A 72,089-nucleotide genomic window follows, 5' to 3' on the forward strand; every position below is an offset into this window, starting at 1 on the left:
TATCTGTGTGCTTGGTGGATTATGCAGACGGTAAAGACTGGGGAGAAACCTCACCAGTGATGCTAAGCAGGTCACAGTAGTGGCTCAAGTCATTGCTGTGCTGTGATGGTCACAGCTGCTAAGCCTGTCCGTCTCTGATCACACCAGGCTGCACAGAAGGCTTGGTGTTACAGCCATACCCCTGCCTCACACAGCCCATGACACAGGAAGCCCAGGAAGACTTCAAGGCACAGACTTTGAGTCATGTTTTTGTCTTACAGTTATGCATAAAATTAGGATTTTTTCTTTTTCTTTTTAAAATAACTTTCTTTTCTTTTCTTTCTTTCTTTTTCTTTTTCAAGACAGTTTCTCTGAGTAGCCTTCACTGTCCTGAAACTTAGTCTGTAGACCAGGCTGGCCTCAAACTCAGAGATCCGCCTGCCTCTGCCTCTGCTGGGATTAAAGGCGTGCGCCCCCACATTTGGGCTTTTGATAACTTTTAAATGTGTTGAATTTTTTTTTTTGCGTGCATGTATGTCTGTGTACCACATGTGTGACTGGTGTCAGCAGAGGCCAGAAGAGGTGACAGGTCCCCTGGAACTGGAGTTATAGATAGTCATGAGCCACCATGAGGATGCTGGGAAGTGAACACTAGAAGTGTAGCTCCTTCACTGTGTGTCTGTGTGTTTGCATGTGTTTGTATGTGTGTGTGTATGTGTGTGTGTGTGTGTGTGTGTGTGTGTGTGTGTGTGTCTGTGTGAGTATATCTGTGTGTGGCCTGTGTGTATGTATGTGTGTGTATGTGTTTGTTTTTGGTGTCTGTGGGGTGTGTGTGTGTGTGTGTGTGTGTGTGTGAAAGTATCTAGATGTGTGTGTGTGTGTGTGTGTGTGTGTGTTTGTATATGTGTGACTATATGTGTATGTGTGTGTGTTTGTATATGTGTGAATATATGTGTATGTGTGGTGTGTGCATGTCTGGTGTGTGTGTGTGTGTGTGTGTGTGTGTGTGATGCTCATGTGTGTGCAAGTACATCAGGCCCCATCTAGTCTCTCTACTCCTCCCCCTTTTCTCTAAGCCAAGGTCTCTCAATGGCCTGGAGCTCACCAAGCAGTCCAGGATGGCTGGTCAGGGAGACCCAGGGACTCACCAATCTCTACTTCCCCAACACTAAGATGACAAAACACACCACCAAACCATCAAAATCAAATAATTCAAAGTTTTAAAAAACATTTATTTGTTCTAAAGATTTCTTTGTTTAGTATACAGTACTCTTGCTTGTATGCCTGCAGGTCAGAAGAGAGCACCAGATCCTATTATAGATGGCTGTGAGCCACCATGTGGGTGCTGGGAATTGAACTCCAGACCTCTGGAAGAGCAGCTAGTGCTCTTAACCTCTGAGCCACCTCACCAGCCCACATTTATTTATTTTTATTTTATGTGTATGAGTACCACATGCATGCAATGCCTGAGGAGCTAGAAGAGGCTGTGTGGTCTCCTGGAGCTGGTTGTAGATGAATGTGAGCTGCCAGGTGAGTGCTTAGAACTCAACTCAGGTCCTCTGCAGGGGCAGCCAGTGCTGTTAGCCCCTGAGCCACCAGTCTCCTTCTCACTTGACTTTATGTTGCTTAGTTGCTGGTATTAAAGACATTATCTAACACCGTGTTTCACTCCCTGCCCCAGGTGAACAGTCTTTCCAGTTAATGTCTGTAACTGTCCATCACGTCCCACCTGTGTCTGTGTGGTGGGCCCCTCTCTTCCTAAACATTTTTGTTCTGTTTTGTTCAGCAACATTCTTGCCTTCTGGTTGGGTAGTGTGTTCCCAGTTTACCTGTGTCGGTCTCCTGTGGGTGGACAGTTATGTTGATCAAGTACATAAAATGATATGTTTTATACCAGGACACCATGCATAACTTTGAGCATGAATTAAGTTACAGTATGGCATCTCAAAAGAAAATTCTAAGAAAGACTGCATGATTAAAAGACAAGTAAGATCCTTGCCATGTGAGCATGAGGACTTGAATTCCATCTCTAGCATCTATGTGAGAGCATGGGAGTGTGCGTCTATGATCCTGGTGCTGGAAAGGCAGATAGCCAGATCCCTAGGGGTTTGCTGGCCAGTGAGAAATCCTGTCTTGTTGGGGCCCAAAAATATTGATTATGATATTTTTGGGGTGCAAACCTCAGCTCATTGTCTTTCAGATGCCAGGTGCTTACCTCCAGAGGCCTGGCCTTGGTGGGGAAAGGTTCATACTTTGTTTAACAATAGACCTAGTCCCCGGGGTGGACACACACACATCATGGGGCTGGTGGAATGTGTCTAGAGACTAGTAAGCAGCTATCGAGATGTGCCCTTGTAGGATGTCTGAGGGCTTGCGTACGTGCTTCTAAGACTGCCTCTAGGATTAAAGGAAATATTTGATATCAGTTTTATATGTGATAATAGATGTCTTCTGCTATCACCCCCACTGTTGGAAAGCTATTTAAGAGGCTACTTGAATAAACCGTGGACTCCAGCATGGACTGAGAGCCCTCCTGAGATGACAAGATATCTCTGTCTTGTCTTTATTGCTGTTGGGCAGCTAGGAGTCTCCCAATCCACACTCTCCCACTCAGGGGTGGGCCGGGGGCTGTTTGACTGGTTCCGATTGCAGCCCCACAGACATCAGTCCAGAATAGATGGCCTCTGTAGCGTGGGACTGATACAGGCCAGACCCCGGCATGGTCTTAATACATAAGTGTGGCCGGGTGGTAGTGCCTTTAATCCCAGCACTCGGGAGGCAGAGACAGGTGGATCTCTGTGAGTTCGAGGCCAGGTTGGTCTACAGAGAGAGTGCCAGGAGAGCCAGGACAGTTTCACAGAGAAACAAAAATAAATAAATAAGTAAATAAGTAAATAAATAAATAAATAAATAAATAAGCAAGCAAGCAATAAAACAGGTGTGAAGTGGTTGAGGAAGACGCTCAACATTAACCATTGGCTTCCACATGCATACACACACAGTTCACACACACAGATATCACACACACATACAGATAACACACACACAGATACAGATAAAACACACACATACAGATAAAACACACACATACAGATAATACACACATTCAGATAACACACACACAGACTATACACACACACACACACACACACACACACACACACACACACACACATCTATGCTGTTTTGCTAGAAACTGTCAAGCAACTGGAGAAGTTCACACTTGGACTACTGTTAGCCGTTGAGAGGAGGGGGCCTTGGTATTTTATAGTTAGCCCTCAGAGTCAGTTTTTCTTTCCGAACTTGATGAAAACTTGATACTTTTGCAATTCCATTTTTATAATTGCTTTGATTCCCTTCCTCTTAAGTAGATTCATTAAGTGGTTTCATTCTTAGCAAATCTTTACCATGTGTGGTTATATTTGAGGTATTTTTAATCCCAACTTTTACCTCACTTATTATAAAAGAATACACACTCTGTTATTTGATGTTATTTTTAGAAAATGAAACTGAAACTCATCAGAACAAATACAGGTTGACTTCATAGACCATGTGCAAAGCAGGTGGGGGTCACTCTGGCTTGTTTCGTTTTTTGAGCATGGCCATAGAATGACATCAATTTAAATAATTAGGCTTTAAAACCTGTTCCCAAAGGCACATTGTAAAACTAATTTTGAGCAATTTTAGCATCGCTTGAATAAATTTATGGCTTTCTATAGCAACGTCTTGAAAGATAACATGGTTCAAATACATCAATATTGCTGTAGAGTTGATTTCTTTCCCATTCTTCATAATTGTTCTAGAATGTGTATGCTCATGACAGGTGCAATTACACAAGTCTAGCATAAGAATAAAAAAATGTAAAATACTCCATTTAATTTTTTCTTCTCCCAACTTTTGTTGTGTGTGGTATGTATGTTTTTGCACATATGTAGAGGTGTGTGTGTGTGTGTGTGTGTGTGTGTGTGTGTGTGTGTGTATGTGTGTGATATGTGTGTTTTTGCACAAATGTGGAAGTGTGTGTGTGTACATGTGATATGTATGTTTTTGCACAGATGTGGAAGTGTGTGTGTGTGGTGTGTATATTTTTGCACAGATGTGGAGGTGTGTGTGTGTGGTATGTATATTTTTGCACAGATGTGGAGGTTGATGTTGAGACTCATCCTTGATTGCTTTTCTCTATTCATTGAGTGTGACCTCACAATCAGACACAGAGGTCACCGACATGGCGAGGCTGTCTTTCCAGCTTGCTCTGGGGAGTCCCTGTCTCTACCACCGTAGGCTGGAATGATGGGCAGGCTGTCTCTACTCAGCATTACCTGGACTCCTGCGGATCTCAACATGGGTTCTCACACTTGGATAGCAAGTGCTTAATGGATAAGCCACCTTCCCAGTTCTCTATTGCATTTTAAAGAAATAACTTTTGTTCATGATGACCAAAAATATGCTACCTTGTTAAAATGTTTCACCCATCAGTGGTAGGCAAAGCAAATAAGAAATGTTTAAAGAATATGCTTTAAACTGTATATGTGCTTAGGTTATGGGAGATGGTACCAAAGGCTTTTTCAACTATTAGTTTTGACACAATGGTTAGCGAATGCTTCCAGCATAGTTCAAATGGATGGTTACCCACTGAATGATTTAATTAAATGAACTTTAGCCATTCAGCTTAATTCCAACCTGATCATGTTATCTTGAGCAGGCGCAGAATGATCAGAGTGGAGGTGACTTAGTTAACGCACACAAAGTCAATCGGGCTTCTGCTGTTTCAACGGTGATGTGTGTTAGTGTCTCTCCAGGAAAAGTCCCACAACAGAGATGTGATCTTTGCCACAAAAAAGAAAGACATGAACAAGCATTGGGGTGGTTTGAATGAGAGTGGCCCTCATCGGTTCATATATTTGGATGCTTTAGGAGTGTCCAACATGGCCCCAGACCAGATTATGACCTTGTTTACACTATGAAGACCTTATTTGTACAGTGAGCAACAAAGATCTACTATTTACAGGCAACGCTATATAGGAGAAAAAGGAGGGATGGATGGATGGAGGAAGGAAGGAAAGAAGAGAGGGAGGAAGCCAAATGTAGTCTTGGAAGATGAGGTAGGAATGTGTCCTCCCCCCCACAAGACTGGCTTGAGAGATCTCCCTGCCTATGTCAAAAGCCTCAGATACAGGGAGTTTTCCATGGGTCTTCCCTGGCAATTCTTCACTTTCCAACTCCAGAGCCAGGCTCTGGACTCTTTCTTCCCGTTCTCTCTGTCCTGGCTCCTGCAGCAGCCCAGGAATGCCAGAATATATAGCGGTGCCAGCTGGGTCCTGAGTGGGTTAGGTGGAAACACAAGACCAGCTGAGGAAGAGCTGTCAAGCCTGGTAGGGAGAATAGCAATTTTCCCACCGGAAGTCACAGGAAGTCCCCAGAAGTCCATGGTCAGGTCCTCCTGTGTCTGTGTCTGCAGAGTAAAGAAGTACCTAGTAGGAAAGTGTGTCTTTTTGTGGTTGCTATGGGGACCAGCACTGTTTTCCCTCTGCATCCTTTAGCTGAGTTTTCTGTTTCTTTCGGGGGCTGCCAGGGTGGCACTAACAGCTACCACTGTCTGCCCTCTGTGTCTCCTTTGCCCTGGAGCTTGAGCCTGCTGCTGTCAAAGGATATCAGGAAGTTCCCAGGACACAGGAACTTTGAGCATTTTGTGTGTCTCAGGCCTCAAAGCACCCACTGAGGCAGAAGCTGTGGGTCAGCAGGCCCCGTGTACCATGTCTGCACAAGCCATCAGCCCAGCGGGACACATTGCCCATTGCCATGAGATGCTGCTTACAGGAATGTTTCCATAGGACTTTATGCTTGGCATCAGCACCAAGCCAGAGCTCACTAGCTGAGGAATCCCAGTCCCCATGTTATTCAGAGGAGCCTCGCTGTGCCTCTGGCTGTGCCCAGGCGTTCATCTCAGTCTCTCTCTCATGGAGACTCATCATTCATTCACAGGACTCCAAAGACTCAGCTGTCTGCAGCAGGCTTTCCCTTCCAGTCCCCAAACACCCTAGTTGCTTAAGACGCATTTCAATGCAAACTCAACGTGAAAAGTAGCTATCCTGAAATCCCCATGCAGTCGGTTGGCCTAGAAATAAGACAGAAGTATTTATTTAGATAACGCACTAGATGCTGGCACTTGAAAAATGGAGGCAGGAGGGTTTAAGTTCAAGGCCACCCTGGGCTACTTAGCAAGTTGGTGACCAGCCGATGCAACACAAGCTCCTGTCCCAAAGAGTAAAAGACAAATGTTTGGTTATCGTCTTCCCATTTTAATTCTCCTTCAGGATTTTTTTTTAATGGATAAACATGTGTTTAACATATTAGCCTTATAATGTTTATGTGTATGTTACAAAAATGTGTTCCACAAACTGTAGTACCTGTTTTAAATAAGCAAAATCAAGACACCGCCTAATTATTGATCTTTGATTCGGCAAACTTAACAAAAGTAGAAAAATCAAGTACTTTCCAGGTTCCAAGAATATGGTTTTCTGTTATGGAAAGTGTGTTTGCCACATTTTAGTCACTTAGAACACTGCCTCTTCTTTGGGGGATAAAGATGGACCACTCTGACCTCCATTGTAGAGGTTAGGAAACATTCTGTGTGTCCAGTTTTTAAAGCCCCATAAAGTGAAATCCAAAACTGGAACTGAACACAGTTTGGAGACAGATGACTAATTTCTTAAACTATTTTTGGATTCTTCCCTTCATCCTTTGCGGCTTCCAGAGAAAATTTCCCTGTGAAGTCTGCTGCCCCCTCCCTCAGACCCCCTTCTCCCCTGAGTGATAGGAAGTGAAGGGTTACTAATAAAACCAGTAAAAAATGCCCACCCCCTCCTGGATGCTGCCTCCTATTCACTGGTTAGGAATGTGGCCATGCAGCCAAGATTCGCCTCAAGGAATGTCCATAACCTACCCTCCGCATTACATCAGGGCATCGTCCCCAAAATCCATGGAGACTTCCAGAAACAGCCAGCTCACTACTCCCTGTTTCGCTCAGTGTCTCCGTGCTTCTGCAGGGCCACATGGAAAGGGCCAGTGAGCTGGTGCTCAATGTGAAGGACAAAGTAATGCAGATCCGACCATGCACTGAGGCCGAGAAATACAGCCGCAGAGAAAAGCTGCCCTGGTTATCTGCCCCTGAAACCTTGGTAGGAATCGCTCCCTCAGCCCATTCATTTAAGCAAGTGTTAGTGGACACTGAAGGCTAAGCAGGAGAATGACGTAAAAACATCTTGAGGCAAAAATGACCAGACTGGATGGCCTCTCACGGGTAGTGAGGTGGCTCTAGGTTACTCTCTGGTTCGGTGGCTTCAGGGAAGCCAATGCTATGAATTTGAATTCAGTCCACATATCTTTAGCACACTGGCTTGTTGGGCTTCCATAACTCGGGGAGAGTGAGTGCCGTATGGGATGGGGAGTCCTATGGAAAAGACTGAAACCAGATGTGAGATCTTGCGGGCCAATGTCTTTTGACATCTTCTGTCCCACTGTGGCCTCTTCACATTCCCCTGCAGGGTTCCTGCCCCAGGTTGAGGAACACAGTGACAGCCTCCATTCCTGGCTTCTTTTCCCAGTGAGCTCAGAAGCAAACAGCTCCCTGCTCTGTCCTTACAGGTTTTCCATCCTCACCTGGCCACGCCCACACTCCATGTCTGTTCTCTTGCCAGCTGCTTCCAGCCTGGCACACCCACCATCTTTCCCAGGTATTCAATGAAAGGGGCTGCCTGCTCTGCGACCTGAACTATTCCTTGGGACCCTGGGTCATTCCCACTGCTCATCACCTGTACCTTTGGGGACACGCCTCCTAGTCCTCAGTTACCCTGAGCACAGGACTGGCAGGTAGGTAGGGCTGTCCACATGCCACTGAGGGCTGCTAAAGGGATGGCTTCTCAGACGTGGGAAGGAAGACAGAGTGGATGACACAGAATCACAGCCCCTTTAAGAGAGAATTTAAAGCTAAGTGAGGGAATGACTGTTCTGAGAATTCAGGGAAATTACCAAAATCCCACATTTCCCCTAGCTGTCTTGTGCAGAATAGCCTAGCTCAGTAGTGTGAGTCTCCAGACCTCTTTGGGAAACACATCTGGATTGTTGTAACACTTTTTGTTTGTTTTTGTAGGCCCTGGCTCTACAGTGTTCTTGGCTCTGGTCATTTCCTGTTACTGTGTCTCTATAGGTGGTGGTCTGAATGAGAATGGCTCTCAGAGGCTCTTATATCTGGATGCTTGACTTGCAGCTGGTGGAACTGTTTGGGAAGGATTAGGAGGCGTGTCACTAAAGGCAGGTTTTAAGGTTTTTAAAGGACCATCCCCAGTGTTTTTCTCTCTCTTGTTGGAGGTTGTATCACAAGCTCGCAGCTACTGTTTCAGTATCACACCTGTCTGCTAGTTACCTTGCTACCCACCACAATGGTCACGGACTCTGACCCTCAGAAACCGTAAGCCCCTAAGGGCTATCAGTTGCCTCGGGCATGCCTCTTATCACAGCAATAGAGAAGTAATTAAGACACTGTACATTCCTGTGTCACCCTGTTCCAGCTTTATTAGAAGTCCCCCTAGTTCCTGTCTCAGATATCACCTTTCCAGGAGCCCTCAGCTGTGTTAAAGGGACATGCATGCCCCATCCTACCCTTTGGGCACACTCTGTTGATTGCTGTCATCATTATTGCAGTGCTGGAGATGGAACCCAGGCCCCTGCATGTGCTGAGCAAGGCTCTTCTACTGAACTCTACCTCCAATCCCATGTTACTGTCATTATTTTCCCATATCATTTTTGTACAAATCATGTGATAGAAAGACTTATCCAGGGTTGACAACAAGGCTAAGTGGGTAAAGGTGTTTGCTGCTAAGCTTTATGCTCTGAGTTCAATCCCCAGGACCCACTTGGTGGAAGGTGTGAATCAACTCCTAAAAGTTGTCCTCTGACCTTTATACATGTGTTGTCACACACACCCCCTACAATAATATGTACAAATAAATACATAAGCATATGTTTTAAAAAACTTAGTTTCTCCGGTTGTGGTGGCACATGCCAGTAGGATTTGCTGAAGGAGGCAGAGGCAGGAGGATCACAAGTTCAAGGCCAGGCTGGGCTACACATTTAGGCTGGGCATTGGTGGTGCACGCCTTTAATTCCAGCACTTGGGAGGCAGAAGCAGGAAGATCTCTGTGAGTTCGAGGCCAGCTGGTCTACTGAGCAGGTTCCAGGACAGGCTTCAAAACAATACAGAGAAACCCTGTCTCAAAAAACCAAAACAAAAAACAAAAAATAAAATAACAACAAAACAAACCAAAAAAACCCTCCCAAACCCCCAAACAAACAAAAACAACAACAACAACAAAAAAAAAACCAGTTTTACCCAGAATCCCCTCTGTCCCTAAAAGGTTCAGTGTGGAATTTCTAAAAAGCAAGAATTTTTTTTAGCATTATACAAGTATTAAAATTAGAAAGTTAGCACTGATATCAAGTTATTACCAAACCTTTCTTAAATGTCAAAAATGTCCTTCACTACAGAAGAAACAAAAGCTCCTGTGCTTGACATCTCAGGCCATAGGTAGTTTTCTGTCCTTAAATCTGGATGGACTGGCCCCTTGGCTTTTGTGAGATGAGGATGTTTAGGCTATTTGTTTTGTTAAATGCCCCTTGGTGTGGATTAAAGCAAGAACCAGCAGACCATCTTTGTCAATGGTCAGGGAACACTTGGCCATGTGATTTTTCAAAGGATGCAAGAGTCAACAGGCTGAGGGTTGGTGAGCAGCAGGGATCAGAAGCCATTGCTCATCCATACTTTTGGTGGTAGCAGTTTCCAACACTCAACAGTGACCCAAAAGCATTGGCAAATTCCAGAAATAAGTACCACACAAGGCTCAGGGCTGCTGAGACGAGCGGAGCTAGGTTCTCTCCACAACCTGGAATCAAGTGCCCTTCGCCAGGTGTGGGTGTGGTTTTGCAGAGCCAGCTGTAGGAATCCCTGAGGGCCTGAGAAGTCACTGGAATTGATCTCTTGTTTATGCATCTGCAACAGTTTCAGAGTGGAAACTTTCTCAATGCACTATCACTCTGACTGGATGTGTGCTCTCATTGACAAAGGGTAAGATACATCCTCTCCTTTGTGAGTAAGTGGCAGGGGCTAGCATTTCTTTGGGGACACCCCTCAACCTATAGAGGGAGAGGTGAGTTCCTCCTGGGATTTTTGGGGCTCCATTACCTCTTGGGACGGTTCCTTTTGCTGTTCTATTCCATCAGGGAGCCTTAGAATTGGGCTCCACTCTGCATTTCTGTGGCTTTGGTCAAAGATGTCAGCAGGGCCAGGCTGCCAGGCTGCCAGGCTGCATGCTTCCTGCAGCTCTTCTTTGTGGGTGGGAAAAGGTTCACCCAGGACAGTTTATTCTTGGCCTCTTGCTGCCCTTTCCCACCCTGTCCACTGAGCCCTTCTCCAGAGAGAACACAAAACGGAGTATGTGCAAAGCAAACAGATGTACTGCCCATACACCAATAACCCTGCTATATTAATAGACTACCACAGTCAACTGACTCCCTTAGGGACCTTGGGGTCTGTCCTTCTGAGCTATTTCTGCATTGTCTGCTTTTTCCCTGGGCTTCTTGCTGGACCAGCTGGGTAACTTACACATAAGGTCATGGAGCTCTGATGACCCTGTCGGGGTGGGCTTGCCCCAGCAGGCACCCTGTACCACTGAACGATGGATCACGTGCCCTAGAGACAAACCCATATGACCCAACTTTTCAGATGGGACAACAGAAGTTCAGATAAGGCCATGCTTGCAGCTTTTCTAACTGTTGCAACATAATGACTGATGAAGGAGCTTCATTTGTCTTTGGAGCCCCTTAGTGCCTGTCAGATACCGTGTGTGTGTGTGTGTGTGTGTGTGTGTGTGTGTGTGTGTGTGTGTGTGTGTGTCTTTGAGGTCCTCTCAGTTTGCAGACCTGCCCTGCCCTGATGCAGGAAGTTTATGTTTATGAGGAACTTGTCCTTGAGATGCTTAGTGGTTGCTTCTGTCATGCTGAAGCTTTATCCCCCAAAGATAAGACTTCATTACCAAGTAAATTCATGCCAAAGCACTTGAGAAAGAGCCTTAGACTCAAGCACAAATTATAATTGGCTTATATATGTTGGTACCAATGCTTCCAATAGGGCAAACAAAATCCATTAGAAATGAATGAACTCAAATATGTGAAATAGCATACTCACCCATAGCTTTTATTTTCATTTGTAATTATTTGCTTTTTTGAGATTATAATATAATTACATCATTTACCCCCTCCATATCCTCCTATATAATCATCCTTGCCCTCTGTTGCTTGATGGGGGAAGTGCTTCTATGTATGTGTTTATCTTATTGGATGATAAATAAAGTACTGTTTGGCCAATGAGGCAGCAAGTTGGACAGGACTAGGAGTCAAGGAGGATTCTGGGAAATGTAGTAAAGAAGTGGTGATCCACAGGAAGTGACATAATAGGGAGACTCATATATAAACAAGGGCAAGAAGGAAGTGGGCCCCTTCTCTCTTCCTCCAGAGTCACCATGTGATCCTGGGATGAGGACGCCAATGGAAGGCATTCTAAATAAGATAAGTCTTATAAAATATATAGACTTATGATAATTAAGACTGAGCTAACAGATGAGAAATCTTAGTCATTGGCCAAGCAGCATTTGAACCTAATATAAGTCTCTGTGTATTATTTGGGGCCCTAACTGGGTGGGCAGAACTCGGGCAGCTGGCGGAAAGTGCCTACGTGGCAGTAGGGCTCAGGTGGCTTTTGGTGGAAAGATTTATTGTAACAGTTGCTGGCAGTTTTTCTTGTCCCGCCAGGTCCCACCACTTCAGCCCCAAATAAACACACGGATGCTATATTAATTATTAGACTGTTGGCCAATGGCTAGGGCCTCTTATTGGCTAGCTCTGCCTTAATTATGAACCCATTTCTATTAATCTAAGTATTTCCATGTGGTCTTATCTTACCAGAGAACACCTGTCGCGTCCTATCTTCCTGGTCTCACATGGCATCTCTTTCCTGTCTTCTCTGCCTACCTTTTCCAGAATTCTCCTCATCTCCTAACCCTGCCTATCTTCCTGCCTCTATCAGTCAAACAGTGTTTTATTCATCAAAAAAAAACAGTAAGAGAAACATAAATACAGAAGGACATCTCCCATCAGCTCTCTTTCAAATTCTTGGTTTCTGTTTTAGTTAATTGCTGTTACATGCATATAAAAACATATATGCATATGTATATATGTAAGTATCCTAAGTTTAACCTGTTCCATCTGTATAATGTTACTTTATGTATGTTTTCAGGGCTGACCACTTGGTATTGGATAACTGGCTGGTGGGCTCTCCCTGGAGAAGATTATTTCTCCCATTATCCACATTTCTTAGTCACCTGTAGTTCTTTGTGCAGGGGTGAGGCCTCTTGGGCTTTCCTGGTCCACTTCAGCATGCCTATTGTTGTGCTCAGCTCATGTTTAGACTGACATGTTAGTGAGAATTTATGGATGTAGGGACTGCCATTAATAGGAGATACAGTCTCACACAGTCTCACAGCAAACTCCCTGATCTCTAACTCTTAACCTTTCCTCTCTCTTGTCCACAACATTTCCTGAGTCTTAGTGAGGATGTGTTTTGTAGAAGCATCCATTGGGACTGGGCTCTATAATTCTGCATTTTGATTGATTATAGTTTTCTATAGTTGTTTCTGTCTGTTGCAACGAGAAGTTTCTTTGATGAGTGGTCAGGACCAAATTTATCTGTAGGCATAGACAATGTTTCGAAAGTAGTTAGGGATTATGCTGGTTTAGTAAACTGGTGAATTTAGGATCTCCTCTAAGATCCATGACTTCACTCTCCCTGGGTAGTTGGCGAGGTTTCTGGTGCCAGGTATGGTTTCCCTCTTGTTGAGCTGGTATTAAGTCCAATTAGAGAGCTGTTGGTTACTGCCATGTTTGCATGCCACGACTGCACCCTTAAGGTTACAGTGTCATGCCGGTTCTTGTGGTTCATAGATGCCATAGCTGGGTGGAATTGTTGGTGGTTTCCCTCCTTTGGAAGCTTGCATGGCATCTTCTGATATCATGAATGCTATCCCTCATGGAGGAGGCTTTCAGGAAAGTTCCAGCTGAGGGACCTCTGGGCCCTGTATCTGAGTCATGGTGTCTTTAGCATTAGGAACTTACCTCCCACCTCTGGAAGGCACCTGAAGGCAATAGCAATAGTCTGTGATGTTCTGAGTCTCTTGGACAAGCCTGACCCACATCTCAGAAAGGGACTTCTCATACCTGGTGCTGGGCCTTTTTGTTAAGTGGTGTTTGGATCCTAGAGGGAATATTGTCAGCCTAAAGGAGAAAATTTCATTTAAACTATATATGAATATTTACATATGGACTTTTGTGTATTACAAGTTTTTTTTTTAGGTAGATAGTTAATAGTATAATTCCTTATGACTTTGGCAGAAATCCTCAGTATTATTTTACACTCTTCCCTCATTTTGTATTTATATTTCTCCCCTCCCTAATTAGAGCTCCCTTCTCTTCCTTTCCTCCATCAGGTTACTTGTACCCCACTATCTCCCTCTCTATTGCCCCCGACTCTTCTACGCTGGCAATGGATCCTTTGTACTTTTCCAGTTTCTGCAGTTACTCCAGGGTATGTGCTGGCATCTGAAGGCTTTAAGCTAGGAGCCTCTGATGAGAGCATGGGACCTTTGCCTTTCTGGGTCTGGATTACCTCACTCAGAACAGTCCTTTCTAGCTCCATTTACCTGAGAAGCTCATCTTTCTTTATGTTCCATGGTGGCTATGTACTACATTTTAGCTGTCACTCACCAGCGGGGGGACATTTAGGTTGTTTCCATTTCCTAGCTATTGTGAATAGAGAAGCAATGAGCATGGCTGAGCAAGTAGCTGTGGAGTAGGCTGTCCAGTCCCATGGGTGTATGTCAGGAGTGATATAGCTGGGTCATATGATAGGCTTATTTTTAACTTTCTGAAAATCTCCACACTGATTTCCACGTGGCTACAGCAGTTTGCACTCCCAGCAACAGTGAATGAGGGTTCCCTTCCCCTCACGTCTCCTCCAGCATTTGTGGCCACTTGAATGCAAGGAGCTCCTTGATCTTTGCCATTCTAGATGGTGTAAGATAAAACCTCAAAGGTGTTTTGATTTGAATTTCCCCAATTGCTAGAAAATGATGAACATTTTTTGAGATATTTCTTAATCATTTCCTTTCTTCCTGTGAGAACTCTCTGTTCAGGTCTGAAGGCCATTTTCTGAATGGGCCATTTGTTTTGTTTATTTTTTTATTCTTTTATTTTTGAGTTTTATTTTTATATTCTGGATTTATTTTTATACCCTGTCAGATGAATAGCTGGTAAAGATGCTCTCCTGTTCTGTGGGTTTCTTTTTTCCCTTGTTGACTCTTTCTTTAGCTGTGCAGAAGCATTTCAGTTTCATGAAGTCACACTTGTCAATTGTTGGCCTCCATTCTTGGGCAATGAAGTCCTATTCAGAATGTCCTTTGTAGGGTACTGCCAAGGTTTCCCTCTAGAAGTTTCAGTGTTTCAAATTTCATATTTAGGCTTTTAATCCATTTGTTCATCTTATTCAGGTTTATTTTGGCTATCTGGGGTCTTTTGTGGTTCCATGTAAATTTTAGGATAGCTTTTTTTAAATATTCCTGTGAAGAATGAAATGGGGATTTAAACTGGAATTGCATTGCATTATAAATATCTTTTGGTAAAATTGTCATTTTTACAATGATAATTCTACCAGTCCATTAGCATGGGACATAATTCTATTTTCTAGTGTCTTTATCTCTTTAAAAGTTTCAAGTTTCCATTGCAGAGGCTTTTCATTTCCTGGGTTGGATATATTCCTAGATGTTTTATTTTCTTTGAAGCCATTGTGAATGGGAGTATGTCCATGATCTCCTTCTCTGTGTGCTTGTTGTCAGTGTACCGAAAAGCTATTGACTTGTACAAGTTAATTCTATATCTTGCCACATTGCTTAATTTGTTTATCATTTCTAGACATTTTCTGGTAGAATTTTTGGGATCTCCAATGTCTAGTATCATATCATCTGCAAATAGGGATAGTCTGACTTCTTTCCCTATTTATATCCCTTTAATTTCCTTGTCTTGCCTTATTGTTCCAGCGAGTACATAGAGCACATTGAAAAGGAGTAGGGGTAGTAGACACCCTGTCTCATTCCTGACTTCAGTGAGATTGTGTCAAGCTTTTCCCCATTTAGGTTAATGTTGGTTGTGGGATTCTCATACATAGTTTTTAAGATGTTAGGGCATGTTCCCTCTAGTCCTATATGCTCTAGGACTTTTACCATGAAGGACTGTTGCATTTTTGTCAAAGGCTTTTACTGTGTTTATTGAGATGATCATGTGACCCAAATTTGGACTATGTCTTTCTTTCTTTTGATTAGTTGGGATAAGGGTCTGCCAATCTTGTAAATCTTCCCCAAGAGCTGGCTCTTGGGGAACCACCATTCATTCCTCCTTTCTCTTCAGAAAAGTGCAGGCCTCCCATGTTTATCAGCCAGTCATGGCATATCAAGCTGCAGTAAGACTAGGCACCTCTTCTCCTATTAAGACTGGATGAGGTGGCAGGGTGGTGGTGGCGCACGCCTTTAATCCCAGAACTCAGGAGGCAGAGGCAGGCAGATCTCTGTGAGTTCCAGGCCAGCCTGGTCTACAAAGCCACACAGAGAAAATATGTTTCAGAAAAAAAGAAAGAAAGAAAAAAAGAAAGAGAGAGAGAGAGAGAGAGAGAGAGAGAGAGAGAGAGAGAGAGAAGGAAAAGACTGGATGAGGTACCCAGAAGGAGGAAAAGGTCCCAAGAGCAGGTAACAGAGTCAGAGACAGCCCTTACTCCCACTGTTAGGAATCCCACAAGAAGACCAAGCTACACGACTGTAACATATGTGCAGAGGGTATAGGTCAGTTACATACCAGTCCTCTGGTTAGCAGTGCAGTCTCTGTGGGCCACTATGACCCAAGATTAGTTGATTCTATGGGTTTTCTTGCTGTTTCCTTGGTCCCTCTGGCTCCCACAATCCTTCCTCCTCTTCTGCAGGGTTCCCTGAGGTTTGTCTAATGTCCGGCTGTGGGTGTCTGCATCTGTTTCCATCAATTTAAGGCCAGGAATTTAAAAATTTCTTTCTTGATTTCTCTTATTGGCCTGTTCATCGTTCAGCAATGAGTTGTTTAATCACTGAGTTTGTGTATTTACTAGAGATTTGTTGACTGTCATTTTTTTTGTGTGTGTGTGTTTTGTGTTCAGGTAGGATACACTGGGTTATATCAATCTCTTTGAATTTGTAAAGATTTGTCTTGTGTTCCAGAATGTGGTCTATTTTAGAACGTTTCCACATGCTGCTGAGTACAATGTGTATTCTTTGCTATTTGGGTGAAATAGTGTTGATATCTGTTAATCCATTTGATGTATGATGTCAATTAATTACCATGTTTCGCTGTTCATTTTTTGTTCAGATGACCCGTCTATTGGGGAAAGTAGGGTATTGAAACCATCTACTGTTAACAAATTCATGTTCAATCCAACTGATACTAAATCTAGTAATACATTTTATTTTTTATGAAATTGGATGCAAAAGAGCTTGGGGCATAAATGTTTAAGATAGCAATGTCTTCTTGGTTAACTGTTCCCTTGATTAGAATGACATGCCCCTCCTTATCGCTTTTTCTTAGTTTCAGTTTAAAGTCTATTTTTTTTTTTTTTTTTTTTTTTAGATATTAGGATAGTGGTACCTACTTGCCTCCTGGTCCCATTTGACTGGAGTACTTTTGTCCATCCTTTTCTCTAAGGCAGTACCTATCTTTCAAGCCAAGATGTGTTTCTTGTAGACAACAGTTTTTGTTTCTTAATCCATTAAGTCAGTGTGTGTCTTTTGCTTAGCGGTTGAGAACAGAGCTAGCCTGGTATAAATGATATGTATCTCCTGGTACACACTTAGAGTTCGAGGATAGATTTAGCCGACTGGAAAGGTTGGATGTGGCATGGAAGGGCTCTGTGGGTTGGGGGTTAGGTAGGGAGGATACTGATAAAAGCCTGGAGATTGGCTGTAGTACAGGCAGGGGAGACCAGACAAGGCTGAGATAGCGGCTGTGAGACCTGGACTATATCTGGAAAGTTGGGAAACGTGCATGGCAGGGAGGGTCAGAGAGTCTCAATGGGCTAGATCATGAGCAAGGATGTCTTCAGCTCTTTTTGTAACTACTCAATTTTATTTATTATTATGGCATCTATGTGTGTGAGTGCAGGCGGGCTTATGCTGTGGGGTACAATGGAGTTCAGAAGACAACTTTCAGGATTCGGTTCTTTCTCTCCACTTGCGGTCCTGGGGACATCAAACTCAGGGTGTCAGGCTTACTAAGAATGCCCTTCTACCCCCTCAACTATCTCCTAGGCACCACTAGCTCTTCTGAAAGACTTATAGGCTTGGAGTCTATAGAACTTATAGTTCTGTAATGGAGGAACACATTACCTCATTCTTAAAAATTCCCTGCATTTATGTCTGTGATGGTGTTGTCAACTTAACAGGATCTAGAATCACTTAGGGGCTCTGGGCATAAAGGGTTAATTGGGGTGGAGGACGCACCCACTGTGGGCAGCACTATTCCCTGGGCTGGGAATTTGGGGCTAGATATGAAGGAGAAGGCAAGCTGAGCACCAGCTTTCATCATTCTCTGCCTCCTGATTGTGACTGCCAGATGACTGGCTCCGGAGGGCTGCTGTGACTTCTCAGTCATGATGGGCGGTACCTCTAACTGTGAGCCCAAATAATGCCTTTCTTTCTAACTCTGCTTCTGCCCAGGTATTTTATCACAGCAACGGGAAAGTCATGAAGATGCCGTCTGAAATTTTGTGATTAAACACTGAAGCCACAAGAAAGGACACGAATGACCAGGTGAGAATTTACATGCTCATCACCCATCGTCTTCCCATGGAGTGCTCGGCTGCAGACGAGACATCATCACCCATCGTCTTCCCGTGGAGTGCTCGGCTGCAGACGAGACATCATCACCCATCGTCTTCCCGTGGAGTGCTCGGCTGCAGACGAGACATCATCACCCATCGTCTTCCCGTGGAGTGCTCGGCTGCAGATGAGACATCATCACCCATCGTCTTCCCGTGGAGTGCTCGGCTGCAGACGAGACATCATCACCCATCGTCTTCCCATGGAGTGCTCAGCTGCAGATGAGACGTTATAGCACACCCTCTCCACACAGGGCTGAGAGAACGTTTTAGAAAAGGGGGTGGAAAGACTCTAAGAGTCAGGGGCTGGGGAGGACTAGAAAAAACAGCCCTCCTGGTGGTGACAGGGGACTGTACTCATGAACTCACAGCAGCATGCTTGCCTGAACAAGACCTGCCCAAGGTCAAGCCAGTTACCACCAGTCCAGCACAGATGCCTGAAGGTCACACAAGGCCCCGCCCCCATCTGAGGAGCTGTGGACGGTGGCTGCTGGAGGAGGGAGAGACCGTTTTCTTGGCTGACCATGCTCCAGCAGATGACCCTGGACTCATGCTTCTATGGTCATCATTCATCGGACTCAGTAGGTTATTAAGGGGAAAAAGATGAAATTGAAAGAAAAACACGGGGAGGAGAATCTGGTTGGAGCTGGAGGGGGTAGTGGTGGCTGGATCAAAATTCATTGTGTATTTCAGTGGTTCTCAACCTTCCCAATGCTGTGACCCTTTAAAACAGTTCTTCATGCTGTGGTGACCCCCCCCAAAAGGATACAGACTAACGAAGTCAGTCAAGGCTGGCAGGTGGAAGCCTTCTCCATGACATCTTCTTAGGCGAGAGCAGGCAATGTGTTTTCCAGGACAACAACAGGAAGAAGCCAATGTATCTGGAGCACTTAGGTTCTGAGGATTTCACCATCCAGCAATTCTTTTAGCTGTGGTTGTGAGCCATTTCCCAGCTGAGCAAACCGAGGCCCAGCTTCAATGTCATTTGCTCTCACAGGGAGGACCATCACCACTACCACCATTACCACCGTAATCACCATCATCCCTGTGATCATCGTCACTACTGTAGTCGTCACCACAGTAGCCATCATCATCACCGCCACCATCACCATCACCACTGTAATCGCCATCATCACTGTAACCATCACCACCACCCTCTATCTAGCTCTGTCTTTCACACTCGGCAGTCACATGCCAAGCTGGAGGGCCCGCACATGCTTTTCTACACCTTTCACGATTCTCTGTGAGTAGAGGCAAACAGTCAGCTACAATGTTTTATAAAACCAGTCTGTTTTGAAAGCTGCACTCATCCTGTGTAGGTCTCCCTGCAGACTGCTATGCACACGGCCTGCAGGCTTTTGCAGTCAGAAGTGTTGCAATAGGCACCCTCAAAGTCGGGTGCTTTCATTTTTAGACACTAGATTCCGAGAAGAAAGAACGCTAGGCCAAAGGGTATGCTTATTTTGACTCGCCAGTAGTGATTGCCAGATTGCTTTCCAAAACACTGTAGTTTTTCCTATTCCATGAGCAACACACACAATGGCCCTTTCTCCTAAACCCTCACGGTCACTAGGATGTCTTTTTTTCTTATTTTAAAATAGAAATTTTAGATGAATTTCTCCTGGCTTAATAAGGTAAGCATATTTTCACATGTTTATCGGTCATTAGTATTCATTTCTTCAAAGCCATCTGATCTGTTAGCATAGGGATTTTTAAACTCACTTTCTAAAGAAACTTCAAACATTTTTGTATGTTGCTGGTGTCAGTTCTTAATTTGTCAAATCTATTTCCTCCTTAGACTATATTTAATTTTTATGTGTATAAATGGTTTGCCTGTATTTATATCTGTGCACCACTTGCTTGGTTAGTACCAAGCAGAGGCCAGAAGAGGGTGTCAGATCCCCTGGAACTGGAGTTACAGACAGTTGTGAGTTGCCATGTGGGTGCTGGGAGTTGGACCTGGGTCCTCTGGAAAAGTAGCCGATGCTCTTAACTGCTGAACCATCTTTTTAGTCCCTCAGTCTTTTCCTTTCATTGCGGAATTATTTTACAAAACAAGTAAATAAAATAAAGCACATACATAAAAACAGGGGGAAAGTACATATAATTCCATAAGTACAAAAATAACTGACTTTATTCCAAATGACTCTTCAATGTGCCCTTACAAAAACAGTATACAAAACAGATGCTACTACAAGACCTTATTTATTACACAAATATACACACTTCTGAACCGCAATTCATCTAAACAAAGTTACTTATACCATAATTTTTGTGGCTGTGATTGTATTAATATCAAATGAAACCACACCTAAATATTAAATGTGCAATTCATTTGCATTCCTCTTCAAGGGAAGGGTTCATTACATAGCCCAGGTTGGCCCACGACTGCCTGGAACTGGAATCTTCTGGCCTCCTCTGGCAAAAAACCCATATATGTAAATAAAAAGAAGGAAATTAAAATCACAAAGAAAATGTCCTGCCTCACAGACATACTCACAGGCCAATCTGATTGCGGCAATTGAGGTACCCTCTTCCTGTGTATGTCTAATTGACGCCTGAAGCTAATTGTGGCACATCCTTACTGAACAATGTGAGGGTATGACTGCTCCGAGGTGTGGCTGAAGAGAAGGTTTTGATTGTAGATTGAGGGAGAGAACAGCCAGAGGCATCTGGAAGAGTCCAGAGCAGGGAGAGAGAGTAGTTGACTAAACATGGCCAATAGACTGAACCAGGCTATGAAAGGAGTCTGCGGGGGAGGGGGAAAGAGAGGAAGAGAAGAGAGCAGAGAGGAGAGAGGGCCAAGAAAGGGGACCAAGAGCCAGGAGAACCAAGAGAGGGCATGGCTGAAATGGTAGGTTATACAGGAATGAGAAGCTGGAGAGAAGGAAGCCCACGAACTGGAGAAGCTTAAAATACAGGGAAGGCTGAGCTGAGCTGAGAGGAGGCAGGATGCCAAATGGACTCTGTCACAGGCACCTGAGATGCTGAGACACCCCAGGGGCTGGCACGTGCTTCAGCATGCTAACAGGCATCACAGTTACACCTGTCCCAGCTTCTTTCAGACCTGACACATACAATGCCATTCCCCCACCCCTCAAGGATACAAAGAAGCCAACTTTCTGAGTTTCAGAAATCTTAGAGGAACCTGTCATGTATGTTGTTAAGTGAACAGAGACCCAGGGTGAAAAGGCTGCCTGCCAAATAGATGGCATTCTGGAGAAGACAGGACCATGGGGCAGTAAAAACATCAGAGATGTCTGGGGGCAGGAAGCATCAATGGGAAAAGGACCTGGGATATTTAGGGCAGTAGAACTCCTGTAGGTTCTTTTTGATGGTGACACATTTCTTCACACATCTGTCAGAATCCAGATTGACGCCTAGAAGCTGCAGAACGATGCTTCCATATGGTTCGGGGACAGTAACAGCTGTAACACACTAATGTAAGATGTTCGCATTAAAAGATGAGGGTTACGAGTGGTGGCCGACTTAGGAGAACTGTTTGTTTTGCTGCTCTGTGTATGCTGCAGCTTGGGGCTTGCTCTTGTTGGTGCAAAACAACGGCCCTAAGTACAGGGCAAGCTGACAGTGCCCTGCAGTGAGCACCCACAGGACGGAGCTTCCAGACAGGGAATCCAGTGGTCAGCACTCAGGCCGTTCTATTTATATGGGGCTCTCTCAAAAACCTGTGCAGTCGTGAGTGGCTGAAGCCCTGGTCACCACCTCATAGCAGTGACTAAATATCAAAACACCCTCCAGTGACTTCCTGTCCACTTTTCTGCTTTCTCCCGTGGCTTCTTCCAAGGTAATTTGTGGTGTGTGACTTTGCCTGGTGCAACACAAACAAATGTCTTCTCATCCTGATGACAGGGCAAATAATTCAATAGCAGCCAACTTGGTAAACCAATGAGTTTATTGGGTTCGCTGAAGTATGATACTTACAGGGTCAGTTGTATCACCCAAGAGTCTACCTCACATAGGTAAGGAGTTACTTCTTGATGGGCATGCAGGCAGTTCTGCTCGTAGGAGGGTGGGGTGTCTCTTCTCCTCAGCAATTGTTGGCATTTGTGTAACCTTGGGGAGGGGCCTTGTGAACCTTATAAGTTCCAGGAGCTTCCTGGGATTTACTGAGCCTCTCTCCCAAGAGGATGCTTCCATCTGAGTAAGAAGCTGCAAAGCATGGCTTTAGGGACCACCTATAGGGGGCACAGAGGTCTTTGCATTCACAGACATGCACTAGGGAACCTGGGATGTTAGGCACACAGGGTTGTTTCTTCGAGGGAAGGAATGTAAAACCTGTTACCCACCCAGAAGGCTAGAGTGGAAGTGTTTTCTAGCCTGGTGACTTCTGTGCTGCCGGTGTGGCCAGGCCTTTCTCAGACTCTTACTGTAGATTCATTTTCTCAGTCACTCTATAGAACCCATCTTTATGGACTTCACAAAGTTTTGATGTAGTCACAGCTGATCTGAATTTAGCTGACTTTGTTCCTCAAGACTTGTGGAAGCTTTTGTTGTGCACAAGGGCTTGATTTAATCATCACTGGAATGATTTTCACCAAATTGTGCTGTGTGTAAACATGCCTAAAATAGACCACTTGGAGTCAGACTCCTAAAATTTGAACCAACATCAGCTACTGAGTGGTATTGAGCTGAACTGTCTCTGTCTTCTTCCCCCGCCAGGCTCGTCACATCCAAATCAGGACAGGGTCAGAGTCAAGAAAAATGCTGGAACTCCATAAAACCTCAAGACGTGCTGAATGCATGAGATTTCTACAGCCTGAACCTTGGAGATAGTCATGTTTCTTTTCATTTATGTAGTTTTCACGTTTGAATAACCAACATGGTCGTGGTTTTATTCCCTACACTTTTTCTCACAATTGTGTGTTTTGATACCCAATGGATTGAAAACAGGCTCACGGGCTGGCCTGAAACATTGCTCTTTTAGCTGCTTCTGTAGGAAAGTGAATTCCAAAAGGGAAAGAACAAACCTGGAATGTTCTGGAGCATGCAAACTGAGCATTGTCTGTGTGCTGAAAGCAGTTCACAGGGGTGTAGGAAGGAGTTGTCCCAGCAAGGCTGGTGCTCAGACCCACCAGTTTTAAGGTTTTTAGGGTTTTGTTGATTCCTTCTGTTTCTGTTGTTTGCTTGATAATAGGCATACTTGGGCGCTCCCTGTCAGTCTCTCTGCATCTACCGGCAGTTGGCGTCATTCCATTTTGCTTGGATAATTCAGTCCCATTGCCTCCCATGGAAATAGCTGCTCCTGGCAAAAGAAGTGATCATTTACTCAAAGCATTTGCACAGCTCTGCTCAGTTAGACAGCAAAAGCGGGCTGATCATTTCTGCATGACGACAAGTCAAATCAAGAAAACCTCTAAACCATGAAATGAAATTTAATTAAATATTGCAAAGACAAACATTTTTACCAGGAATAGATATTCCGAAAGAATGGCTGGAGGATGCAAAAACCACTGTTTTACTCTTAGAAAGTATTTGTGGAAACTTTATAAATGTAAATGATTTCCCAAATGGCATGTGTTGTCATTGTCAGGTCTTCACATCTGGTGGGTGGTGGCTCTGAGGTACTGTAAATGTGTCCTCTCAGGTGTTGTGGCTGAAAGTCCTACAAAATGGTAAGAGAGGAGCAGGCTGCCAGGGTGGGTGGGAGCAGCTTGCTGCAATCAAGCCCCACCTTGTGCACAGCTCATGTACACCAGAGTGATACTGTCTTCTGAAAAACATCTTGCTAACTCTGATGCTCCAAGAAGACAAATGCTGTCCCTTCTACCAAGGCTCTGCTGTCAACGTTTCCACACCTCTTCTCAGGTCCAATGCAGGTACAGGCTCTCCAGGCCCAGGAGACCACAGAGAGTATTTTGGGGACTCTAACCCCAGCAACAAGGAGGTGTTCAGAGATGCCTGTCCCTTAACACCAGGGGCACAGGAGAAGGACTAAGTCAGGTAGGCCAACCTGAAATGGAAAGGTTTTATTGTTTCAGGAGGCTGGAAGTTTAGGAAATATCTAACAAGGAAGGCAAAGGGTTTCAGACCCAGAGCAGTGAACCAGAAGGTGTTTCTCACATCCTGGGACTCCTGGACATTTTCTTTTAAACATTGTTATCATTCAGATACAAACCAGCACATAATCCAGTCATTTTGTGTGCCACTCAAATGCTTTTTAAGCTGTTGACAGGGCTGTGCAGCCAACACCAAACTTGAATCTTATAGAGACATTTTCACCTTTTTCTTCAAGAAAAACTCCACAGCCAATAGTAGTCAGTCTCCAAAACCTCCTATTGAGCCCTTTCCCCAAGCAGCCTCTAAAATACTTCCTGTTTGTATAAACAGGGATGCCTTGGACATCTTATAGACATAGCATCACACAGTATGCAGGCTGTGGCTGCTTAGGACAGAAGCTGGCAGGATAGCTCAATAGTTAAGACCCTTGGTGCTTTTCCAGGGGACCTGAGTTCAGATCCCACCACACAAGCCAGGCAGCTTACAACCACCTCTAACTCCAGCCTCTTCTAGCCTTCTAGGGTGTACAAACACACACACACACACACACACACACACACACACACACACACACACAGAGACAGAGAGACAGAGAGACAGAGAGACAGAGAGACAGAGAGACAGAAAGACAGAGACAGAGAGAGATAGAGAGGTGTTTAAGGTCCATTGTGTTTTAGCATGCTTTTGATATAGGGAAGAAAACATTAGCACAGATAGAACTGTTTCTAAATAGAAACCTGCTACTTTGGCTTCTGAAAAATTTGCTTAGCTTCTGAGACAATCTCCTTTGGATTGGGATGATAAGATCACCTTAGTATGGTCATGTAGACAAGATTATGACAGGGCCTGCCCCATACAGGCTATGGAACCTCCTTATGCAGGAGCTAGAAGATTCAGAAGTGTTCACCAGAGCCAAATGTGTCGTTGAGGAAGGGTGAACCCCTTAACGTTCATTGCTCATGGCTGAGAATGCTACACTGATAAGGATACCACATCCTGTTACCCACTTACCTGCTGATGAACAGGGCAGTGCTTTTCTACTTCTAACTCTTACAGAGCTGCTATACCCACCCTGGCACACTTTGTGTGGATATATCCTCAGTTCTTTGGAGCACTCAGAATCTCAAACCACAGCACAGAACTCAAAACTCCAGCTTTACACTCATCCTAGCTTCATTGCTGTGGCTGTGATAAAATGCCCTCCATCAATACAGGGGTGCCAAGGCAAGAACTTACCACATCATATTTACAGTGGAAAGCAGAGAGGGAATAAACACATGGTTCCTTTCTTGCTTTCTCTCAGCTAACCTTCTCTTGTATTGCTCAGGGACCCTACCTAGGGAATGGTGCCACCCACAACGGGCTAGGCCTTCCTTCCTCAACAAATAATCAAGCCAGTCCCTCCAAGACCAATCTGAGCTACAGAATTCATCACTAGACTCTTCCAAGGTGATCTTAGGTTGTGTGACATTGATAGTTAACACTGACCAGCACAGCATATAAGAGACTTATTTTCAGTATTTTTAAAGTCAGGTTTTCTCTGTGTAGCCCTGGCTGTCCTGGAACTGGCTCTCCAAACCAGGCTGGCCTTGGCCTCAGAAAACCACCTATGCCTGGCTCCCAAGTGCTGTGATTAAAGCATTGCCCACAATTCCCAAGAGAATTAAAACCACATATATACTGTTTTGCCTTCCTCAGGTCATCAGGCTTGGTGGCAAGCACCTTTACCCACTGAGATACTTCACTAGTCCCCTGTATATATTTTAACACTAGTTTGTTAAATTTTGGGAGGGGGGAACCTGCCTGGCACTCTGATAACAAGTGTGTTGAATCTTTTAACTGTGACTGTTATCAAGGGTATTTTAACTGTGGCTGTTATCAAGGATATTTTAATGGTAAAAAATGAGGTGATAGGATTCTATGTTATCTTTTCTTTTTTCTAGACAGTACTATTATTGGTTTTTCAAGATGGAGTTCCTCTGCGAAGCCCTGGCTGTTCTAGAACTCACTCTGTAGACCAGGCTGGCCTCAAGCTCACAGAGATCCTCCTGCTTTTGCCTCCTGAGTGCTGGGATTAAAGGCATGGGGCTACCACCGTCCAGCTTTTATTTTTTTTTGGTAGATTAGAATTTTTATATAGTAGATTATATCGTCTGCTTGTAAGGATAATTTACTTCCTCCTTTCCAGTCTGGGTACCTCCTTTCCCTAGAAGTCTCTCTCTCTGACTTCCTATTTCTCTGCCTCCCTGCTTTCTTCCTTCTCCTCTTCCTTTCCTCTTCTGTTCATTTGTTGCTCATTTCTCCAAGTGCCTCTGTCCATGCAGACGAGCACGGACGGTGGACATTCTTCTCCCCTCCGAAGCTCCTTCACGCCCAAGTGCTGAATCAGTGTTTCTGGTTTGGCAGGTCCCGCCACCCTTCTCAGCCCCAAATAAACACACAGATGTTATATTAGTTATAAAATTGTTGGCAGGTGGCTTGGGCTTCTGATTGGCTAGCTCTGTCTTAATTATTAACCCATTTCTATTAATCTATGCATTTCCATGTTGTCTTGGCTTACTGGAGAGGCTTACTGTCCTCTCCTTCCGGTGCTCTACATTTCCCAGAATTCTCCTCATATCCTAGCCCAGCCTATCTTCCTGCCTGGCCAATCAGTATTTTATTTATCAGCCAATAAGAGAAACATATATGCAGAAGGACATCTCCCATCACCCAAGCACATTGACGGCTGTGACTTGTGTAGACTCCTGTTGTGGGTTGGGGTCCCTACTCTTGGTTTGTTGGGCAGCTTTCTGAGAAGGACACTTAGCTCTTGTCTTTTGTCCTCTTGTTCACATGTGATGTGAGCCTTCCTAAGAACGCCATGCTCCTGTTTGCTCCTGCACCTTCTGGGAGTTGTAGGAAATCTTTCATAACAATATTTATCATGGGAGTGGGGCTCCTGGGGTGTAAGGGGTGGGGCCAGGGTATAAGTGGGGAGTGAGGGTGTAAGGCTGCAAGGCTGAAGGCATTGGAGGAAGAGATTTAAAAATGCTGAATCATATTTTAAGAATGTGTTTTTGGGACAGGAGAATGAAGAAGCAGGAGAACCTGATGGTGACCCCCCCACACACACACTAATGACAAAGGGAAGGGAAGGCACCCTCATTGCAATAAGGAACCAGAGGAGTCTTCAAATGAACATATGGAACTCACTTGAAGGACAAGGCCCCCTGCAGTCATCTGTTAGCAAACAAGGTCATCACTGAAAACGACTTCCAGCTCTGTGGTCACATCACTGGAGAGCCTGAGGCAGGAGGATAGCAAGTCCAGGATCAGCCTGGGCTACCCAGCAACGCCTTGTAACAAAACAAAAGGATCCCCAAATCACAATCAACATTTTATCAGCAATGGTAATAGTTACTCAAAACATACCAGTTCTTAATTAATATACTATCATTTACTCTTATATCTTAAGATCATTTATGTCCATCCTGTTTCTGTAGTGGGATTACTGCGTTGCTGTGGTACCATGTATCACTTTTCTGCTCAGAGTTCTCTCTGTGGTGTGCAGCTTTTGATAATGACTGTGCTGTGCCGTGAGCATTTATACTATGAAAACTGACAAATTAAAAATAATGTAATACTTGCCTTTGAGCAGCTAGCAGCTGAGCGTTCAGTAGCAATTCTCACATCGTCACACTTTGCCTAAGAAAGGCAGGTGAGTGGCCGGGAAAGCCACACGATTATCCTGGGCAGGGGTGCCAAAGACATATGGAAGTCTGGCTGTTTTACTCCTAAGAGGGATTAAGAGCAAAATCAATTCAATTCTGGAAGAGTTTACAGAAAGCAACAGCAGTGCCAAACATACCCACCACAGACGCTGAGAATTACGTACTCGGAGGCTGCCACTGTGAAAATGGGATTGGATGTTGACAGGAGAGCCCTCCCTTTCAGAGAATTGATTCTCCTGTGAAGAATGGCTCAACCCAAGGCCAGCGGCAACAATGACTGGCTTTCTTTAGAATGATGAATCCAGAAGGGAAGTGTCATTTCTGTTTATAATCAAGGTGGCCAAGTAGTCCTATGTGCAGACCCCTCCTAGTATTCACGGGCTGGAGAGATGGCTCAGTGGTTAAGAGCGCTGGCTGCTCTTCCAGGGGTCCTGAATTCAATTCCCAGCAACCATATGGTGGCTCACAACCATCTGTAATGAGATCTGGTGCCCTCTTCTGGCCTACAGGCAGACAGACAGCATACTGTCTGTATACACAATAAATAATTTTTTTAAAATAGTACTCACGGGCTGGAGAGATGGCTCACGTGCTTGCTTTCGGCCCATGAGGATTTGACCTTGAGCCACTAGAACAGACGTGAAATGTCAGGTGTGTAGCATGTGGTGACACTTGCAATCCCAGTGCTGGGGTGAAGACAGGGAGCTTCCTGGGGCTCCCTGCCAGCCAGCATAGCCTACTAGAGGAGCTCCAGGTCAATGAGAGACCCTGTCTCAAAATAAGGTAGATGGCACTCCTAGGGAAATGACATTTGAGATCGTCCTCTGGCCTGCACGTGCACCTACACACAGGTGTGCATCCCCATACATATAAACACACACGTTTTAAAAACAATTACTCAGAGGCTAAGGCAAGAGGGAGGATTTAAAGACAAAAATAAGGACACACAGGTACTTTGGAGATCAATTTGTGTATAGTATGTGTCTGCCAGGTATGTATATGGAGGCCAGAAGAGGACCTTCTGTCTCTGGGAGCTAGGCAGTTGTGACCTGCCTGAGGTGAGTGCTGGAACCCGATTTGGGTTCACAGCAAAAGCAGGCCCACTCTTAACCGTTGAGCCATCTCTCCAGCCGTCTCCAGGACTGGAAGCTTCTTGTGTGATGAGGTTGTTCTGCCGGAAGTCTGGAATCCAAATCACCACCACGAGACCGATTCCGAGGCAAAAACAAAGTCTTTATTTTCCAGTTAACCCCTGTCCCTCCCTCTATCTCTAGTGGCAGCAGCGATGACAGCGGCAGGGGCTGGGGCAGAGCAGGAGAGGTCCCGAGCATCCAGGGGAGGGGGCATTTATAGAGAGGAAGGCTTGGGGAATTCCAAGCCTGCAGGCTTGGGATTGGTCAATTTTTCCAGCTCAGGGATTGGCTGGTTTTGTTTCAGGGGCAGAGATGAGGGCCAAACTGTGTTTCTTTCAATGGTTCTTTTTGTTTTTTAGGCTCCAATTTTTAGGGCCTGGGTGAGTTTCTTTTATAGGTTCCGATTCTAGAGGCAAAGTATATTCTTTTGGTCCTAGTTTCAGAGTTAGGGAGTTTTTCCCTGGCTCTAAGTTCAGGGATAAAGTGTCTCTTTCGCTGACTCAGGTCTCAAATCCGGGGTTGGGGCTCAGAGCCGAGCCCTTCGTGGACTATGTAGGGGCTTCGAATCAGGGATTTGCTGGGGCCTGGGTCTCTTAAGGTGGCCTCTACAGTGGAGGTTCTGGGGAAGTCTTCTGTGATGGCTTCTCTCAAGTGTCATGTGTCAGTGCCTTCCTCCTCAGTCATGGCTCTGTTTACTTTGCTGTTGGTAGAGTTGACACACACGACTTCATGTTGATTCTCACAGCTTTCGAAGCACTCAGGATGATTTACAAAAACAAACATTAAAAAATGAGCGTATGCTACCATTGTGCCCACATTGGCCATCACAGGTGACTGGAATTCACACAACTGGACACACACTGCATGCCAGTAAGTATGCTGTCAAAGGAAGTAGACAGGAATCTGTTGTCAGTCTGAGATGGAGAGGTTCGCTGTTGCTGTGATCCACAATGACGTAAAATCTGCATTTCCTTGGAGGGGACTTTGTCATCCAGGAGAAAATGGTAGACCTTATTTCCCCTTCCCAGGGAGATTCATGCCTCCCCTCTTGAGCCCTCCTTGTTACTTGGCCTTTCTGGTCTGTGGATTGCAGCATGATTATTATTAACTAACAGTTAATATCCACATGTTTGTCTTTCTGGGTCTGGCTTACCTCACTCAGGATGACTTTTTTCTAGTTCCAACCATTCGCTTACAAATTTCATGATGTCATTTTTTTTAAACAGCTGAGTAATACTTCATTGTGTAAATGTACCAGATTTTCTTTATCTGTTCTTCTGTTGGGGGACATCTAGGTTGTTTCCAGTTTCAGGCTATTATGAATGAAGCTGCCATGAACATAGTTGAGCAAGAGTCCTTGTGGTAGGATGGAATGTCCTAGCTGAACTTAGAGCCAGGGAAAACTCCCTAACTCTGAAATGTCCAGGAATGAGATAGCTGGGTCTTGAGGTAAATCAGTTCCCAACTTTCCGAGGAATTGTGCATTGATTTCTATAGCGGCTTTGCAAGTTGGAACTCCCACCAGCAATGGAGGAGTGTTCTTCTTGTTCCGCATCCTCTCCAGCACGAGCTGTCTCTTGTGTTTTTGATCTTAGCCATTCTGACAGGTGTAAGATGGACTCTCAGAGTAGAATAGATTTTGTAGGAGTACTGGGGATGAGTGGGGGTGGGAATAGGAAGGCTTTCGGGAGGGTACTGGGAGAGATGACTGGAATTGGGGGGGCAGCATTTCGGGGATGATGTAGAAATCTAGTGCAGTGAAAACTCCCTGGAATCTATGAGGGTGATCCTAGCAAAGGCTCCTAGTAATGGGGATACAGAGCCTGAACCTTCCATCTTCTGTAACCAGGCAAGACTTCTAGTGGTGGTACTGGGCCATCAACCCATAATTTGTCTTGGCTGCAAGTTGTGCTGGAGTAATGGTAGCACAGAACTTGTCGGGGTGGCCAACCGATGGCTGGTCCGACTTGAGGCCCCGCCCACAAGAGGGAGTCCACACATGACACTGCCTGATGGCTGGAAGTTGGCTATCCCAGAGATCTAGTATAGAACCAAACATGACTGGGAAAAAAAAGATTAATGAAATGATTCCTAATGCTACTCTGCTATACTCACAGATTAGAACCTAACCCAATTGTCATCAGAGAGGACCCACCCAGCAACTGATGGGACCAGATGCAGAGACCACAAACATTAGGCAGAGCTTGGGGAATCCTGAACAGGGGGAGGAAAGATTGTAAGAGCCAGAGAGGTCAAGGATACTACAAGAACACATCCCACAGAATCAATTAAACAGGGCTCATGGGTGCTCACAGAGACTGAAGTGACAATCAAGAAGCCTGTATGTGTCTGAGGTAAGTCCTCCGCATATATATTATGGTGTGTAGTCGGTGTTTTTGTGGGACTCCTAACAGTGGGAGTGGGGATGTCTCTGACTCTTTTGACTGCTCTTGGGACCCGTTTCTTCCTGTTGGGTTGCTTCATCCAGCGTTGATATGAGGGTTTGTGCCTAGTCTTACTGTAATTTGTCACGATGTAGTCAGTTGATATCCCTGGGAGGCCTGCTCTTTGTTGAAGGGGATGGAAGAGGAGTAAATCTGAGGGTGGCGGGGAATGGTGGAGTGGAGGGAGGGGAAGCTGTGGTCAGGGTGTAATGCATGAGAACACACACACACACACACACACACACACACACTCACACACACACACACACACTCACACACACACAGACACACACACACACACACTCACACACACACACACACAGAGACACACACTCACACACACACACACACAGACACACTCACACACACACACAGACACACTCACACACACACACACACACACACACACAGACACACACACACACACACACACACACACAGACACACACACACACACACACACCACACAGACACACACACACACACAGACACACACACACACAGACACACACACACACACACAGACACACAGACACACACACACACACACAGACACACAGACACACAGACACACAGACACACACACACACAGACACACACACACACACACACACACGCACGCACGCACGCACGCACGCACGCACGCACGCACGCACGGTAGACCTATGTCATCCCTGCTAGCTGTCTCTCACTTCCATATCACTTGATTTTTACAAGTTCACTAATCAGCACCAAGAGGAAGAGTTGGAGAGACCACAAGAAAAGTGGGGGGATCTTGAGAAGCCCTTGTTGGACTCATATGAGTCTGCACGAGACCTTGGGATTGTAACAGAATCCTGGCCTCCCAGCCATGGTTGCAGTGAACACACTGCAGATGCCAGGATGCTGTAGCTGAGTTTCTCAAGCAGCTGGGCACATTGGTAAGAAAGCCAACAACACTTGAGGGACTGAGCCGGTTGTCCTTATGCATGTAGGCATCTATATTAATATGAGTGTAACAATAACCAGGAAAAGAGATGATGTCTTTGAGAGGAAGGGGAACATGTGGGAAGGGTTGGGGCAGGGGGAAATGATGAAAGTATTTTAATTAACTTTTGAGTTATTGCTTTTGTTTTACGTATATGGCTGTTTTGCTTGCATGCATGTCTTTGTACTCCGTATGTGCCTGGTGCCACAGAGGCCAGAACAGAGTGCTAGATCCCCTAGAACTGGGTTACAGAAGGTTGTGAGCTGCCATGAGGGTGCTGGGAATTGAACCTGGGTCCTCTGGAAGAGCAGCCAGTACTCTTAACTTCCGAGCCATCTCTCCAGCCCCTGTATTTTAATGTTTTAAACCTTTTTTTAAAAAGAGAGGAAAAACCAACTGTGGCTATCACAAGGATTTCTTGTGACAGCCACTTAGCAATGAGACGTAGAAAGAACTCTCCCACCAACAGAGTGGCTTGATGTGGGCTGAGGAGGGAGAACCTTCCATCATGGCAGAAAGAACGCAGCTGAGGCGTGCCTGCTGAGCTTTAGAGAGAACTGAAGCAAACACACCAATGTGTGGTTAGGAAGATGACTTAGTCAAGTGTTTGCTGAGCTAAGATGGGGACCTAGGGTCCCCAGCAGCCAGATGTGTCCCTGTGCTTCCGTGACTCCAGCACTGGGGAGGGATCCCCCGAGCTTGCTGGCCTGACAACCTACTGAATCACTGAGCTCCAGGCTCAGCCAGATGCAGTCTCAAAATACAAGGTGAAAATTATTAAGCAAGACACTGACAGTGACCTGTGGGCCACCCACCCACCCACCCCCCACCTCCCCCACACGTATGCACACACATGTACACATATAAACACACACATCACATACATATGTGCACCTACACACACACACATTCACACACACTCACACGCACACGCACACGCACATGTACACATACAAACACACACACCACACACATATATGCACCTACAAACACATGTACAGGTATCTACCATACGCACACACACTCTCTCACACACACACACATTCACACACACAAACACATGTACAGGTATCTAACACACACACACACACACACACACACACACACACACACACAAACACATGTACAAGTATCTACCATACACACACACACTCACATGCACATACACATTCACACACACAAACACATGTACAGGTATCTACCATACACACACACACACACACACACACACAACTGCATGCACACATACATACTCACAAACACATACACAGACATACATGACACAGAGACGGGCCTGGGAGGAAGGGAGGAAGGTTGACCAACTATGACAACTTCCCTTAGTACAAGGGCCTATGCAGGCCAGGGCACAGCTGAGCAGACTACAGCAGCAGCAGGCTGGGGGGGGGGGCAGATGCAAACACCCTTGCTGGCAACAGGTGGGAGAATCTACACCCATCATCAGCCTGACTCCACGAAACAGGGTGCCAAGTCTTAAGGGCAAGTTTCAACACTTGTCTGCCACCTAGGACTCGCTGGAGACTCTCTGGCCTGGAATCACCCATCAGGTAATGATGGTGGCCTCCAGGATCCACTGGTGAGTTCCTCACTCCTGGTGATGCTGACTCGGTGGAAGACACTTCCTTTTAGGAAGCCCTCACAAGATGGTCAAGACTGATTCAAATGACAGACATCATGAACCCCTTTTATAAATAGGGTTCACCAGACACAAAGTGTCAATGGGACTCAGAACTTCCTGAAGCCGCACTGAGTCTTTGCATCTTGAATGACCCAATCTAGAAAGTTATTGTAGACATGCCCAGAGGCTCTCTTCCCAGGGTGGATCTAAATCCTATGCAGTTATGTGACAAACTTTTCCTGGGGAGATGGGACACACACAGGCCACTCACCCCAGAAAGGGAGCCTGTGGCAGGCCAAAGGAATGATGGTACAAATGTCCAATTTGGTCAACCAACGAGGTTTTTGAGGTGGGAGTGAGAGGTTTGCTTACCAGCAACAGGGAAAACTCAAAAGTTCACGCATCACCAGAAAGCAGATGTCAACACAGTGCCTTGACTCTCTCAAAGAGCAGCCCGGAAACTCTCTAAACGGCTAGCAGGCAGCTCGGCAATCAGAATGTCTTTCCAGTTTGCCTGGTCAGTCTCCACACCCTGCAAGTGTTTACTTCTTTTTAGATGGCCTTCATTCTCCAGCCATGCCGAGGAGAGGCAGCAGGATCAGCCCATTCAGCCTGAGGTAGTGGTAAGAGCTAGTGGCCTGCTACTTTGCTCTTCTGTTCTTCAGCTTGAAGTTTGAACCCCATTATCAGTCTCTGGGTCTTTTACTTATTCCTGTTACAAACTGACTTAGTTAAATTTCTATGCTGTGATGAAACACAGTAATCAAAAACAACCTGAGGAAGAAAAGGATTGTTTCCTCTTACAGCTTGTCCATCATCCCAGGATACCAGGGCAGAACTCAGGGCAGGAACCTGGAGGCAGGAATTAATACAGGGGAATGGATGCTGAACGCTGCTTACTGGCTTGCTCCTCATGGCTTTCTCAGCTTGCTTTCTTATAGCACCCCGGACCACCAGCCTAGAGTGGCACTGCCCACAGCGAGCTGGGCCCTCTTATACCAATCATCAAGAAAATACACCACAGGGTTGCTCAAGGCCAGTCTGGTGAGGGCATGTTCCCAATTGAGTTTCCATAATGATTAGCTGGTGTCAAGTTGGTGTAAAACTAGGCAGGACATACATTAAATAGTCTGGCCTTGAACACAGAACATGATTCTATGTAAACGTTTCCATGACACCTTTTTCCTCTGAGAAACCCTCTTCTCCCCTCCCTTGCTCCCAGTGCACCTGCAGACAGAAGCCATCTCCATCCTCCTTGGGAGGGTTTCCCCCATGCAGACCCTCAGGTCCCCCTGCTGGATGAGATGACATTTAAGGCTGAAACGTCTCGTCTTTGTTCTTTATAGATGACGGTGAAGGCAGGCATTCCAAAGCCCAGTTTGTAAAATCTGTTTTCTCAGCAAGGGTATCAAGAGTGTCTTCTAGAAAACATGGCCGGTCATTGTCCTCTTCTCTCTGTGTTTTTCTATCATGTGGCTACTCCCTTCCCCTAAAGGCCCTGGCTGGAGAAGGAGAAGATTGCTTCTAGAGGGGGAGGCAAAGCTTTCCTGAATTCCTCAGGTGCATTCCTCTGTTGTGAAGACAAGGGAGTTCCATTCAAACATCTGATCCTGCTAAAGAACAGAGACCAACCAAAGAGTTCTAGGTAAAATCCTCCCTGCTTCCTTTCACGTGTTTGGAAAAATGGAGACGGGAAGGGGACATGTCACAAAATGCCATCTGGGGTTTGCAAATAGGTGTGCCATTTCCCGACAGAAAGACTACTGTGACAATACCATTATCAGTGTGGACACTTTACATCATTACATTTTAATGATCTAGTCTATAGTAGTGGTGAATAGCTATGCTTCACAAGAAAGCCAGAACTGTTTAAATGGTTCATGAAGGCTAACGATGGTATTGACTAGCCCAGTTTGGATCTAAGATCCCCAGAGAGACTTTCTTCTCCTTTTTCCTCCACAGTCCTCCAAAGGCTGGCTGAAACTGGGTTAACAACCACCCAACTGGCTTGCCTTTCCAAACCTTGTAGTGGTTTGCCATCAGAATTCCTTTCTGCCCGGGCTGCTCCTCTGGAGAACATAGGTGCCAGTGGGGTTCTCAGTGAGTCAACATACAGCACTTTGAGCTGGAATCATGTGCAACACTTGGCCCTGTGGAGTTGACAGAGTGGTGTCCACCCTCCTGACCCTCAGAAACTGTGAGAGAAGAAATGTCTAGTGGGGCTGGAGAAATGCCTTATCAGTTAAGAGCACTTACTGCTTGGAAAGGACCCAGGTTTGATTCTCAACATCCACAGGGCAGCTCGCAATCATCTGTAACTCCACTCTAAGAAGATTCGACACCCTTTTGGCTCCCATGGCACAAGGCACATGAATGATGCATGGACATACATATAGGCAAAACCAAAGAAGAGTCTGTTGCTTGAAGCAGCTGGATTTGCATTTTTTACAAAAGATTTTATTTATTTATTATGTATACAACATTCTGCTTCCGTGTATATCTGCACATCAGAAGAGGGCACCAGATTTCATAATGGATGGTTGTGAGCCACTACGTGGTTGCTGGGAATTGAACTCAGGACCTCTGGAAGAACAGTCAGCGCTCTTAATCTCTGAGCCATCTCTCCAGCCCTGGATTTGCATTTTTAAGCAACAGATAAACAATATCCTCATATTGTCACCACCCACTTCCACTGATCAAATGGATCCTTCACGGGAGGAGAGGAGAGCCCTCCTCTAAGAGAATTAATCATTGTTTTGACAACTTGCCTGGCTCCTACATTTCCAGACTTTCTCTGAGTTACTATCAAAGTAGACAGGGCCTGACTGCTTCCATGGGGAGGCATTAAATGGGGTTACTAGCAGTACAGGAAACCATGTCTCTGGCTCAAGTCATTCAGCACTATCTTCTTTTTAAGTTTAAAGAAAGAGGGTCATTATATTTTATTTAAAATATTTAACATTTAATATTATATTGAATTATATCAAAATAATGAATGGATATAAGAGTAGATGATGGATGATGGATGGGTGAATAATGGGTGTTTCTATGAATGGATGGATGGGTGGATAAGTAGACGGGTGGATGGGTGGATAGATCAATGAGGGTATGGATGAATGCGTAGATGGACTGAACAAGTGTAGGCAGACAAATGATGGATGGACATATGGATGGATGATGGCTGAACTATTTGGATATCGAGCTTGCTGTTAGTCTCTTGAGAGCTTGGGTTTATTCTGGGAATAATCTGTTATCTCTACAACAAAGAACCCATCATTTCATCATGACCTGCCAGCGTAGGATCCCTGTTTCAGCTCTTGCCAAGCTGCTTATCTGTGACTCTAAGAACTTAAATTTCCAGCCAGGATACCTGGCTCACTGCCTGGTCCCCATTCCTAAGCTCAGGCTGCTTCCAACTGTTGTTTTTTAAGTGTTACCCTCTGGTGACCTTGTGGTCAGACTTAGCATCTGTCCCCACTCCTTGCTCATGATTTTTCAGTCTTTAAAACTCTGTCTTGCTGATCTGGCTTCCTTACTCTTGCCTGTCACTGCTTGTCCCTTATGGGTGCTAAAACACCTGTCTCAGCAGAAATGGACCATGCCATCTGGGGTACTGTCAAATGCCACATAGTCACTATTTGAAAGAACATACTCAAGAAACAGGAGGGTGATGGGGGATGTCCTTCTGTATATATGTTTTTCTTATTGGTTGATGACTAAAACATTGATTGGCCAGAGCCAGGCAGGAAGTATAGGTGGGGCTACCAGATGAGAATTCTGGGGAGAGGAAACAGAGAGAAGCCTCGAGAAAGATGCCATATAGTCTAGGAAGAAATAACAGATCCAGACCATCCTCTAGTAAAATAAAACCATGTGGAAATACTTAGATTAATAGAAATTGGTTAATAATGAAAAGTGAGCTAGCCAATAGAAGCCTGAGCCATCAGCCAAACAGTTTATAATTAATATAGCCTCTGTTTATTTGGGGCTAATCAGCTGTGGGACCAGGCAGAACAGAAATCCCATCTTCACGAGGGAGCCAGGAAGATGGCTCCTTGGGTAAAGGAGCTTACTGTGTAAATATCATGACCTGAGTTTGATTCTCAGAATCCATGTAAAAAGCCAGATGCAGTGCCACACACATCTGCAATTTCATCATTCCCATGTCAAGATGCAAGGCAGAGTAAGGAGAATTGTCTAGAAGCTCACAGACCAGCTTGCTTGATGTAGGGAGCAACAAAAACAAAAACAAAAAAACAGGAGAGACCCTGCCTCAAAAACTCCTGAAAGTTGTCCTCTGAGCCCCACACACATGCTGAGACATGTGCGCACCTGTATCACACATATCACACACCCTCCCACAGGAACACTCAGAATAAAATTAATAAAATAAAATACTCCTTTAAAAGGGAAAGAAACACGAGGAGAGCAGCTACCTCGGACTTCAGCAGGAGGCAGGAAAGTGTGGTCCTGCCTCCGGACTCAGCTGTGATACGTTCACTGCATAGGCTGGGCCAGGAGACCGAGAGTCTTCAGGACATTGCTGCAATATGGGCCGTGACTGCCAGGCTTTGTTGAGGTGGGGCATGCTCGCACACCTGGCTTTCTTCCTTGGCTGGGTTACAGTCTCTTGCTGCCAATTCAGATGACTGCCGAAGGGCAGCTGTAGAGAGAGGAGTGCCACTGCCTTGGAGAAGGAGGTGTTAGGAGCTGGTTCTCCCACTCTGACCTCATTGTCACCTTGCACTAAATAGGCCCTGGACAGCCTGCCAAAAAAATAAAATAAAAATAAACCCTAACTCAAAATATATGGGTTCTTCAGAGCAAAGTTCAAGCTGCAGAAGCCGGAGTTTCCCTACTGTCTCACGTGGTGTCATAGAGTAGGGTGTTGACATGGTTATCATGGCAGTGTGAAAGTCGGATCTTGACATTTTAAAATTCCCGAGTGGCAAAGGGATTGGGGTTCAAGTACCATTTCATGCCTGACATTACACAGCTTTTAAGAGCCCTAGAACTGGGCAGCAGCTCCATTTGAGTACACTCCATCTGACACGCGTTTCCACAATTATTCCTTAGAATAACTATGGGGAGTAATGTTAAGTGCATGTGTTTTATTATTGAAGACCAAGGAGCAAATGTCACATGGCCGGTCAGCAGAGTCAGGGCTCCCAGGATGTTGGGTTCACTCCCCGGGCCCCCCCCCCCGTGGCCTCCACATTGAAGGGTCTGCTCAGAAGAGCTCTGTCGGGTCAGTTCTGTGTCGCAGCCAGGAAAGTTCCAGAAGCTTAAGGACTAAGTGCCCTCAGAGCAGCATCCAGTTCCACCCATTTCTCACCTGTGGCACAAGGATGCATGTTTCTTTCTTGTGTCCCATCTGTGAGGCGGGATCAATGCTCAGACCTATGCCTCATACAGTGGGTGTCAAAGAGTTTACACCTGCAAAGTCCCTTAGCCAGTCAGTACCTGGGACACTGGACGACTGAGGAACTGCTGGCCTCCACCAAGAGACACATGTGGGTTTCATTGTGAAAGACAGAATCACAGCGAGCGATCTCAACAGGGACACACTACAGTCAAGGCGCCCTTGCAGAACTCGGAGCTACATGTGAGACAAAGCTTCAGGAACTACCATGTTGTCTTGGTGGACACATCTGCTGGGTTTCTCTGAAGCGGCTCTCAGAACAAACAGATGAGTCTTCTTGCAGGGCAGCCTACACCCACCATTGATTGGATGGCTTCCTTCTAGACGAGGCCCTCGCCACTCTGATAGTCTCTGGAATGCAACACACCTGGCTGTTTCCCAGAGCCAACACGGACATGCTCCCTGCTTGTCTTCTAAATGTGAGCTGTTAATGGTGTCTGGGGTGGACACGCTGCCGCTGCCGTTTGAGCAAGTCTCTGCAGAACGCGGAGTGGAGAATTGGGGCAGTATGGAGCCCACAGAGCGCTTTGATGTGGGCAGCCCCCACCAGAGGTGCCCAGTAGAGCCTCCCACAGACTGTCAGCAGTTGGTCTGTGCATACAGCCCAGCCCAATCCCTCACTCTGCACATACCCATACCAGATCATCATTCTCACCTCCACAGGTATCACGGCCCACAGAACTCTCTGGAAATGAGGCCCGCGAGTGATGAAAGACATTAATTTGGTTATTAAAACTCAACAAAAAGGGTTTCCCTGTTAACAAAGAACAATTTCAGACAAGAAATGAATGAAGACATCTGAAGTCTGCTCTTAGAACCGGGTGTGTAGCTCAGTAGCAGGGTGCTTGCCTTGCATGCCCAAGGCCCTGGGTGTGAGCCCAACCCTGAAAAAAATAAGTTACATAAACTGCTTCTGAAGGCACTGCACATTACGGTGCATCTTAGAGAAGACCCAATTCTATCCAGAGTCAGCTGGAAACAAGAGCATTTCTTCTCTGCACTGTAGCATCCCCACAGGGGACGGGTTCTTCGGGTATGACTTTCCCAGTCAACCACGGTACAGAGGCTGAGAGAGCATGCTTGACTCCACCAGGCATTCCCTGGTCATGCACTGCTGCCTGCACCCCATATCCCTCATTCACTGTACAGTATTTCCTGGAACTTGCTCACAGGTGTGTGTGGGAAAACCAGCCCGGAGACGGTTCAGAAGCAACTGCAGTGTCAGCCACCCACGGGGCTTCTCAGAACATGTCTTCTACAGGCGCAAGTATCCCCAAGTGCAAGCCACTCAGGGCAAAGCTGAGCCACTGGAGGGTGGCCTGTGCATGAGGTACAAAGGGGCCGGTGCCAGGACAGCTCTGGTGGGCATGTAGTCACCAGAAGACACATTTCATGTGTTTGCAGACAAGCCTTTTGCTGCAGATAATGCTTTCCCCAAACAACCATCCATGGAATTACAGAACGCTTTATTTACCATCATGGTGTTCCAACAGCATTGCTCTTGACCAAAGGACTCCCTTTCCAGCCAGGGAAATGGACAGTTTGCCATGTTCATAGGATGCGCTAGTGACCGTGTTCCCCATCATCCTAAAGCATCCAGCCTGATAGGATGTCCCCAGTGGCTCACTGGAGGTGACAATGAGTGGAACCATCCCCCATTCCCACCTCTTGATTCCTGGATCTGTGAATCCTGGCTATGGGAGAAACCATACCATATATTTAGTTTTCAAAGAACATATTACCTTCTGGACTCTGATTCAAAGCATGTACCACCTTCTAGAGAAACCTGCCCAGCCCTCCAGGCTACTGCCTCTCAATTGCCACTGAACCGTGTCTTCAAAATGCCACTCCACCATTTTATCAGTATTTGTATTTTTACTTAAGTGTTTGTCTCTGAGTATATGGTGTGTGTGTGTGTGTGTGTGTGTGTGTGTGTGTGTGTGTGTGTGTGATTATAAACAAGTTTGGGGGATGAACCATGACCCTTATCCATGAGTTCAGAGCTTAGCATTTATGTTACTACTGTTTTACATTTGGTTCATAGACACCTCTTCAAGAAGCTTGAAACTGGACAAGACAGAGCATACACTAACACAGGGTTCCTGTAACAGTGGGAAGAAGCCTGGAGGACAAGCGGGACAGCACTATGCTTTGCAAACACAGAAGCTCCATGCAGAGGAAGAATGTTGAGATGAGAATCGAAATGCACCATCACACTTTAGTAGTGTGGTTGGACCATTACAGAGGATGAGGGCTCTGCCTTGTGTCCATGGCCTGGGTACCATCTCTTGATGTCAGGCCCTCTTCTCCTAGGATGGAGCAAGTATGAACAGAAGCCATTGCCAATCGTTTTTTGAATCTGTGCTGATAATCCTGCGAGACCTGCAGAGGAGTAAGGAAGCCAGACATGAAGGCCAAAAGGGACACAAAGTGATGTGCTGCAGACATTCCATCCAATGCCTCCTGACAGTCATAGCTGCAACTTGCTCCTATTTCCAGTGAGTGATGTGGACAGAGCTCACCATTGGTTTTTGAGTCTGAAGTCAAGTAGGAGTGGCTGCCCATGTTCAAACAGCTCCCTGTGACACTGTGCCCCCAAACTGGCAACACCAGCTCCACAGTCTACTGTGAGACTGTAAGTCGTGAAGCCAGAAGGCATCTCCTAGGATCCAGTATCAATGTGCCTTCTGTCATTTTCAGCTTTAATATTACAGTGCAAACTGAGCATGCCCATAGGTGTTTCTGTCCATCATTTAATTCTTTTGTGCATGAGCCCCATAACCTTAAACAAAACATGCTCAGGCATATAGGACTCTTCACTGAGCATGCTTGGGGACATAGCCACCCTCATAGCAGACATCAGCAGCACTGTTCATTTGCTCAGAAACTGATTTAGAGCCTAACCTGGCCATGGCGTGTTTCTTCAGGGCAAAGAAAGCCTCTCGGGGCACATAAATGAGGGATGGTCCACCCGAGTGATCCTAAGATCACCACCTTCGTGTTAGCAGAGCCAGTGACCTGAGTAAAAGGTACAGGGACGGAGCCCTTTCTCAGGTGACCCAGTCCAGAGAGTAGGCACGGGTACATGGCCACTTCTCTAAGCTCTAGTGAGACGGACGAGACATGTTAACTTGGCTCAGTTTTTTGTTGTTGGTGGCAGTGGTGGTTTTGTTTTGTTGTTTCTTTGTTTTTATTTTTAGAGTAAAGGAAGAAAGCATGAGTGACCTTTCAACACCGTGAAAACACAAATAGGGCTCCAGAGCAGAGTTTTCAGCAGTTAACTCCCACACTGGGGCGGCTCCATCAAGTGGACCCTTCTCCACGGCCCCATAGTTTGGCAGTGGTTCTTAACCTGTGGGTCACAACCCCCTAGGGGTCATCTATCACATATCCTACATATCAGATATTTACATTAGGATTCATCACAGTAGCAAATTTACAGTTATGAAGTAGCAACAAATACTTGTGGGTGGTGGTGGTGTCAGCGCCACAGGAAGAACTGGGTTAAAGGGGCGAAGCATTAGGAAGGTTGAGGACCACTGACCTAGGGGATGATGGGTGATGATCTGCATCTGGAAAGTTCCCAGGAAAACGGGACAGACACTTGGCCCAGCACAGTCCCCAAACAGACTGGCTGTCATCTGCAGCCTCATAGCACTCACCATTTCCTCTGGGCTTTGTCCCAAAGATGGGCACCGGGCACAGAGTTACCCCATGACTATCAGCCATGAGGGACAGCAGTGTGCCAGTGTCCACATGTCACTACCCGTGTTGTTAGTGTCTCACACCTCCATCAAGTTCTTTATTTGTCCTATTCTTTGTTCTCTTAGTGGGTGGACGCAGGCAGACCCCTTCAGTTTGCTGCTCTATTGCAGCTAGGAACACCACCTGCAGGTTGGGGGCCGCTCTGTTGCAGCTAGGAACACCACCTGCAGGTTGGGGGCTGCTCTATTGCAGATAGGAACACCACCTGCAGGTTGGGGGCTGCTCTATTGTGAAGTAGCATGGTGGAGGAACTGACCCGCCTGTCCTAGGGAGGTAGGGCTGCTGCCAAGTGAGAGGGTGAGGAAAGACTAGGCTGTGGGGACTCAGTGGGCTTCTTGATATTCCTGTGCCCAGCGCTGCTGGTGAGCAAGAGACTCAGAGAAGGGAGTGGAACATGGGTGCTTCAATGCTGGTATTGGGAAGGCTCCCTGGAGGTGGAGAGGGTGGAGTTCCTTGCCAACGTGTCTCTAGACTTCCTGATGAGTAGCTGCTTGAAAGTCACTTCTGTTTCTGTGGACACGGTGATGGACCAAGGGACCCGGGGTGGGCCTAGTCCAGGGTTTCACCTGCAGTCAACTTTAACCCTGCATATCCGGACTAAGCTCTTTACTTCAGGGAGATGAATGCCAACTATTTTATTTCTGTGTTTTACATACACAGAACAGGGTACTGTCTCATGCAAACACACCAGGAGACTCGCCTAGTTGGCGTGGCTCAATGTGTTCCAGCCTGTTGCTCACTGGGTGCTCGGAAACTCTCAGCACTAACAACTAGGCAGTCCTGCCTGTCCATTCCCTCCCTCCTTCTAACTCCTCCTAGATCCAACCCCATCTACCCCAATTCCCACAACCTATGCCCCCAACTTCATGTTCTCTCTCATCCACTTTTAAAAAAATAACCTTTTGAGTCCCATTTTACTCCTGACACACTCCTGGGTGTACAGAGCATGGTGAACCTGCCACAACCACACCCTTAAGGTAAACCGACCCCCCCCCCCACAGAAGCTACCAGCTGTCCATAGTTTCTCAGTTAGAGCTGGGCTGGTGAGCTTCTCTACTCTTAGCTATTTAATCCTCTCTCAGAACCCATTCTCAAAACACTTCCCACAAGTCAAGAATAACATGGCATTTCACAATGTTGTCTGAATCATTTTTCTTTCTAAAGGAAACCATAAAATGAGATTATCAAAGCTTGATTTCCCCAAGGTATTCTGTCAATTTTTGTTTATAACCTCGAAGAAAAACAAAAAACCCACCTATGAATTATTAATCCATCTGTATTAATGCATTCACATCAAACAGCCCAGTGGACTTTCATCCTTCACTTGGATACCATGGGCTTCACCCGTGGGATTCTGGGTCGTCAGTGACTCTCTAAGTAGACTGGGTGAAAACACAGTCTGACTAGGAAGCCTTGCAGTGGAGGCCACTCCTGATTTACCTCAGTGTCAGGACGGAAAACAAAGCCCCAGCATTTTCCTACTCACCACTGAAAATTGGCTCTTCCAATTTAGAGACGCTTGGTGAAGCCAGAGGGCTCGCCTCCCCGTGGGTTCTACTCTCCTTTGCCTTACAGCTGGGCTCAGCCTCCCTGGGAACAGCCCTGCAGACCCAGCACAGCCACTTCCCACAGTAAAAGAGTCGAGGCATGGGTGCTGGCATCACAGTGGCTCCCCGGAACATGGACCCATTTCTATTTCATATGTATGGGTGTTTGCCTAAACAGGGAAACACCGGAGGTAAATGACATCATAAATCAAATGGGCCTAAAGACGTCACAGAACATGTCACCCAAACACTAAAGAATACGTATTTGTCCCAGCATCCTAGAGAACTATCTTCAAAATTGACTCCATATTAGGACATGAAGCGAGTCTCAGAAAATATAGAAGAATTGAAATGCACTGCATCCTATCAGATCACAGTGAAATACAGCTAAATATCAGCAACAATAGACAACACAGAAGCACACAAACTCACGGAGATTAAGCAGTGTGTTACTGAATGATGGTTGGATCAAGAACAAAAAAATTGTAATTTCTATAATTTAGTGGAAATAAAAACGCAACATACCAAAATCTATGAGACACAAAGAAGGTGGTCTTAAGAGGAGAGTTTGTAGGGTTTAGTGCCTACGTAAAGAGTCAGAGAAGTCTCCCTAAAGTACCCAGGCTGTTGCTAAGACAAATAGCTGCCTTTTGCAAACTGACAGCAGCTGACATTGCCAAGGACACCATCGACACAACATGGAGAAGGCAAGCTGGTGCCTAAGTGGAACCTTCACCCCTGCATTCTAGTGTCTTTGATGAGGTAATTACCAAAAGAGAAATATGGATTCCAACCCAGCCACAATGACTTACAGTCTGTCCTGTCTACAAAATATGCCAGGCCAATGGTGCCACAGGACTTGTAGGAGAAGTCAACCAATATCTGACTGGATCTAAGGCCCATTCCATGAGAGGAACCTATGTATGACACTGCTTAGGTAACCAAGAACCAGAGACTAGATAGCCTAGAGATCAAAGGTAAAACCAAACACTACTGTTCTAAAAAAGTCAATAAAATGATTCCTAATGATATTCTGCTATGCTCATAGATCAGTGCCTTAGCCAGGCATCATCAGAGTGGCTTCCTCCTCCAGCAGCAGATGGGAACAGATGCAGAGATCCACAGCCAATGAGGACTTAATTGGCAATCTCCATCAAATTCCTCCCCTGGGAGCTCAGAGAATCCCATGGAAGAGGAGACAGAAAGACTGTAAGAGCCAGAGGGGACGGAGGACACCAGGAGAACAAGGCCCTCTAAATCAACTAAGCAAGGCACATTTGAGACTGAGACAGCAAGCACAGGGCCTGCAGGAGGCCCTACCAGGTTCTCTCTCTCTCTCTCTCTCTCTCTCTCTCTCTCTCTCTCTCTCTTAATATATATATATATATATATATATATATATATATATATATATATATAATCAGCTGTTAGTTTAGTGTGTCATGGGACTCCTGACTGAGAACTAGCGGGTCTCTGACTCCTGTGCCTGTTCTTGGGACTCTCTCCCTCTGTTGGGTTGCCATTTCCAGTTTTGATGTGATAGTCTTTGCTTCATTTTATTTTGTCATGTTTGGTTGTTATCTCTTAGAAGCCTGTTCTTTTCTAATGAGAGACAGAAAGGGGTTGGGTCAGGAGGGGAGGGGAGGTGTGGGGGAGCTGGAAGGAGTAGATAGAGGGGAAACTATAATTAGGATATATTATATGAGAAATGAATTTATTTTCAATAAAAGATAAAAGGGAACAAGACAGAAACCAAGGACATTCAGAACTCTAAACATTTATACGCCATTAAACTGGAAAATCTGAAAGAGACGTAAGAATTTCTAGATAAATGAAGCAAATAATTTAGAAAGACACACAGCAACCAATGAGATAGAAATGGTAATTAAAATTTCCCAACTGAAAAAGCTCAAGGGCCAAATGGATTTAGTATAGAATTTTATCAGGGCCTCCTAACCAACACCCAAGATCTTCAAATCAGTCCAGGAAATATTAAGGGAAGAACACTTCCAAATTTTTCTTATGGAGCCAGTATTGCCATGATGTCAAAATTAGATAAAGAGAGAGACAGAGACAGAGACAGAGACAAAGACACACACACACACACACACACACACACACACACACACACAGAGAGAGAGAGAGAGAGAGAGAGAGAGAGAGAGAGAGAGAATTAGAGATCAATTTCCCTGACGAACATAGTCATAAAAATTCTCAAGAAAGTCCTTGCAAACTGAATTAAAGAACACATCAAATATATTATCTACCACAATAAATTCAGCTTAATCCCAGAGATGCAGAGATAGTGCCACATATAGAAGTCAGTGAATATAACCCACCATATAAATAGACTCAATGACAGAAATAGCAGGATCATCTCATTAGACCCAAAGAAGGTCTTGGATAAAATCCAACATCCGGTCCTGATAAAAGTCTTGGAGGCTCTAGGGGTACAGAGAACATACCTCAACAAAATAAAGGCAATAAGCATCAACACCATATACAATATCATTCTAAATGGAGAAAAACTCAAAGATGACTGTTAAAATCGGTAACAGGACAGGCACAGCCACTCCCCCCACTCACGTTCAATAGAGTGCTTGAAGTGCTTGGACTGTTATCTCGAGCAATTAGATGGGTGAAGGAGACAAGGTGTGTACGAATAGGAAAGGGAGAGCTCAAAGTATCTTTGTTTTCAGATAGATAATTCCATACATAAGAGTCCATAAAGACTCCAGCAGAAATCTCTCACAACTCACTCAGCAAAGTTGCAAAACACAAAATTAAATGCATGGAAATCAGTAGCTCAATCATACTGAGAAAGAAAGCAGAGAAACAATCCCATTCACCATAGCTATGAAAGTCTTGTAATAAATATAATCAAGAAGGTGAAAGACTTGTTCAACGAAATCTTAAAGGCACTGCAGAAAGAAATGGAAGAAGACACCAGAAAATGGAAAGACTTCCTACACTTGCAGAGCAGTGGGATTAAGACTGTGAAATGGCCACCCTACCAAAGCAATCTATAGATTCAATACAATCCCCATCAAGATTCCAGTGCAATTCTTCACAGAAATTGAAAAGAAATAATTTCAAAATTCATAAAGAAACAGAAAGGATTCGCAGTATCCCAACAATCCTGAACACTGTTGAAGGTGTCGCCACCCGACTCCACAGGGTAATGAAAACAGTCCTGTAGTGTCATTACACGTGACAGTGATCAAAGGGCTGGACCTGAGGATCTAAACAGAAGCCTACACTCCTACTACTGCCTCATTTTTGACAAAGTAGCCAGTAATGGATGTTGGTATCAAAAATACACAAACATCAAGAAAATAAAACCCTTCGAGGCCAGCCTGGTCTACGAGTGAGTTCCAGGACAGCCAGCACTACACAGTAAAACCCTCCTTGAAAAATCAAAACAAAAACAGAAAAAAGAAAGAAAAATCAAATTTATGATAGGGGCCTGGAACTAAACAGACCGTTTTCAAAAGAAGAACAAATGGCCAATGCATATATTTTTAAATGTTCCTTATCCTTAGTCATCAGGGAAATGCAAAACTAAAACTACTTTAAGGTCTCCTCTCACTGCAGTCAGAATACTTCAGATCACAGCAGAAATGACAGCAAATGCTGCTGTGGTTGGGGCATCCTGCTGAGAGTGCAAACTGGTGCAGCCACTTGGAAAGAAGTCAGTGTGGAGGGCCCTCAGAAAGTTAGAAATAGTCCCCCACGTGTCCCAGCTGTGTCCTCCCAGGGCATGTTCCTAAGGATGCCATAGCCCACTACACAGGTGCTTGCTCATCTGTGTTCACTGCTGCTCTATTCACAATAAACAGGACCACAAACAGCCGAAGTGTCCATCAATGGATAAAAAGATTACAGGTGTGTGTCACCCACATTATGTGGCTTTCAAGATAGAATCCAAGGTTTCATACATAATAAGCTAACACTCTACCAAGTAGCCATAACTCCAGACTACTCTAGATTTGTGTATGGGGGGGGTTGCCTTTCTGTACACAAATAGGATCTTGTTCTCATGTCTGAGTCATGAAGAGTAACCAGGGAGCATAGGAATCATTCACTCCAGCTGCTATTGGTTCTTGACCATTGATATTCTCTGCTGTGGAAAATGGTCCTTGATTTTTTTTGTTTGTTTTTTGATAGTCTACCTTTAGGTTTTTGTGGCCAAAGTTTAGAGTTTTTAGTCAGGACGAATTTATGGTGAGTGGTATCTTGGAAAATTACCAGAAGAGCTGGAGGGGCAAGCTTGGCTCTGGCTGTGTGTGTAAGCATCCTTAGACTATCACAGTATGGACCCACTGGTAAGAAAGAAGCCTGTGTAAGCAGTCAACACAGTTTGCTCCAGACAGGAGTGTGAGTAGTGAGGAATTCCCTACCTCTGGGGTGGTGTGAGCAGCCCAGGGACCCTGAACAGTTCCCAGCAGCTGCATGAGTAAATGCTGAACAGAGGAAGAACCAAGGGACTGCTCCTGGATAGGAGATGACGGTGTCCAAGGAAGCATTCAGCATCCAGCAACCTCACTCTGCAATCAGCACTGGCACTCTGCCAGAGAACAGTGGGCTTTAGTGGGCTCACAGCCCCCACAGGGACAAGGAAAGGTGTGCCACCCCATAGAGTGCGGACAAAGTCCAATCAGCAGGAAGAATGATTGGCCAGTTGTTCAAACCCTGGATTTCTGCCACAGTAGGACTGGGCTGGGAAATTCACTCGGTTGGACTGTGGGCTGCGCAATGGAGAGCCTTGGCTAGCTAGGATGCCAGCAACCAAGCTGTCAGGAATAACAGACACAGCCTGTGTCTGGGGACCTTACTGTCTCATTTCAAACAGCAGTGTGTTGTTTTAAGGAGAAACTGAAGATTAATTAAAACCCTACAGGAAACATTCAGACAAGTAGAGCCTTGCTACACACACTCAATAATAAGTCCGGAGGGCTATAAATAAGCCCAGTGTTTCCTTGGGGGAAGCTCCTAGGAGAGGGCACTCAGAACTCAAGAAGCCTGGGGCTTGGAAGGCACAGAGGACGTCGGTAGCTCCATGGCTTTCTTCACTTAGGTGTACAGGATTAGCTGGAGCAATGGCTGCCGGCCGAAAAGAGGATTCTCTCATTTGGCAAATCAATAATTACAGGCACACTGGGGAAATTAAGCAGAGGAAACTGCGTCACCCCAGTTCTGCTACCAGGATCATTTGTGTCTCGGAATAACAAACCGGGAACTCCCCAAGTGGCTATAAATAACCCCCACACACTGCATGCTTATAAAGGGACGAAGAGCACGGACTCCTCCTTGGCTGAATTTGTGTGCAAGCTAACTGTAAAACAGGATGATGGGACCAGTGACAGGACATGCTGCTGCACAGTTTCTGTAGTGTGTGTTCTTGCATGTGTGCACGTTTGTGTGTGTACATATACATACGCCTCTGTGCATTTCTTTGTATATGTGTTTGTGGGCACACATATGCATATGAGTGTGTCTGTATTTGCTCGGGCATGCCTGTGTGTGCACCTATGTACATGCCATGCATGTGTGCAAGCCTCTGTATGTGTGTGACTCTGTGTGTGCATGTATGCACATCAGGGTTTACCCAATGCAAGCACTATCTCTCATTCCAACTAAAAATTATTATTGGTGGAAAAACTTGCAGTGAGCCATGCGACCATCTTACAGCAATATTAAGGTTCGGCTCCCATAGCCGGGCAGAAATGCTCTGGCTCAAGCCCCCATTTGTCATCTGGCCACTTCCTCCCCTCAGGGTCACTCTGGCCCTCCATTGCTTTTCTGCTATGCAAGCATATCCCTTTATACCCCAGCCTCCTTCCCTCACCCAAACTCTTGAGCTTTCGCAATAATGTGACTGTCACTTTTGAAAGCCATCCTATCAACCTGGTATTGTGAGCCGTCTCCCAGCTCTGGGTGCATGCATGTGTGCATGTGTGTGCTTGTCTCTGTGTGCACATATGCACATTTTCCAGATTTAAGGTTAGGTGTCTCTCTCAGTCACTCTTCCATCTTACCTTTTGAGACTGGGTCCCTCTCTGAACCTGGATGGAACTCACTGACTGACTAGGTCACTGAGAACCAGGAACACCCCCACCCTCTCTCTTCCCTCCCTCCACTCCACCCCTACCCTGTCTCCATCTCTGCAGTACCCTGATTACAGGAGAATACCATTATGCCTCGCTTTTTATGTGGGCTCTACAGATGGAGCTCAGATTTCCATACTTGTGAGGCAAGCAGTTTACCAATTGGGCCATCTCCTTCCAAGCCCAGGGCCCTCCATCTTGACCAAAGTTCAGGCCTGGTCCAGCTTCAGGAGATGAAAACTAGTTTTCTGCACAGGGGTCTCCTATGTCCATGCAGTGAGGCTTCCAGCATTTGAGAGAAGAAGCAGTCCCAGTTCCCTCAGCCAATAGCGGAGAAGTGATGCAGCTTAGGCCACAGCAAGATCCACACACCTGTCCTGGAGCACCTTGTGTGGGGAGACGCCCCTCTTTCCTACATCATAGCAAGAGCTAATGAACTGGGGCTAATTAGCAGATGACACAGCACCCTTCAGGCATGACAGCACAGCAACCATGCTCCAGGGGATTTCCAAACACCAGTGACTTGATGAGCCTTATAACATACACAGACTGTGCCAGAATCATCTAAGGTGCTGATGCCAGCGCCAGCCAGGCGAAAGCAGGGCTGAGTGACTGTAGATCCTTATCTCTCCCAGCAAGAGCTGTGCTGCATCCAGAGGAGAGTTAATTAGTGATAGAGAGAAAGAAGTCTAGTGTAATTAGAGAATCCTTCCTCCCGTCTATATGTCACGCCTCTCCACTAATGAGGCAGCCACTTGCCCACAGTCAAACCACGCAGACACTTCATCCCTTCACAGTCCTCAGATGGACTCATGAAGACTCCACGGGACCATATCCCAGAGGGTGACATCTGTTAGCAGTGAGACTCAAACCATGATTCTGTGGCCATTGAAAGGAAATGAGAACAGGTTAAAAATACAGTCACCCCCAACATTTCTATGGCTTTCACTTTCATATGGTCAGTCAACCAACGATAGGTTGCAATTATTAGAAAAAAAAAAAAGGTCATCTCCACTGAATGTCTACAGTATTTTTGTTTAATTTAAGGCGTGTGTGTGTGTGTGTGTGTGTGTGTGTGTGTGTGTGTGTGTGTGTGTGTGTGTGTGTGTGTGCACTGCAAGCTTACAATCAAGCATTTGCATATCACAGTGCACACATGGAGGTCAAAGGACAACTTGAGGGAGTCAGTCAGTTCTTGGCTCCACCTTGATGAGACAAAGTCTCTCTTGGTGTTTCTGCCTGAGGGATCCCAGGCTAGCCTCACTCCCATCTCACAGTAGGATCAATGGGTTTACAGACCACACCAGTACATCGGGCTTTTCGCTTGGGTTCTAGGCATCAAACCCAGGTCATCAGGCTTGCTAGGCTAGTGACTTTACCCACTCAGCCATACATCTCCCAGCCTCATGGATTTGTTTTTTGTCATTTCCCCCTAAACAATAAAGCAAGTCATTGTACGACATTTGTATTACATTAAGTTTTAAAAGTAACTGAACAGGGACTAAGTGTCAGTGTGTGTGGAGATGTGTATTGGTTTTGCAAACACTCGAGCATCTGCAGGTTTGAGTGGCCATGGGTGAAGGTGGGGACTTCTGGAACTACTCCCGTGTAGGTTTCAGGACAGCCATGTATCACTAGCTATAGTTTCCAGAATGTTGACTAGGATGAGGCTAAAGTGTGGTGGACTGTCAGTACTCATCCCCAGTAGCCCACAGGTGCCTTGGTTAGCTGCAGCACTCCAGAGAGAGGCATGCTGCAAAGAGCCATCCCAAGGTCATGTGGACAAGCCTTCTCCAGTATGTAATATTCTGCCAGAAAGGGCTGAGACGCTCAGAGACATGTTCCCTGGTTGAAATACCCGTAGATCTGTTAATAGGCCAGGTCTCCATAGCACCAACTGTTGCCTGTCACCAATCTTCTATGAATGAAAGCCCTAGGGACAGCAGGAACATGAAGACAGAAAAAGAGGGAAGAAGGAAGAAATTCCATGGAGTATCAAAGCAGTGACCAGGACCTCAGGGAGTGACATTCATTGACTTTGACAATGTTGCCATGTTACCCATCAAAGTCTAGAGGGACAGTGTAGACCACTGACCAGGCCCAGTTCCACACTCGGAACTCCCAGTGGGTGAGTTTCACAGAGCTTCAGAGTTCATTGTCTTATCTGGAAGAAACCTTTGTTGACATACCAAAAAGCAGTGCCCAGTGGCTGTCCATGGAGTCACAGATGCCTTTGTTTTTCCTTCCCCTGCCCTCTGCGCATATTCATATGTGCCAGATGAGAACTGTTTGGCTCCAGCAAGACTATGCAATCATTTTTGCCAACAGACAGAAAGGTGTGCCATTCTGCCAATAGTTTATGTATTAGTCTTCGTTAACGTTTGTGGACCAAGTCCCACTTTAGCCATGTGAGTTGGAGTGAACAAGCTTTGTTGCAGTCAATGGTTTGGGTGCACCCCTGGGAGCCAATACAAAAAAAAAAAAAATGGCCTGCTTTCTTCTGCCATCTTGTGGAATAAACGGTGCATAATACCATAGAATGGCTCTATCCGGTATTTTGTGGTAATCTCTTGTCCAGGAAGCAAAATACAGCAAACTAAGGGGTCAGGGGAAGCACACGGTGAAAAATTCTCCACAAGTCTGTTTACCACACCTGGATTTGTATTCCATCGCCCCCCCCCCCAGTTAGCTTTAGAATATTCTAGATGCCAAAGCTGTTTCTCTGCCTGGGCCCTGACATTCAAACCTGCTGACTCCCTGCCAGTGTTGTGTTCTCTGAGCGGCTCAGGGAAATCAGTCACTCAACCCTGTTTGAACTGCAACGCTTGATGAGGCCCAGCCTTGAAAGGAGCCACATCTGTTAGCGATTTCTGTGGAAGACAGGACAGGACTCAGCCAGGGCTGTTTGTTAACTGCTGTATCAATCACTATTTTTGTTCAAGAGTTTCTGTGCATTCTAACCAAACCCATCAGGCAACGCTTGGAAGTTCTAACACAACAAACTCCAGTTAGATGAGATACACTCTGCTTTAAGAGGGCAAACTTTAGCCCAGGGTAAGGTTCTCCATGAACCTCCTTCTCACATGTAATCATATGTTTGGCATATACTAATCACATGTGGAGCATTACTGTGATCTATAGGTTTGTGGTACCTGAGCTGTATTCGCTGTATGATGTGCTGTTGTACAGAATATTGTCAATTGTAGAGCTGGGCACACTTGCTCAGCAGGGAAGAGGCTTTAAATTATTCAGTCAGGACACGCACTCTAAGCAACAATTCCTTAAGCCTGCTGCTTGCTATAGCAAGAAAAGCCATGGGCAGTTCATGGGTGAGTGGGTGTGATGGTGTCAATAAAGCTTTCTTTACGAAAGAGGGTGGGCATCTTTGTTATATCCTACATTTGTAATCTATTTCCACATGCTGAATATTAGAATGTGTCCACATGCGTGTATACACAAACATACATGCTCACAAAATACACACATCCACATACATCCATGGATACACATACATGCATACATACATGCATACACCATATATATATACACACACAAACATACACACATGCCTATGTACACACACACACACACACACACACACACACACGCGCGCGCGCGCGCGCGCGCGTTTCAAATAAGAAATCAAGAGCCAGTGTGTGAGAAAAGAGTGAGCAGAGTGAGACATGTATTCTAGTGTGCAGCCATGGGCAATGCTGGTGTTCCTCAGCACCTGGAATTCAAGCAGAAACTAGAGAAAAGCATTTTGCTCCTGTGTCTTAAGACTTCTATACGTGGCTGTCAGGCCTTGGTTCAGTCATACATGGTCCTGTCTTGCTGGACATCTGAGTGACTGAAAATAGTGCAACTGAGTGTTTCATAAACCATAAGATACTGCAATGTGGCTGTAACCCCAAGGCTGAGGGATTGTGGGGGAAATCCATAAGCCTAACAATCCCTTCCAGCTCCAGGGTCCTGACACTAAGCAGCAATACAGAGTTAAGCATCACTACTCAGGCAGCATTATCAGGGCGTTAAGACATGAAGTCTAGGCTGGGTGGGCGTGGCGGCATATGTCTTTAACCTGAGACCTCAGGAAGCAGAGGCACGAAGATCTATTTCTGTGAGTTCCAAGCCAGACAGGGCTACAGACAAGCAAACAAAAAGACACAGAGTCTAGAGAGTGTATGCAACTTCCCAGTGATGGGGCCTGTCAGTGCAAGCATGGCTGATACTGAAAGGGTTTCCCGTAGAACTATCACACTCCCAGAAATGGACAAGGAATGTTAAAAGGTCTTTGCTGCTGAACTCAGTATCACGCACCCTTAATTCCACTCAGGAGGCAGAGGGAGATGGACCTCTGTGAATCTGAGACTAGCCTGGTCTACATATGGAGTTCCAGGCCAGCCAGGGCAACATAGTGAGACCCTATCTCAAAACAAAACAAAATGAGACAACCAAACAGGTCCCTTGCTGTTCTGAGTCCGCACCAATGGCCCTGAAGGGGACCTGTAGGCTCACAGGCCTACCCCCAACTCCCACATCACTTCACCCTTACTTCTCTGACCCCTTCTCTTCCCATCCTACAGCTACGGAGGACTGGAATGTTCTAGAAACCCTGACCAGGATGTGCAGCCAACCAATGCCTTGATTTCCTTCTCTCTGAGGAAGTAAATTCCTCCTGTTGGCCAACCATACTCCTTGGGCTGTTATGGTAATCACATGATTCCATGTAAGTCCAAACTTTAAGAACCATTTGTTAAGGAGTTCTTACAATACTAAGCAAGGTCACCTGATCTGGGGGGGGGAGGCTGCTCCCCCTCACACCAGATCTTAGTCTATCATGTATACCTGTTTCTATGTAAACAGTGAAAGTGTGGGGTAGTGTAACATGGGGACCAGGGTGACATAGGTGATGAGGAAGGGCGGAATGCAGGCAAAGGACAGGAGTCGTGCAAGAGGACAGTGGATCGCTCTTCATAGTTGTTTGTTTGTTTGTTTGTTTTGTTTGTTTGTTTTTCTCTATCCTGGTTTTTGCCCTTTTTGTTGGGGCAGCAGAGGATGCGTGCAGAAAAATGTAATTGATGGTAAATTGTGAAACCTAAGCGAAGCTCCAAGGCTGAACTGCCATTCTAAGTGGATGGGGAGTCACTGAGATGGGCGGGCCTTGGGAGTGAGCAAGTATCTGATTGGCTGTCTTATCTATCCGTGTGGGGTTTCTGTTTGTGAGTTCATTGCGATGGAGTGATTTTGCACTGTAAGAGAAGCACTTTTCACCATGTGTCTCCATCCCTGTCTGAATCTGAGAGCACTTGGCAAGCATCACCTTCTAAGTCCCCTTCTATAGCAGTCTCACTCCACTGGTCAAGGAGGGAACAGAGACACCATTAGATAGCACCAGGATTTTAACGTGGCTCAATTTAGCTCCTCCCATCGCTTTATGACTCATTTAGCTTGGACAGAGGCAGGGGAGGGTGGGAAAGTGGAACAACACACCCCTGTATTAGCCAGCTCTCTGCTACTGTCAAAGTTTCCTGAGGTAATCAGCTTGATGACAGAAAATCTTTATTGGGGCTGATGGCTCTGGAGGCCCGAGGCCACTGCCCCTGGGCCCTGTTGCTCTGGTGTTGTGGTGGGGAAGCATACTGCATCAAAGGACGGTGCTGGAAGCTTTTTACGTCATAGCAGTCAGGAGAGAGACGTGAGGGGCAGGCAAGGGCATCTCTCCAATGATGTGACTTCAAAGAATTACTTGTGTGTGTGCGCATGCATGTGTGTAATGTTTCCATATGGACACACATTTCATGGAACACATGTGGAGTCTGCTCTCTCTTTTTACTTTTACATGACTTCCAAGAATGAAACACAGGTCACCAAGCTTGAGCAGCAAGCTGAGCCATCTTCACTGGTCCCTGACTTAACTTCTGCCACCTTCCCACTACATGCTGCTATGAAAAATGCCACCACTCCCTCGGAGAACCACAGGCTGAGGACCAAACCTTTCACAAACATAAACCTTCAGGAGACAGTTGTCTAAAACAAAGTATCACAGATATAAAGTGCTTGAATTTTGAGGGAACTCACCTAAAAAACCGAGCCTCAAGGAACTAGAAACATAATATAGGAGCTGCTACAAAAGACATGCACAAATGTGCACACACACCCAAGTGTATAGACACACACACACACACACAGAGAGAGAGAGAGAGAGAGAGAGAGAGAGAGAGAGAGAGAGAGAGAGAGAGAGGCATGTACATATACGTGCACATACCCTTGGGAGCTGAAGGCAAGCTGGTGTCAGTGGTGAAGCATCACTCTGTCAGTTGTAAGATGCTGGAAGGATTTAATTACACTGATGCATATCTGTTGGAAGCCTTCCCAGAGACTCTCACACCCATCAGCAGTCTGTAGCCAAATTAATCAACAGATTGTTATCAAGACACAAATCTGCTTGCAAAGATATTTTTGTGAAGTTTAATTCCACAAAGAGAAACATCGCTGCTTGCTAATGTAAAAGAAAGACATAAATACTAAGAGAAATCACGTGCTTGGCAGTTCCCAGAGCCATCAGGAAAGATTAGGAGTGTAGATGACAAGGGAACTCCGGAATTCTGGGAGTAAGATCTACGGAGGGCTAGCAGGCTTCTTTTCCTAGCTTGCTAAACTCAGCATAGGGCTTACTCGGCACAGGGTGTTCTCTCTGGATCCACCCCACTGTTTCAGGGTCAGTACTTCTGAGTGTCAATATTCTCCATAGCATTTGTGTGCGTGCATGCATGAGTGTGTGAGTGTGTGAGTGCGTGAGTGTGTGAGTGCGTGAATGTGTGAGTGCATTGAGTGTGTGTAATCCAGGCCTCTGGCTAGATTACCTGGGGTCTTCTGTCTGCGTCCTTGGTGTTGGCATTACAAGCACACGCCACTACACTGTTTTATTCTTTTCACATAGGTTTTGGAGCTCAAACTCAGGTCCTTGTGCTTGTAAGGTAAACTGGAAACAAGGGGGAGGTTGCAGCAGCCATGGGTTCTCGGGAAACTTTCCCTCAATCATCATCACCTATCCTAGTCTTCCTGTTCCCATCCCAAGAAGACATAATGGTGGCTAGCATGGCCCAGACTATTCAAGAAGGCCGCTCTCCTTCCAAGGGTGCCTTGTCTGAACCCCCACCACCACCAAACCAGTGCCAAGGCCTGTCAGCTGCATTGTCTCTTGCTGCTTCCCTATTTCCTGGCTGTGTGGTGTTGTGCCCAAATTCTGAACCCCAAAATCACCAAGAGGCCCATTTTGATGCAAAAGTCTTTTATTGCAGTTGTTTAACGCACTGACCTCATTAGCTTGGGCCTCTCATCCATCCACCACGGTGGATGGCTGGGAAAAGACCCTAAGAAACCATGGGGCAGGGATCTTATAGGGCAGCGTAAGGGGAGTGTCTAGGGGTATGCACAGGCTCAGGACTGGTGTGCCTCCAAGCTTGGAGGATTTGCCCTGTGTTGATTGGCCAACTGGTTGTTATGGCCCATAGGCCCTCCCAGGGCGGTTGCTATGCTCTGCACATCACTACTGTGCACTTATCTGTAAAGCACACCCAGAGCCGTAAAGCATAGCCCCACCAGCTAACTTCTGATTGTTTCCTTGCCACGAGGAGAACATCTGACCTCCTAGTGAGCCGGGCAGGCCCAGTGAGGTCAGGAAGCATGTTATCCTGTCGTGGCTGCCAAAACGGGGGTGGGGGGGACAGTCCCTTCAGTGGTCACAGCCACGAAGGACACTGTTGCTTGGAAAATATCAGTGTGGTCTCCACAGGTGGGCATGAGAGCTCCACAGCAGGTGGGGCGCTGACCTAGCAGCTGGCTCCACCGCTTTCTCCCCTTTATTCCCCCATCACCTGGTCTGCTGCTCCAGCAAGTTTTCCTTCTTTTTAAGCGATTTTTATTCTTTAATCTTTTTTAAGTAAAAATTTTAAAATTTAAATTAGAAACAAGCTTCCAGTTCCCTCTCCCTTCCCTCCTCCCCTGCCCCCCACAGACCCTCCATCCCATCCCCTTTCTGCTCCCCAGGGAGGGTGAGACCTTCCATGGGGGATCTTCAAAGTCTGTCATCATTTGGAGCAGGGACTAGGACCTCCCCCATGTGTCTAGGCTGAGAGAGTATCCCTATATGTGGAGTGGGTTCCCTAAGACCATTCATGTATTAGGGATAAATACTGATCCACTGCCAGGGGCCCCATAGATTAACCAGACCTCCAAACTGACACCCACATTCAGGGAGTCTAGAACAGTCAGTCCTTTGCTGGTTTCCCAGCAATCAGTCTGGGGTCCATGAGCTCCCCTTTTTTTCAGGTCAGCTGTTTCTGTGGGTTTCACCAGCCTAGTCTTGACCCCTTTGCTCATCACTCCTCCCTCTCTGCAACTGGATTCCAGGAGTTCAGCTCAGTGTTAAGCTGTGGGTGTCTGCTTCTGCTTCCATCAGCTACTGGATGAAGACTCTAGGATGGCATATAAGGTAGTCTCATCAATCTCATTATAGGGGAAGGGCATTTAAGGCAGCCTCTCAACTATTGCTTAGATTGTTAGTTAGGGTCAACCTTGTAGATCTCTGGACATTTCCCTAGCGCCAGAATTCTCTTTAAACTATAATGGCTCTCTCTATTATTGTATCTCTTTTCTTGCTCGCTATTCTTCACCTGACTCAATCTTCCTGCTCCCTCATGTCCTCCTCTCCCCTCCCCTTCTACCCTTCTCTTTCTCCTAACTTCCTCTCCCCTCCCCCATGCTCCCAATTGAGCCAAGGATTACCGACCAGCCTACAATCCACACTGCCAGAGAAGCTAGGAAACAAGGAGGACCCTAAGAAAGACATACGTGGTCGGTCCCCTGGAGAAGAGGAAAGGGACAAGATCTCTTTTATCTTTTTAATAATATTTTAATAATTTCATTGAGAGTTTCATGCAATGTATTTTGATCACATTCCCTCATCCTCCAACTCCCCCTTCTCCACCCTCAACTCCCTATCCACCCAACTTTGAGATCCCCGCCCCCCACCCCACCAGATTGTGTTGCCCAACTACTCCTGGGAGTGGTGCCCGCCCTGGACTGTGATCAGCCCACCAGGAGTCAGGTCATTAAAGAAAGTGGACTGTCCTCCTGCAGCTATCCACTGCCAAATGCAAATGGCTCCCACCCCCCCCCCCCCCCCGCCGTCCTCTCAGGGATTTTGTCTGGCTTACGCTCTGTGAATGCTGTTACAATCACTAAAAGCCCAGTTATGTCTGGAAAACGAAAGACCTTCAACTAGTGATGTGCAGAGATTAGAAACTGCGTGGTTCTCAGTCCTAAATGGGACATACATGTGACAAGCCTCCCCAAACCCCAAGCAAGGCTCAGAGAGCTTCCCAGAAGAGGGGGTAGAAAGTTTGTAAAAGTCAGAGGTGAAGGATCGTGTCCAATTATATTTTAAGGGAGACTTTGAAAAGCTGTGGAAGGGGGGAAAACTGAATGCATAACTAATTGTCAGGGTACGTAGTAGAAGCTTAAATAGCTTCCTCCTCAAAATTCAGGGTTCTTTTCAACTCTTCCTTCTATATTTTTATTTATAATATGTGTAGTTTTGCCAAACTAACTTTTGGTCTGCATGGTATTCTAATGCATGGCCACACCTTGTTGTGAGTGAAAGATAAAAATGTTTCTAACTGGGACCTCAGACACAGTGCTGCAGACTCCTCTCCTTGCTTTTCACCCCCGCTCGACCCAATAATTCCATGAGATGAATTTCTAGAGCTTAACTGGCTCCGGAGGTCACCATGTTTTGATTTGTATGGCTATTATTAAGTTGGTATTCAAAGATGACCTTGCCCATGACTTTGCTACAAGCACTCATTTAGCACACCCTTGAACACAAGGTTCTGTTAAGTGTTTGAATCCCCCCTGGAATGTTCTAGGACACAACGGTACCTTCCTTGGAGGTTCATGGATTGTTTGTACAGAACACAAGCTGCTTTCTGGGAATGGTTCTTACTTTGATTTTCTTCTGTGAATTTCCTTGAATCTCTCTTTCTTCCTTCCTTTCTTTCTTTCTTTCTTTCTTTCTTTCTTCCTTCCTTCCTTTCTTTCTTTCCTTTCTTCTTTCCTTTCTTTCTTTCTTTCTTTCTTTCTTTCTTTCTTTCTTTCTTTCTTTCTTTCTTTCTCTCTCTCTCTCCCACCCTGTCTCCTTCCTTCCTTCCTTCCTTCCTTCCTTCCTTCCTTCCTTTTCTTTTTCAAGACAGGGTTTCTCTGTGTATTTCTAGCTGTCCTGAAACTCTGTAGATCAGGCTGGCCTCCAACTCAGAGGTCTGCCTGCCCTGGCTTCCCAAGTGCTGGGATTAAAGGTTGCCACACCACGGCCTGGCTGATCGCATGTGTGATGGACCATGGAACAGAACCAGTATTGCTAAGTATCAACTGTGTTGGCCTTTCTCTAAACTTCTGCATTCCACAGCCTGCTTGGAAAGCTCCCTCCTACCTGGTAGGAAGTCAGACTATTCTTTGTAGTACTGATCACCGGGGTTTAATTCCTCGGCCCTTCTGGAATTTGGTGTGTGTGTGTGTGTGTGTGTGTGTGTGTGTGTGTGTGTGTGTAGCCCTGAAAATCTAAGTTGTTTTTCTCTGGACTGACAATCTTCTCAATTAAAAAAAAAGTCTGTATTGTTCTATATTAACATGAAAAAACAATTATCACATACCAAATGTCCACACTTAGACTACTGTAATTATTGTAACTTTCTATGATGCTGTTTTAAAAGCCTTTGAATGTATAGAGACCATGAAATTTTCAGAGAGAGCAAAGAAAGGTCCCCAGCATGTCCCAGCTTCTTCCTATGACAATATACGAATAAGGAACTTGGCATTGAACAGTGTGTCACTTTACCATGGGGGCATTTTTATAGTTACCATTGTGGTTCAGAAATAAAAGTATTCCCTCATTGTAATCTCTTCCCTCATGCTGTTCTTAGAGTCACACCAACCAGCATTCTTCAGCCCTGACAACCACTCATCTCTTCCCCATCTTGGTAATTTTGTTATTTCAAGGTTGTGACACAGATGAGATCACAACATGCATGCTTTTGGCATTGCCTGTGCTCTGTGTAATGCCCAGGCACCGAATGCCAAAGCCATTGCTATTTAGAGCATGGGTGGTGCGTTATACTTGGTCCTAACCAGGCACCCTGTGAGAAGTGCTGTAGCTGGCACAAATGAAGTTGCTTTCCACAGTTATTCGCCGGTTCTTGCATGAATCCCAGATTTCACTGGGTGGAGTAAGATGAAGGCTCAGGGACTGGTGTTGGGTTGTAGCTGTGTGAGGTGTGCTGTGTATTTTGCCTTGCTGGTGACTAAATGAGACCATCACACACTCTAGGCGAGGGCTCTGCCACTCAACAATTCCCAATGGAAATTTCTAGTTTTGAGAATCCGATAAACTACTTTGTATATAGTGTCTGCATCATCCCACTGTCTCACCCACAAGGTACATATTCCTCTGACCCTGAAGCAGCATTTAGGGTTACAACTACTATTCAAATTTAATTTTAGCTTGTCTAATAGATACATAGTGTGTCTAACATTCACTTTTTTCTTTATTTTCTTTTTTGGTTCTGCAAGACAGGGTTTCTCCATGTAGCCCTGGCTGTCTTGGAGCTCACTCTGTAGACCAGGCTGGCCTCAGACTCACAGAGATCCTCCTGCCTCTGCCTCCCAAGTGCTGGGATTAAAGTCATGCACCACCATCACCTGGCCCATTTTTTTCTTAATAAGATGGCAATGCTGAAACTCCTTTCAATGACTATTTCCCATCTTCATAGCCTCTTCTTGCCTCCTCTAATTTAGAAAATTAGAAAACATTAGAAAACCTGGCCATTTTCTAATGTTTCTTTCAATGTTGACTTTTGGCTGTTATTATTCTAGACATGAGCTCACATCAAACACCTGATTGGTGAATACTTAATCACGGCAAGCAGCTTGTCCTTCTACCCTACAGAGGCTTTTCAGAGCAGAAGTTTTAATATTTTATCACATTAAAAATTTATATGTATTTTGTATATGAGAGTCAGGGAGGGTGCTTGCCCCACTGCCCGTGTGGAGGTCAGAGGGCAATCTGTGGAAGTTTGCTCTTTCCTTCCACCATGTGAGTCCCGGGGATCAAACTCAAGTCACCAGGCTAGGTGGCAAGCACCCTGACCTGCTGAGCCATCTTGCTGACCCAGAATTCCCATTTTTCGGTCTGAAGTCTACTCTCCCATCTTTTCCCTCCATGCAGCATACTTTGATTTTAGGAGTAGGATGCTTTACTGATCACTGAGCCCCCAAAGACTTCCCTCTATGTTCTTTCTATTTGTATAAGCTTTAGTTTTTATTTTAAAATATGGTATATTAGCCAGGGTTCTCTACAGTAACAATACTTACAGAATAAATTTTCTCTATCTATAGAAAGGATGATTTATTAGAATGACTTACAGTCTGTGGTCCAGCTAATCCAACAATGGCTGCCTGGGAATGAACCAGACATCCAAGAATGTCTATGGGAATGGATGCCCCAGCTGGTCTTCAGTATTACAATAGAATCCTAAAGAACGGGCCTAACACCAGTAAAGGAATGGGCTTCCTACTAAGGCAGGAGAAAGCAGGCAAAGAGCAAAAGTTTCCTTCTCTCATGTCCTTACCTAGGCTTCCAGCAGAAGTGTGGCTTCCTGCCCAATGATACAGATTAGAAGCGGACCTTCCTACTTCAAATTAAGCAAAAACCCCTCACAGGTGTGCCCTCTAGTGTTTGGATTTTTAGGTAATCCCAGATGTGGTCAAGATGACAACCAAGAATAGCCATCACATATGGGATCTGTTCTGAGTGGGTTTGGGTTTGAGGTATGAGGTGTAGGTTGAAAAGCCTATTCTTCCTCCATCCAACCACTATTGCAACTCTATCAGAAGTCGTGGGCATCTGGAGATATGTCTCAATTGTCAGAGTACTCGCTTAGCACGCAAGAGGCCCTGGGCTTCACACCCAGCACAGCCCCCAGCCAGGCATGGCGGTGAGCATTTGTAATCCCAGGACTCAGGAGGTAGAGGCAGGGAGATCAAAACGTTAGAGGTAACCCTTAGCTACAAGGCTAGTTCAAGGCTAGCCTGCACCACAAATGATCCTGTCTCAAAACAAACAAACCCTGTAGGGGTCACCCTGACCAAGCCTCCAGGGGCTGCTTGCAGGTATACCTGGCCACGCCCCTTAGGGCATGGACAGGATGATGTGAGAGTAGCTTAAGAGTCTGAGACACTCGTGGGAAAGCTCTCTTCTCACTGCTGCTTCGACTTTGTCTGCCGGTTGGCTAGGTGTATTGTAAGTAAGGCATATTTCCCCAATAAATATACCCGTATCCTATCTGCTTACGTATTGGTGAATCACCGCTTATAAAACCCCCCAACAAACAAACAAACAAACAAATAAACAAACAAACAAACCAGTTGTTCATGCTTGGGAGATTATTCATGGGCCAGTCTTTGTTCAATTAATCTAAGTCTCTCCCTGAGCAACTACATAAGTTTGACGACTGTGACTTGCAGTGAGCACACAAGCCTAGGTAGGCTTTCCCAAACCCAGTTGTCTCTGAATGGCTGTAAATGGTACAGCAACTTAAGCCTGGCTTTCCAAAAGTCTTCTTTTCTAGACCTAAGAAATGTGCTTGACTCATATATCAAGCTTATATTATGAGACACTGTGAATTCACTTATTAGTTCTAAGCACTTGGGGGTTCTATTGCCTATTGGTCATTTATTTTTAATCTCCACTCTGTGTTAGCCATTATGTCATCTACAGAGAGGAATACTTTTACATCATTCTTTCCTTCTGACCTGACCTGTATTTCATTTCCCACCTCGTCAGAGAGCCTGGAACTCCGATAGTGTATTGAATACAACAGTGAGGGGGGACCCTTGGCTCACCCGCAGTCACAGAACTCAGCTGTTAGGACTTTTCCCACTCTGTGTGGCTTTAGCTGTAGGGTCTTTGATCCTGTCCCTCATGAACTTTAAGACGATCCTTTTATGCCTAGTTGCCAAGAGACTTCCAGAATCACTGGCGACTGCTGGGTCCAGCCTTTGCAGCCTCTTCTTCACCTGATGTGATCTTGTGGTTTTTTCGTCTCTATATCATGTGTCAGATGACGCCAACCTTCATTATCAAGCCAGCCTTGCACACCTGGACTGTGGATATGACATGTATTCCAGTTTGTATAATGAAGGATTCTGATCACTAGCAATCTCATTAAGAATGTTTGAATCTTCAGGAGAAGATGTGCTTGGGTGTGTGCCGTCTGTGTGTGCATAGTGTGTCTATTTATCTGTGTGTATGGATCATGTGTATGTAGATGCATAGATGTGCCATGACATGTATGCGATGGCCAGAGGACAAGTTCAAGTACCAGCCCTCACCTTCAACCTTGTTTGAGGTGGGGTCTTCTGTTTTCTGTTACATATACTATACTGCTAATGTGTTTGACTTTTATGTGGGTTCTGGGGACTTTCTAGCAATTCTGTCATGGCCTGCTGGTTATCTACAAGTGTGTCATTCAGACCCCAAGAAAAGCATCTGTAAAAGATAAAATCCTAGCTATTTCTGCTGTTTATTTCTAGTTTAATCCCAAAAATGGCCAAGAATAATACCTTTTTTATTTATTAAAATCCGATTTTTCATTTTACATACCAACCCCAGTTCCCCCTCCCTCCTCTTTTCCCACGCCCTATCTCCCCTACTTCCCATGCCCATTCAGTCCTCAGCGAGGTAAGACCTTCCTTCAGGAGTCCACAAAGTCTGCACACCACATTGAGCCAGGACCAAGCCTCTTCCCCATATCAAGGCTGAGCAAGGTATCCTACCATAGGGAATGGATACAAAAAGCCAGTTCATGACTCTGGGTTAGGTCCTGGTGCCACTGCCAGGCAACCCCCCTCCCCCCCCCCCCCCGCCAACAGATGAACTCACATAACTGTTACCCACATTCAGTTCCGTCCCATGCAGGTTCCCCAAGTGTCTGTCCGTAGTCCATGAGCTCCCACTTGCTCAGGTCAGCTATCTGTGTGGCTTTCCCGTCATGCTCTTGACCCCCTTTGATCATATAAGAACAGTATCTTAGTTAGGGATTCTATTGCTGTGGAGAGACACCATGGACACAGCAGCTCTTATAAAGGAAAACATTTAATGGGGTGACTTACAGTTTCAGAGGTTCAGTCCATTACCATCCTGGCGGGACATGGCAGCATGCAGGCAGACACGGTGCTGGAAGAGCCGAGTTTTACATGTCGATATGCAGGCAGAGGAAGTGTCTGAGACACTGGGCATGGCTTGAGCATATATGAGACCCCCCCCAAAGCCGGCCTCCACAGTGACACACTTCCTCCAACAAGGCCACACCCACTGTAACAAAGCCACACCTCCTAATAGTGTCACTCCCTTTGCGGGCGTTTTTATATGATTGCAGTTCCTTTAAATTTGCTGAGGGGGGTGTGGCTGGCAAGATGGCTGGCTCAGTGGTTAAGAGTGCTGCCTCACGTCCCCTTCCAGAGGGTTCGATTCCCATGCCCAGGACCCACATCGGGTGACTCAGAAGCGCTTATGAGTCCGTTCTGAGGGGATCCGGTGCCTCTGGCCTCTGTGGCCACCTGCACTTGTGTGCATACACCCACACACAGACACACACACACATAATTTAAAATAATAAAAATAAGCCTTAAAAATTGCTCAGGCTCACTTTATGGCTCAGAGTCTGGTCTCTCTCCAGTGTGTTCTCCATCTCTGAAATGAGGGTATACCCTGCTGCTGGGGATGTGCTGGGTGTCAGTTGAACCCTGATGGACACTGCAGAGAATTCTCTCTTTCCTATTTTTGAGCCTAACTCTCTTTTATTTACCGAGAGGAATGCCAAAGCCTCCGATTGAAAATGTGAAAATTACCTATTTCTCTCTTCAGTTTTCTTTTTTTTTAACACTGGAGTTCACTTTATTACATGATGTTTGCACTAGAAAAAGTAGTCTTGACAAGGCATCCTGCAGTCACTGGTAGGATTTTAACCTCACACAAGATAGGTGGCAATCAAAAACTGAAAAACTATTTTCGTGAAGTACATACAAGCTTCACACTGAGTTTTTAAATATAGTTTATATGTGTAGTTTCACACAGTTAAAAAGTGCTTCAAAGGTACCACTGGGAAAGTGATCTTTATAATTGGGGACAGGTTGATGTAAACTGTAGAAAACGTCAGTATGGAGTTAGACAGCTAACATTGTGACATTCAAACTTATGTGAATCAGCTGGCAATTTCCACTCAGGTAGATATATTAATAATCTAAAAAGTGCCTATTCTGAAACCAACAAAAGTCTATTGAATTCAAGTTCTGCATGTTGGGGATGGATCTTGGAGGCTTGGCTGTGAGTAGCAGGGTCTCTGCTAATCAATGTACTGCGCCATCATCCAGCCGAAGGCTTCTCCATAGCCCTGCCTATTCATCACGCTGCCCACAAACACTTCCAGAGGCAGGACGTTCAGCTCCTTCAGCTACACACTGCCCTTTCCTGTTCTCTGACCACATAAACCAACCATCTCTCACTGTAACCTCCTTCACCGTGGCTTCAGGTGTGCAATCTTATTTCCAAGAATTAGCACAGGCACATTGGCAATGGTTTCATCTGTTCTTAGTGACTCAAGCTCTTTTTTTTTTTTTTTTTTTTTTTTTTATTCTAACAGTCTCTTATGGTCTGTACAACCCACAGAAATGAAATGCTGTTGGTGGCAGAAAGGTAGTTTCTCCATATTCTTTGGGCTTGGGAATGTCCATCCAGATCAACAGTTATAAAAGTCATGCCAGCAACAGTGAGTTCTTCGGAAGTGAAATGTAGCATTGGGAGGTGCTGGCGATGCCTGTCAGCCGTTGGCGTGTGTTACCCGTTTGTTTGTCTGTCTGTTTGTTTGCACATTCTGGAAACTGCAGCACACTGCTGAAACTACTGTAAATCCAGTCAAATGAAAGACAAATCCCTATCTTACAGGGTCAGTGCTTCCCCAACACGCTCTGGAACGGCTCTGCAAAGTGCCTAAGCTGCCCCCTCCTTCAGTTTTGTTCATTGCTTTCGTCATGAATTCTGTAGCTGTCTGGTTTGGTTTATTCATGATTAGGATTATTGTTTCTTTTATATTAACTTTTCAATCATAGGCAACATTTTTTTTTTGCTCCTGACATTTCCTTTGCCTTACAGTCCAGTTTATCTTATATTAACTCAGATATTATTTGTTGTCTTTAATTGATATTTTCATGTCTTTTCTGTTTTTAATTCCAACCTAGATCATTATATGTAATGATATTTTGTTTGTGATCTGACAAATAAAGCTTCCTGAAGATCAGAGTGCAGAGTCAAGCCACTAGTTAGCTATAGAGGCCAGGCAGCGGTGGCACACACCTTTAATCCCAGCACTTGAGAGACAGAGGCAGATAGATTCTGTGAGTTTAAGGCCACCCTGGGCTTCATGAGACTGAATCTGTCTAAAAGAGTAACAGAGCTCACACAAAGGTGATCCCAGGCCTTTAATCCCAGTACTAGGGAGGTGGAGACAGCAGTGATATGGCTGGGCAGAGAGAAGACTGTAAGGCGGGAGGTGACAGGAGCTCACTGCAGTCAGAGGATTCAGTCTGAGCATGCAGTCTGAGGATTCGTAGAGACTGAGTCAGTGTGAGGAGGCAGACTGAGGACAGGATTGCCCCTTTGGTCTGAGCATTGGTAGAGGTTAGGACTCTAGTGTTTGGCTGTTCTGCATCTCTGATCCTTCTTTCACCCCTGATATCTGACTCTGAGTTTTTGTTATTAAGACCAATTAGGGTCCTGCGATGGGCGCCCGAGCCTCAGAGCCCTCATCCAGTGGCTGATGGAAGCAGAGGCAGACACCCACAGATATACACTGAACTGAACTCTGGAACTTAGTTGCAGAGAGGGAGGAATGAATATCAAAGGGGTCGGTACCAGGCTGGTGAAACCCACAGAAACAGCTGGCCTGTACAGGGGGGAGCACATGGACCCCAGACTGCTGTCTGGTCTGATCCAGACCCCTGAACATGGATGTCAATTAGGAGGCCTCTGTACTCTATGGGGCCCCTGGTAGTGGATTAGTATTTTTCCCTGGTGTAAGAAGGGATTTTGAGAGCCCATCCCACGTGAAGGGATGCACTCTCGGCCTGGACACATGGGGGAGGGCCTAGGCCCAGCCCAGGATGATGCGGTGGACTTTGGGGAGCCCCCATCGAGAGCCCTACCCTGCCTGGGGAATGGAGGGTGGATGGGGTGGGGGTAGGTCAGGTAGGGGGAGGGTGGGGGGAGGGGAGGGAGAGAAAGAAGGGATTGGCATGTGAAACAAGCTTGTTCCTAATTTGAACTAATAAAAAAAATTACAAAAAAGACCAATTAGAATTCATGCTACAATTATATATGAAGAGACTTTTTCTAGACTACGTAGCTGGGTTATTAAAAGATTTGCTTTTTAATTTTTTAATTATGTGTTTGTGTTTGGGGGACAGGGATATGAGCTTGTGTGAGTACAGGTGCCACAGAAGCCAGACAAGGACACCAGATTGTAGCAGGAGTTTCTGTTCCACCTGGTCCCAGTCATTTAGCCCCAAATAAACACACAGAGACTTATATGAATTATTAAACTGTTTGGCCGATGGCTTGGGCTTCTTATTGGCTAGCTCTCTCTTAATTATTAACCCATTTCTATTAATCTACGTATTTCTATGTGGTCTTATCTTACCAGAGAATTTGGCTCCCTCAGCAGTTACATGGTGTCTGCCCTGGCGACTTCTCTCTGCGTCCTCTCCCCAGAATTCTCCTCATCTCGTAGCCCCACCTATACTCCATTCCTGGAGATGGAGTTATAGGCTCTTGTGAGCTCTGCTAGCTTAGCCCCAACTCGGTTCTGCTCAAGGGTCTTAATAGGGTCTTAATGCTAAGCCTCTCTCCAGCCCCTGGGTTCCAATTTTAAATCCACCCTGTCAATCTCTGTCTTTTAATTGATGTACTTAAAACATCTACATTTAACTTAAGTCTTTTTTGTTTGTTTGAGGCAGGGTATCACTGTGTAGCTCTGGCTGCCCTGGAACTCTCTTAGTAATCCAGGCAGGCCTCACACTCAGGAGATCCACCTGCCTCTGCCTCCTGAGTGGTGGGACTAAAGGCATGCACCACCACTGTCTGGCTAACAAAGCCTTGATGAGATTTTCACCTGGCATTTCTTTTGTTCTTTCTTAAGCACTGGACTTTAGGCAAGCACTCAACCAGTGCAGGTCTCTTTTTTATCTTTCACTCGTCTCTTACTTTTAGTTTTCTTGGTTTTCTTGGATACTCGACTTCTTTTAGAAATTGGTTTTATTTATGCACGTGACTATGAGTTTCCCTCGGTGTCGTACTTTACCGTCTGTTCTAGGCATGACTTCATCTACCTTAACTTATTGGAGTCTACTAGTGTTTTCTCCCGAGTCAGCTGAAGTGAGGACAGTTGACTTTCCAAGCTGCAGATGCTGAATGGGTCGACTAGAAGGTATGCAGTCTTGGGTTTGATTCCCAAAATAGCAAGAAAAGAAGGGAAAAAATCAAGTAAACACGCTTTTCTTTTTACCCCCCTTTCATCCATGATTCCCACCAGGACACTTAGGCAACCTGGGCTACTTAATAAGTTTCAGGCCAGCCCGGGTTATAGAGCAAGACTCTGACCCTGTGGGTAGGAGAAAGAGGCACAGCTGCTTCAGTGGTCTAGCCATTGTCACCCAGCTGTGTCTAGTAGAAGAAGGTCTTGAGGCAGAGCACTTGTGTGAGGTGTAATTGTTGAGAATAATGAATAAACTCTGACTGCTGCTGGCTTTCTTTCTCTAAAAAAGGTCGACCAAGATGAGCTGGAGACACAGTTTGGTTGAGGGAGGGCTTGCCCAGCACACGCCCCATCATCACATACAGTTAGTTACCGTGGTTGCCCTAATTAGTGTAAACTGCCAACTTGACACAGTCTAGAGTTACCTGAAGAGAATATTCTTGGTTGAACAATTGTTGTTGTCAGGATGGTCTGTGGGTATGTCATAATTTATGTAGGATGGCCCAGCCCACCACGGGGGCTGACATTCCCTATGCAGGTAACCCTGGGCTGTATACGAAAGCTAGTTGAGCATGAACCTGCTGGTGTGGAAACATCCCTCCATGGTTCCTGCCTTGACATTCTGCCATGCCTTCATGGACTGTGACCTGGACATGTGAGGCAAATAAAGTTGCTTTTGGTCAGAGTGTTTTTATCACAGCCAAAGAATGAAACCACAATCCGGGCACACCCTGTAATCCTAGCACCTGGTGGCAGAGGCAGGAGGATCAAGAGTTTAAGGCCATCTTTGTCTTTATAACAAGTTCCAGGTGAGCTTGAGATACACATGATCTGGTTTTTAAAAGGAAAAAACAATGGAGCAGGCATGGCTTTTTGCAAACCAAGCAAACTGGAGCTTCCTGGTGGCGGGGCATGTCAGTGTTTGCATCTCCGGGACATTAATACAGCAACTCACTTGACAGGGATTGCTGTCTTGAGTGCTCTCAGGAGGAAGGCCTCCTTTACACTTGCTTCTCCTGTGACAATGTGACAGCAGGAAGGAGGGGGCGGTGGCATTAAACAGGTATTCATGACCGTGAAGGCAGAAAGAACATTTTTGGACAGATGTCAGAAGGGAGAATTTCTGGTCTGGAGAGCCATTTTTATTTAAGAGAATATAATTTTCTTTTCAGTGAAATTGGGAAAGGAAGAATTGTTTATGTCAATGTGTGACTTTCAGATTCAATGAAAAGTGCCTTTAAAAGAGCAAGCATCCTTCTCTCCACAATATGGCAACAGTGTGGATGGAGCTTCCTCTCCTCTGACCCACCTATATGGTCCATCTCCGGAACAGTGAGGTGTGCACAGGGAGCCTGTGTCCAGGTGTCGGGCCACACTTCATTTCACAAACACCTGCAGTATGGCCTGACACGACAATGTTCAGTTTCACTTCTTTTCATTAAAACATGAAATACATAATAGATGATAACATGCAAACATTCCTGGGAGTCTTCCTGTTGTCCTTTCTAGAAATCTGAATTGACTGGTTCAATTACACATAGGCAGTGACAGTGGCTGTTAGTAGGTTTTCTTTGCCAACCCCCACAGACACAGTAAGTCAGATCAAGCTGAGTTGAAAAAGTGTAACAACAGGTATATTCAACAAAGCAACTCCCTAGCAAGGTGC

At 45.6% G+C, this 72,089-nt stretch overlaps 1 long non-coding RNA gene and 1 pseudogene across 1 annotated transcript; one reads left to right on the forward strand and one right to left on the reverse strand.

Annotated features, from left to right (window-relative positions):
* Positions 1-15,840: 15,840 nt before the first annotated feature.
* On the forward strand, positions 15,841-27,664 carry LOC100772574. The gene is made up of 3 exons (XR_003484214.2): positions 15,841-19,271; positions 22,709-23,989; positions 27,115-27,664. It is a non-coding gene; the product is annotated as an uncharacterized LOC100772574 (long non-coding RNA).
* A 39,576-nt stretch (positions 27,665-67,240) lies between these two features.
* Positions 67,241-72,089, reverse strand: part of LOC113835037 — a 16,036-nt pseudogene continuing 11,187 nt past the window's right edge.

The sequence above is a fragment of the Cricetulus griseus genome, chromosome 3 (assembly GCF_003668045.3).
Source record: "Cricetulus griseus strain 17A/GY chromosome 3, alternate assembly CriGri-PICRH-1.0, whole genome shotgun sequence".
Classification (NCBI taxonomy): Eukaryota; Metazoa; Chordata; class Mammalia; order Rodentia; family Cricetidae; genus Cricetulus; species Cricetulus griseus.